This window comes from Cryptomeria japonica, chromosome 11, assembly GCF_030272615.1.
Source record: "Cryptomeria japonica chromosome 11, Sugi_1.0, whole genome shotgun sequence".
Taxonomy (NCBI): domain Eukaryota; kingdom Viridiplantae; phylum Streptophyta; class Pinopsida; order Cupressales; family Cupressaceae; genus Cryptomeria; species Cryptomeria japonica.
The window spans coordinates 718,390,336-718,462,424 of NC_081415.1; the positions used below are offsets into that span (position 1 = coordinate 718,390,336).

At 36.5% G+C, this 72,089-nt stretch overlaps 2 protein-coding genes across 2 annotated transcripts; one reads left to right on the top strand and one right to left on the bottom strand.

Annotated features, from left to right (window-relative positions):
* Nucleotides 1-14,201: 14,201 nt before the first annotated feature.
* On the top strand, nt 14,202-16,382 carry LOC131860413 (uncharacterized). Its single transcript, XM_059214826.1, has 2 exons — nt 14,202-14,601; nt 16,060-16,382. Exons 1-2 carry the CDS (start codon nt 14,202-14,204, stop codon nt 16,380-16,382), a joined length of 723 nt encoding a protein of 240 aa, XP_059070809.1.
* Nucleotides 16,383-34,965: 18,583 nt separating this feature from the next.
* On the bottom strand, nt 34,966-35,406 carry LOC131860414 (uncharacterized). The gene has a single exon (XM_059214827.1). It carries the CDS (start codon nt 35,404-35,406, stop codon nt 34,966-34,968), a length of 441 nt encoding a protein of 146 aa, XP_059070810.1.
* Nucleotides 35,407-72,089: the final 36,683 nt, after the last annotated feature.

Here is a 72,089-nt window from a genome sequence, read left to right on the forward strand (position 1 = left end):
GTACTCTATCTTGGTACTCACTGTTCATCACAAAGTGCCTTGATTTATCCTAGTCTTCCCTAGAGGACCTGCTTGAGTGTATCCTCTCAGCAGCTTATCCAATCGACAACGTATTTTCATCATAGAACTGTCGATTTGACCTAGAAGACAAAAAAATTCACTTTTTTTTTGAACACAAACACACTTACCTAACATAAACGCGCTTTCAGAATGCACAGACGCGCTTGAAAAACACAGATGCACCTGATTGACATAGATGTGCCTATGCTCTACATAGATGCGCCTGGGCGACACAGACGTGCCTTCTTGGCACAGACATGACTGACCATCATAGACGTGGTTGCATTTGACATAGACGCGGGTTCCAACATAGACGCGCCTGGCACAAACACAGACCTGCCTCGCGAGCACAGACGCGCCTGGCACCAACGCAGAGGCGCCTGGACATTTTTGGACACTTTTTGGACCCTATTCTAAGAACATTTATTGCCCTATCTAGCATTCATTAATGACAAAATTAAATGCATCAAAGTACGAGGAGGTTTGTTGGTACTTACCAGCTCTCCTACCTCTGCTGGCCTCTGAAATCGGCGAATGCGGTCGAATCTGTGAATGAAAGCCATTGCTGCTGACTATTGCTGCTCTATCTCGCTCTGCACTCTGATCTCTTGTATGTGTAGATGACAATGAGGATGTATTTTCCCCCATGATCTATCTTATAGACTACCCCTAGCCTTCGTTTCCCGAGTCAGTCTTCATTATCCCGTGACTCTGTCACTTTATTTGGTCAGCCCATTCTAGTCTTTCTTTCTTATCGAGAGATTGTCTGCGATCTTTCCAGACATTTTCATCCAATCTCTTGAGGGGGCATATCATTCCCATCTTGGGGCAACCCTGTATCAGTTCATCTTATCTTCTTTGAAACAACGCGACAAGCCGCATTGTCTCAAAGAGGGGCAAAATTTAGACACCTAAAATTGTCATGTCTAATTAAATAAATATTTTATTTATTTAATTATCTAATCCTAATTCTTCTATTAATTAAATAAATCTTTATTTATTTAATTAATTCATTTATCCTCTTCTAGCCTTATTTCTCATTTAAATAAATACATTTATTTATTTAAATTATCCTTTTTCCTAAATTAAATAAATATTTTTATTTATTTAATTGATCCCACTTCTTCTATTAATTAAATAAATCCTTATTTATTTAATTAATTCATTAACCTTTTCTACCCATGACACATGTCATTCATCTCTTAATTCATACACTAACTACCCCTTTCATTATTTTATTATTTCTTTTACCTACCCTCTAATCATAGCCGACCTCCTTTTACACCTCTCAATCTTGTCCCTCCATTTCATATAGTGTCTTCTATATAAGGAGATGCTTCCTTCATTATCAAACCCTAATGATGCATCTTAATGACCTAAGTACTTGATCACTTGACTACACTACGATCCTACTTGCAACCACATTCCGTTCTTTGTTGAGCTCTTGTGCACATAAAATCTAAGAGCAAATATATCAAGCAAGATCAATGAAGATAGGAAGAATGGAGATCCAAACCCTATTGGACATGTGATGGTATAATCTTGGTGATTTTGTTTTATTTACATTGTCTGAGGTAATCTTCATATGTTATGGTGGATCTTTGTTGTTGTTAGGCTAGGGTTTTTGTGTTTGGATTCATTTAGCCTTTCAATATTGTTATTATTGTTATCCATTTTCACCATATACACTTTGCAATACCAGTTACTGGATTCATTTGAAGGAGTTCTTTTTGTTGGTTAGTCTTTAGCCTAGGTTAGTTTCCCTTTCCACTAAGTGCAGTTGCACAAAGTCGAGACTTGTCTCAGTAGGTTTTTTTAGTTAAGTCTTGTCATCCTTTTGTCTTTTATAGTCTTTTGTTACTTGACTTTGTATCCCAATGGATGATAAAGGCGCTTAGAGTTCTAGATTCTTCTCCCTTCAATTGTTCCAGTAATTGAAGGAAGTTCCCCAATCAAAGCTAGTTGTTGTCGTCATTTTCATCTGTCACAAAAACAAGATAACCCCTACAAATTTTGTCCAATTTGTATCTCATGTGATCTAAGAATTAATTTTGAGGTAGCCTTCATCCCCCCTCATGCGTGACTTAGGACCCTTGATTCTTGATTTAGAGGTTCTAGTCCTTTTTTGGGTCTTTTAAGTTAGTTTTTGTGCACAAATGTAAATCAGGGTTACAAACCCAAATTACACTTCCCTTTAAAAATTATAAGGTCTGGTGCAAATCAGCTTTGTAACCCTGATTTACACCACTTCATAGCCAAGTCTCTCATGTCAAGTGTAGGTTGGGTTTACAAACCCGAACTACACCAAAAGCCCTAGAAATATGTCACACTTGTTTTTAGTTCAACATAGGGTTATAACCTTGACTTACACCAAGTCCTCCCATTTTGGTGCAAGGCAAGGATATAACCCCTACCTACACCAAGTCCTCCCATTGTGGTGTATATTGGGGCCATAACCACAACCTACATTGAGTCCTCTCAAAACAACGTATGTCGGGGTTCTAACCTCAACCTACACTGAGGCCTTACCCAACGGTGCATGTCGGGGCCCTGGCTCTGCCATACACCATTTCTTGTGCATTTTTCCAAGTGCTAAGAGTTGGTGTGGATTGGGGTTGTAACCCTGACTTTCACCATGATTCTTTCTTAGGTGTAAATCGAGATTATAAACTCAATTCGCACCAAAGATAGTATTTATTTCCTTTGTCTTTTGCATAAGTGCATTTTGGACTTGTAAGTATGATATGGACCTTTATGATTGTTGACCCTCCCCAAGTGCTTATTGGACTTATAAGTCTGAAATTCACTTCATGAACCATATATTTGGTCTCTTTTACCCATCTTTGGGAATTATTCAAATCCATTTCTGCAACTCCACTCCAGATGTGAGATTCAGCACATTGGGACCATATGACTGTGAAGTGTAGGCTACCTTGAGACAATGTGAATATTTCTTGAATAAAAATATCGATAATGATGAATAAGATGGGGCTCTAGACACTTATCATTTATGCATCTCTAGCCTAGTATCATTTTGTAATCTCAATTGACACCTTCAATGTCATTTTGTATTCATTCTTTTGCATCTAGAACATGCATGTACTAAGTCAAATAGGACTTTTCTTTGATTTAGTCATAGTTTTCCTAGATTATCTCATTTCACCTCACCTATATATATGAGGTTTCTCTTTTTAATAAGGAGATGCGATCTAGAATCTTTAATCTATATGTAACAAAACTCTGCCAAAGAGAAGAGCAAAAGCGAAACTTTGTGTTCCTATTATTATTTTGATAACTTGGTCAAATAAGATGAAAGATTTGGCATTCAAACTTTGTGTTGGATTAATTGTGATTTATAGTGAGAGTGTTATTATGTCATTCTTGTTGTAAATTCTTATTTTTCTCAAGTAAAGGTGTGGTTGAGGAGATTTTGTTAAAGAGTAGAAACAATTGTTGGTTTGTGGACTTTGTGTCATATTTTAGTTCTTGTTAATAGAATTAGGAATTAGTGAATGTGATATCATTTTTGAATACTTTGAGCTTCAAATTGGCATTTTCAAGATTAAAGTTAGCTGAAATATAGTAAGATAGCACCTCGAAGACTTTGTTCTTTATTGTGTCATTTTGGAAAAAGAATCTTAATTTGAAGACTTTGAACTTCATTTTATCATTTTGAAAAATATTGTTTAAACTTGTAACATGATATTAGAATAAAGAATTTATGCTTTACTTTGAATATCTCAATTTGATATTATGGGTTACAAAATAAATTACTTGAAGAAAGGTTGATAGGACAGTATTGATTTGTAAGACTTTGAGCTTAAGCACTCTTTCCCCTCTCGGAGAAGCAACGAAGGACTTTGGGGATTTATAGAAACTTTGCTTCTTTACTTATTTGTATATTGATCATTCCTTCATTTTGGGTTAATTTGTAACATTGAAATTGTAAGGATTATTATTGTTGTATATTATAAATTATTTCCTAAAGAAAGAGGAAAGAATAACATCTATTCTGAAAAAGAGGATAGGATGATGCACCAGCCAAGTCTAGATTAGAAATTGAAAAGTTGTATCTTATTTTAGAAGATAGAATATTAAGTTAAAGGGGGCACCTTCACTTATAAATTAGGAGAGATTCAATCTCACACGTTCTGGTTGAAACCACAATTTTATAAACTCACCTAGTTTGCAAAATTTTCAACTAACAACATGTCAACGATGAAAAATCATCAACATAGAACAACAATAAAATAAGAAGGGTGTCGAGAAACAATAGCCACATCAAAGAGAGAGGAAGCATCCTCAATGGGAAACAATAAGGACAAGAAGGCACCATCAAGAGCAATATCAAATTTTCCATATGACGTGTATCAGATCGCAATAACCAAAAACTCAAGCAAAAATAAATCCATAGGGTAGTAATCATATCTACGTGTTAGATATTATAGACCAAGAAATGGGAGTGTCATCTTATAACTCTCAAGGATTTCTCATGTGGAATTGTGTAGTCATCTCATGGATACAAAGAGACTTTATCATTCTAGATCAATGCCTCACAAACAGTCAAGCCTTCCTAATACATCATTAGTAGATACAATCACTAAAGGCATGCAAGGGGCATCCTCAACTACCTTATTAGTGTGTTTTTTCCTAATATATCAATTATGTTTTCACTTGCATTAGTTAACTCTCTAATGAGTTACCTTGGAAGCCACTTTGGGCCCCAAACCCAATTGAGGACCACTTCCCCAATTCAAATCTAATACCCACACCCTAGTCTCATGCAAAAACTCAATGCATCATATCATAGAGAACCAAAATGCTTTCAATTACAAAATGCTATTTTTTCACATAAACAAGACATACTCCATTGGTCACCATACCAAGAACCGAATCCAATTTGATCCTTTGTTGAAATTTGGATATATATTATCATTATCCCACATAAAAATTACATCTCGCAACAATCAAAACCCACTTTTAAACAAACCTCATTTTGGAATAAAAACCAGTCCAAGAGGCCATCCATTATTGATGGACCCCCAAAAGCTCACAAACATTCAACTAATCATTCAAGACAAATAAGAAGCAAATTTATTAAGAAACAAAAGAGAATTAAGAATTCCTACCGAGAAACTTGGTATAAATTTAAAATTTAAAATGTAGACGACACACTGGAAGAGGTACAGATATCCAAATAGCCAATAGCATCCACCAATCCAAATCCTTTGAGTGAACATCCACAAAATCCACAAATCCAATCTCTCAAACTCAACAATTCAAATTCGAGATGTAGGGATTTTTAGAGCAAAGTGTGAAAAATGACTAAGTGTTGAAAAAATGAACTTCAATTACATATATAAACTCACTTTTCGAGTGAGGAATAAAATAAAATTAAAATCCAAATATCATTTAAATTCTAAAATGACCCTCATACATAAATCATGCAATTCTCGTTAAATCAAATACAAATAATGCATATTACACAATTAAATATGCTATTAATATATTAATATATCATTAATATATACATTATAATACCGACAATTCATAGTTGACTGACTATGCACAAACAGTCATTACTGGTCTTACACAATTATGCATTAGGGTAACCAGACATTACCAAAATGGCAACCAAAGGTGTAGTCACATGTAATTAAGAAAAATCGTCCAAATTAGGAACAATGGCTAGGGCTGGGTGACATAGTGGTCAATGTGCTATCTTTTGTAACCACTGTCAGTGATATGGGCACACTCAGACCTATGGAGCTAGGTGGATTCGATACTTTGTGCCCACATCAATAACACAAAAGTATACTTGTGCATGCATAATATAAAAATATACATATATATAATTATTCCCCAATTGTGTTCACATAATAACATCATTAGTAACATAATATCTCATCAAATCAATATAACATAATCAAGTTGACTATAGTGAACTACTACATCTAACATGAACATCATTGATCACGACTATAAGCATTTTAATCTCTTAAGAAAATAAAATAATACAAAATATGATTTATTACTTTTCAATCACTTAATCAAGTTAACATCATCTTTTCAACTTAAACATCAATATTTCAAAATACGATAATTTGAAAACACATACTTAATCTTTCTCAATCCTTATATGCACAATTGATCTATATCACACCATAACAGCAGCCCAATCCAAATCAAATATGTAATAATGGTCCTCACCACCAGACACAAGAAGTACACATGCATCTCAATGCAACAACATACTCTTGATTATCATGAAACAATCCAATACATCACTAGGCCATAACAAGAACATAACACAATCAAAATAGAATAGAGAATAAGGATCCAAAAGAAATCATGCAACCACAAAGCATTAGAAAGCATGGTCACAACTGCGAATATCCACATAACCAGAATGCCAAGAAGGTACAACCATAGGCACGATACCAAGTCCACACCAATAAATGTGATACAAAGGAGAAAATGAGAGAGGCATTACAAAGAAAACCAAAGGTTCCAACAAGGGCAACTAAGGTGGGTGAAAGCAAGGATCACACAACGTAAGCTCCAACCCTACAATAAAGATGAATCAATTGACACCCTTGTATAAAAAAGTGAATAAACCATAATTATATCTAGAAGTAAAATATAACAATAAAAATTATACTTTGGTGTAGTTATGGTGGGAGGGTCCTCAAAGAGAGCAGTCTAGGCCATGCAGCAAGAGTTGCACAACAAAAACAACTCAAAGTGATGGAGGCAATGCAAAAATTGTTAGTAGCAATCAAGAAGGAAGACTGAGAGGGGAGGGGGGTGAATCAGTCTTCACTAGATCAACAAGATTAAACTCCAAAATAATACTGATAAATTGCAACAATGAACAGATAATAAAATTAACAACACAAAACACAACACCAATATTTTGACGTGGAAAACCTGGTTAAGGGAAAAACCACAGTGGGAACCTACCCACAGTAAGATGACACTGCAGTAGTATGTGAAAATATTACAATGGGGAATGCACATGCTTTCAAGCACAGTGCCTAGAGTTCACTGCTCAAAAGATATATTCTTGGAAGGCTATAACCCTCAGGGAAGTCTCACTAACATACAATATGATTTGGACTACAATCCGGAAGAAATGAACTGCAATGATAGCATCTACAAATGACTGATGACAGTTTCGGTTAAGCACAATCATCAGCTCTGCAACACCAATCTCACCTCAACACTACATTGAATGATAAGTCTCTTGTTCACACAATCACCTCTCTCTGATAATGCAGACACAATATTGACATCAAAATTACATAAGTATCTCACCTATAAATACAAATCATCAGCCTTGATAACAAGGTCGACTAAACCCTCAACCCTCAACTCATAATTAGAAAAATTATATTACACAATATAAATATCAACCACTAGACCAATATAATAATTTACATTACATAACATGGACCTAATTCAAATTCCCAAACGATCGCATCCACCGGAAATCATGCCAAGATCAACCGCAACACGCTACACCACTATAAATACCACATAACAAAAAAATCATCACCGGTTCATAGAAATCACCAAAACAAATAGGACATGACTTAGAAATACCATCAAGCATGTTAGATCCATCCGAAACAGTTGCACCAACACCACTTTTCAAATCTTCATCGATCAACATTTAGAAAGCTCAAGAACACAACCAATCGACAACTATCACAAAGAAAGATAACTTGTGGAGAACCAAATCAAGAACCACCAAAAATGAAGATACACAAGATCATCCCAAACAATATCCCAAAGTCTTATCACAAGATCTGATCACACTGGAATATACCGAAGGAAATACCAGCTTCTACAAAACAGTGATCAGCAAAACCAAACTTCAAAATCGGATCAAAAACTCTTTCCAAACTTACCAGAATAAATAATAGGAATATGTTGAAATCAATGAAAACAACATATCCTAGTAGAAGCAATGACAACAACCAAACCTAACAATCTCCCCAACAATCCAACAATCTCCCCCTTTAGCATTGATGGCAACATATGAATGTGAAAACAATGAATGCAAAGAAAAAAGATATCACCAGCAAGCTCCCCCTAAGATCAAAATAGATAAAGAAATTTTTCACATGATCTCTCTCCCCCTTAGATATAAATGCCAAAGATCTCTAAAATAGAAAATCAAACTCTCTCCCAATACAAAATCAAGAATCTCTCTCCCTGTGGGATACACAACCAAATCAATAGACTACTCTAGCAAAGGAGCAACATCAACTCATCAATCCGAATAAAAGAATAAGGCTTTGAATTCCACCAGATCGATGCAACTCAATGCATCTAATTCTCATTAGGATGGGTGGATACCCCTAACTTGTCTCTCAAATAGACAAATGTGTCTGTAGGTAAAGGTTTAGTGAAAATATCAGCAATTTGTTCCTTTGTAGATATATACTCCATCTTCATCTTCCCTTCACTAACTTTCTCTCTCAAGTAGTTATATTTGATCAATATATGCTTAGACTTGGAATGTTGCATCAGATTCTTTGACACATTTATAGCACTAGAATTATCACAGCATATAACAATAGGCTCATCATGAATAACTTTGATATCTTTCAACATTTGCTTCATCCAAACTATCTGAGTGCAATTAATAGCAGCGTCAATGTACTTAGCTTTAGTAGTGTTACCGCATCATTTATTCCTCATGGCAAGAGTGGGTCATCTTTTCCTTTTTATGTTGGAGTCCTAATTCATGCTATATTACCTTGGTTCAAGTCTTTAATGCATCTTCAAATCCTCTTTCTAGTCATTTAAGTCAAGTTCAAACAATTGATTGAACTCTATGAACACGTCAAACCATTTTGAACCAGGTTCAATAGGTTCATTTAGGTTCCATAGGTTCCAAGGTGTTTAGAAAAAAAATTTCGTACTAACATTTTCTCTAAGTGTTTTGCAGTGGCTCTTACAAAAGTTTTTCTTGTTCGGTGATATAGCATTTGTGTTGAACTTATTGAACTGAGTTCAAAGGGTTCAAATATGTTCAACGTGTTCAACACAGCAAGTGGTCAACAGTTTGACGCGGCGTACATCTTGAACTACTTGAACACTCAAGAAGTCGGTTCAAGATGTTCATATGGGTTCAATATTGGTGAGTCCCATGGTTTCTAATGTTTTGAAAGTGCATTCATTACTAAATACGGAGAGGTAGAACCATATCTTAAAGTGATGTCATTCTTTGGCTTTTTCAAAGAAAGTAAACATTTCGGGAACTGGCAGTTTCTTAAAGAACGCCGCCATGCATTCAATGCATGCGTGTGAGGTCTAATCCACCAACTTGCCATGTCCAGTCTGAAATTGTGAAATCATTGCATTTAATGTATCTGTATCATTACCTTTCTCAATAAGCTATGAAAATTATTTGTGTCCTGCATTTGTTACTTGCTGTTGGACCTTTGTATATGTTATCCCTGGATAGGAGTCTTTCTTGCTGCTAGCTGTTGTCTGATTGTACAACTGTGAAGGTAAGGATACCAAGTCACCTCAGCCTAGATGCAGGTCTAGTCCAACTCTGGATTTTAGTACCCCTTGGCATACTCGATCACGAAGTGTTGCCCAGAGGAAGATGGACTAGGTCAAGGATATGGGAGTAAAGCATGTTGTGCTTGAGGCTCAGATTTTTGAAATTGAGGATTTGGATGGTGAAGTTGCTAGTGCCCTGGACTCCCAAACAATGACTGTGGCTATAATGCCACCACCAAAGATGATTGAAGGAGCTACTCATTCCGCTATGACTCCTAAATGGTTAACAACCTCAGTGAACAAGAAAATGAGCTTTCTTCCTGTGACCATTCTGATTCAGGAAATGGTTGCTAAGTACATAGAGAAGAATCCAAAGCCGAAAAGGTTCAAGACCACCGCTCACCTAAACAATGATGAAGAAACTGGAAAATGGATGGCTGAAATTGCCTCGTACAAACTGAAAGATGAAAACAGAAAGGCTTGTCCTGATGATTTTGAGATCACAAAGGTAGAGTTGGGAAAAATGAGTAGAGATACGGACAACCATTTTTTCCAAGTGTCAGTAAAGAAAATGCTTACCAGGTCAGAGAAGGATGGATGAGATAAAAGAGAACTAAAATGACACATAAGTGTTTTGGCTCGGTTCATCGATAGTACCGGTTGCCTTGGAGCAATTCCAATATCTCATGCCATTGAGAACTTTGACCCAACTTCTCTAGAAAACAAGAAATTAATGAACCAAGTTCAATGGGCTAAGAGCATTGCTGAAGCGGTTGAGAAGTGGATTGAAAAAATAATCAAAGATGGCAAGAAGTACATTACTGACTCCCAGAAATTATGTGATGAAATACAAAGCCTTATTTTTGAAATCCAAAACCAGCTTGTGTCATGGGAGAAAGAAGAGCACAAATGGCAAAATGTCTTGCCTCTGTTTGCCAAAATAGAAGAATATGGGGCTACCAAGTTTCTGACAGAACATTCAATTAAGCTGGTGGTCAATGAGTGTCATCTTTTCATGCTGAAGAAAACTATAATGTGGCGAGTGCTTACCTTCCAGTCGGTGATTACGGATGCAAGGACCTCTGTTTATGAACTCCAGGATCTGCAAAGTAGTATAGTCAAGGATAATAAGGTGGTTAATCCCGATCATGACTGGGAGTTAGGAATCTGTGGCTTAAGCACACAAGAAGCAATCAAATCTTTTCGGTTGAACATGGAGAAGATCAGAGCCAAGGGTAGCTTCACACCAGAAGATATAACCAAGGTGGCTAGGATTGAATCTATGATTTTCATTGGGAATGATCAGCTACCGAAACACTCAGAGAAGTTGGTGCAACATAGGTGGAATAAAGAGGTGGCAAAGGCGAAACTCAATGCAATGAAAGTCCCGAGCCAATCCATTGTTCAAGAACTTACAACTGCTCATGATGCCTGTGAAGACGGAGAAGATGACAATGATGGAATATGACATAATGCATCAATTTAGGACTAGTTTCCTTTATTTTTTTAAAAATAATTTCTCATAGTTATGCAAAGACTTCAGGACATCTGTCCCAAAATACTTCTTGCTGGTTTTGTAACTATTTTACCGGGGAGTGGTCGAGTTTTCAGGGAGACCTCCCCTGTTTAGACTATAAATTAAGTAAAGTAGATGGTAGAAGTGTTAGATTTTAGTAACTAATTTTGGTGAGCTTCGACTCAAGTTTTTGCTTTGGCATTTTTCTATTTTTAATCAAAGGAAGAACCAGATGGTTGGGACCTGTGATGGACAAAGATTGGCAGATGTATTTTTGTGTCATTGTTGAATAAGGATATATATATGAAATTTGATCATATTGTTTTTTTGGGAGAAGGAAAATCTGTGTATTTTGAATCCAAATAGATAACATGTCTTTGCATATGTTCATCTGATCACGTAACAGTAATGATCATTCCATTATAGTAATTCATTATTCCTCTGATGTTCTTTCCTTTGAATGTGTTGTTTACTTTGGAAAAGATTCATGATTGAGGGTAGATTTATTTTTCCTTAAATTTGTTCGTCTTTTATTAGTTTGTGTGGAAAAAGTATATTGAACTTTGTTTCAGTTGCTGTAGTTACTTGCATTGAAAAATTAAGAAAAATAGCTTTCATTGTTTGTGAGACATGTGAAACATTTTGGCTTTTCATCCAAGAATGAAATAGGCGGCCTTACACACTTTCGGGTTAAAAGCTTTCATTCAGATATAAAAACAAAACACATTCCATGAAAAATTAGGATAGGGAGCTATAACTATGCAAAAATTTAGAGGGAAGTGATTTGAGCAACACTTACCCAACTGTTCAGTGAATCATTTGTTCTTAGAATAAGGTAACAGAGTTTAAGATTAATCATTTAAAAACAAAGAGCAAATCTGTTCACTAACAGATTTTTGGCGACTCTGCTGGGGAGGCGAAACAAAGAGAAAACCAATTTCTCAGTAGACCGGTATGTCGTAGACGTGACAAAAGTGAGCCCATAATTGGCAAAATTGCTCCGAGTTTAGGAAGACTGTTGAGATTGAGTCTTGTTTGAAGTAGTTTAGTTTTCCTACGAGCAATCACCCTGGATTCTCATCCATATACTAGAACACAAAGAAGAGAAGGAGTAGTTGATAACTGTTTTTAAGAATTGCAAAATCTGTCATTTGCCCCAAGTTTTACTCCTAGAAGGAAGGCCAAAAGTAGACCTTCGTCTCCTGTCAGAGTTACCCCTATATCTTCTTCTTCCCCTTGGCAAGCACTAACACTTACTGGAATTCAAGCCCCTCCTCTTGTAACCATTGATCTTGTGTTCATTATGGCTCAACCCTGGGGTGTAGTTGTTGGACCTCTTGCTCTTGCAGCCCATAATCCACTACCAAAAGGTGCAAGGGATGTTTTACCCAAATATAAAGGTGACAGGAAAATTTTAGTTGAAGAGCATTTGAACTCCTTTAATGTAGCTACTGGAATCCTAGCAGTCCAATATCAGGACGTGGCTATTAGGCTTTTTGTCCAAACTCTCACCAAAGGGGCAACAAAATGGTTTAGCTAGCTGCAAGCAGGATCCATAACTAACTGGCAAACGATGAAAACCACTTTTGAAAAAAGATTCCAAAGCGCTGATGATGAACATATGTTACTGGCTCAACTCACACAGATGAAGAAGGAAATTCATGAGCCGATGAGGGATTATGTAGTAAGATATAATAAGATTATTCATAGAATTCCTCAAGCCAAAAGACCAACTGTAGATAATCAGTGATGTTTCTTCGTAAATTCCATGCCACCTGAAATAGGATTTCACCTTAGAAGAAGTAGGCCGGCTGATCAGGAGAGTGCACAAAATGAGGCTATACAGCTTGAAGATGATCTGATAATAGCTGGCAAATGGAGGAAAGATGTACAAACTCCCCAGGGACAATCTTAGGCTTCTACGTCATCTACTGATCCGGTTGTTCAGTGGCTTGTCAATGATATGATTGCTTTAAAGAGGTAGATACCTAAGCCTGGAAATTCTTATCCACAACCTTATCAGGATATAAGCAGGAGAACTTCAAATCAATATAACTATGGATGACCGTTGCAACTTCCTGCAGTTCCACAAAGACTACAGATAGAGGCACCTCCTGACAAAGGTGTCATGTGTTCATTTCATCTTACCACTGATCATGATGGGGTTTCATGTCTTGATATGATAAGACATGTTCAGATGAAAAACACAGAGGATGAATTAGGAGAGTTCACTGAAGCAGAAAGAATTCAAGAGGTACCTGGCGACTCTAGAACATTCTACCTCGAGTACAAGTCAGATTCAGAAAAAGGTAGTAACATTTTGGTGACTCTTAAAGGTTCTTCATGTGCAATTCTAACAAGGAATCAATGAACCTCCTAGCCTTCTTCCTTTGTGAACCCTTCTGGAAGCAATTTCAAAGGCAAAGATCTCCTAGGTAATAGTTTTTCAAAGGTTCCTGAAGTTAAAATTTTGCAAAGGAACCATGAAGATCATAAGAGCCCTTCCTCTTCTTCCTCCATTGATATCATTGAGTTCTATAAGGCCTCTACCATTCAATTTCCTACCACCAAGTATTTAAAGCTTAACCCAAAAGAGTTGAATAAATTGGTCAAATACATTAAAGGAGATTCCTTTTCGGAGTCCCAAGTACATGGGTGTATGGAAAATAATGATTTAGCTACTGCAAAAGGGTCTTCATCTATCTCGTACTCATTAGCTCATCTAGCGGATCCTTGTGCTTTTCATGATACAAAGTTTAGGCTTGAGGTTGAGATTCTAAAACCTGAACCTTTATATATTTCCCTTCTCTTGAATGGCCAGAAGTTAAGTAATTGCATAATTGATTCAAGGGCTTCAGACAATATAATGCCTTCTCCTATGGCTAAATCTCTAGGTTTGACCCTCACTAAAATGTTTGGGAGATGTTTTTCAATGAATGGAAAATAGGTTCCTCTTATTGGTCAGGTAAAGGACGTCCAGACAGTGTTAACAGCGTGCCCAAACAAAAGAGTAAGATTAACTATACTGGTTGCTAATATTCCGGTGAGTTACGGAATGCTTTTGAGTAGGATGTTTTGCAAGGATCTTAGAGGCGAAATCAAAATGGACTGGTCTGAGGCCATCATTCCCCTTGGAAATCAAAAAATTAAGCTTGAACTTGAGCCCAAAAATAAGTACACTGTTTTTCCCTCAGATAACCCCAAAGCCCAGATTCTGTTTCAAGAGTGTGAGTTTGGAAACTATCTTATTCTTGCACTTGGTGAAAAGAAAACGGATGAGGCAATTGATGAACTTGATGAGCTATGGCAGATGGAGTTTGATGGAAGCTGTGCTAACTCCAGTTCAGGAGCAGGGGTGGTTTTGTTGTCATCAACTGGTAATATTTTCCCCTTTTCTTTCAAGTTGGATTTTAAGAACACTAATTATACTACTGAATATGAGGCACTATTATTAGGATTAAGTGAGGCCAAATGTAAAGGAATCAAGTTGCTTAAAGTTAAAGGTGATGCAAAATTAATCATTAGGCAGGTGAGAAACATCTATATGGTTAAGAACGATAGGTTGAGGCATTACAGGAATAGAGTTTGAGATGAGTTAGAATTCTTTGATGCCTTCTCGATTGAAGCAATTCCGAGGGAGCAAAATAGTAGGGCAGATTCATTGGTCGTGTCAGCTTCACTTTTATTACCACATCTAGATTTTAAAGATAACTCATATAGGATTGAAATGATCTATAGGCCCAGTGTTCCCGATAATGTAGATCATTGGCAGGTTTTTGATGCGGGTGCACAGATCAAAGATTTCCTAGAATGTGCTCAATCATTTTCTCAATCATATTTTGAAGGCTCTGAGAATGTTTGCAAAGAGTTTAGTCCAGACCCAGAGGTAGATCCTACAAATAGTTTCATTCAGCTCAAAGGTAACAAAATTCCAAAGGGGTTAGTGACACTGGAGAGATTTTTTACCAGAGATGATGCATTCATAGGTAACAAAGTTCCCAAGGATGATGGGAAAGGAAATTGTGAGAAAATAAATTTGGGAGATGAATCTGATCCAAAAGAAGTGACAATCGGCAGGTGTTGTCCGGTGGAGGAAAAGAGAGCACTTGGCACACTGCTTAAGGAATACATTGATGTTTTTGCTTGGTCTTATGATGACCTGAAGGAGTTTAGAAACAGACATTTTCAACATCAGATTCCGCTGAAGTCAAGCGTTTCTCCTTTTAGGCAAAAATTGAGGAATTTTAACCATATCATGGCGGATGCAATTTCTAAGGAAGTTGAAAAAATTCTTAAGGCCCGAATCATATATCCGATCCACCATTCCACCTGGGTAGCTAACATTGTGCCCGTAAGAAAGAAAAATGTGGAAATTTGTATTTGTGTTGATTTTCAAAATTTGAATCAAGCGAGCCTGAAGGACAACTACGTCTTACCAAATATGGATCACATTTTGCAGATGGTGTCTAGGTCAGAGATGATGTCGATGTTGGATGGTTTTTCTGGTTACAACCAAATTACTATAGCAGAGCATGAGCAACAGAAGACAACGTTCATCACTCCATGGGGAACGTTCACATACAACCGCATGCCTTTTGGTTTAATAAATGCCATAGCCACTTTTCAAAGGGTTATGGATTCCTCTTTCAAGGATTTCTGAGATAGAATAATTGTAGTTTATCTGGATGACCTCATAGTGTTTTCAAAGAAAAGGATAGATCATTTTCAGGATTTGAGCGTAGTACTGTAGCATTGTCATGAGCATGGGATTTCTTTGAATCCTAAGAAATCAGTTTTTTACGTCACGGAGGGAAAATTGTTAGGACATAGTGTCTCGAAAGAGGGAGTCAAGATTGATCCTAAGAGAGTTAATGCAATTCAACGTCTTAGTTTACCCTCTAGCCAGACTAGAGTAAGATCGTTCTTTGGTCAAGTGAATTTCTTAAGAAGATTTGTTCCAGAGTTTGACAAGACCACAAAACACATTGTTGGCTTGCTAAGTGAGCAACATCCTTTCAAGTGGACCGAAGAGGCCAAAAATTCTTTTGAAAGAATTAAGGGATTAGTTGTAAATGCGCCCACTCTTGTTAATCCAGATTTCACAAAGGACTTCATTTTGTATTGTTATGCATCCGAGCATACAATGTCTGGGATTCTGTTACATTTGGATGAAAATGGGGTTGAATTGCCCATAGTGTTCATGATTACTTCGCTCAAGAATCATGAACTTAAGTATTCACCCATGGAGAAGCATGCCTATGCTGTTGTAAAGGCCATGAAATAGTTTCAATACTGTATTCTGCATTCTCACTCTGTAGTTTTTGTTCTAGATTCAGTGGTTAAAAGCGTTTTGACTCAGCAGGAGGTTGGACTAAATAAGAGAGCAACTTAGGTGATGAAAATTTAGGAATATGACTTAGACATTCACCCTACGAGGACAATTAAAGGGCAGGGCTTATGCAAGTTGATAGCGGAAAATGAGGTGGAAACTGAAGCTAAGTTACCATTAACTCTTTTTGTTGGGTTGCAAGATACTTGGTTCTCTGATGTGGCCTATTATTTAACTTATGGTAGCTGCCCAAACCATCTGTCAGCTAAAAAATAAAGGAATTTAAAGTTAAAACTTGCAAAGTATGTAATTTGGCAGGATGTTTTATACAAAAAGGGTTTAGATGGAACCTATATAAGGTGTGTAGATAAACCTCAATAGCAAAAGCTCCTGGAGGCCTATCATGGAGAGGTTTGTGGGGGACACTTCTCATCATCTGTTACTACTTTCAAAATTCTGAGGAATTGTTTTTATTGGCTTGGCATGTTTCGGGATGCCTATATTCATGTTAAGGAGTGTGAGAAATGTCAATTGTTTTCTGGAAGGCCACATTTGGCATCCCTACCTCTAAGGCCTGTAGTGATAGATGAACCTTTCAAGCAATGGGGCATTGATTTCATAGGCCCAATAAACACTCATTCCAGTGTGGGTCACATGTATATTTTGACAGCAACTGACTACTTTACTAAGTGGGTAGAAGCCATTCCCACCAAAAAGGCAAACTCAAAGATTGTGTGCAGTTTTCTCAAGGATTACATCCTAGTTCATTTTGGGGTACCCCAGAAAATTGTGATAGATAATGCATCATATTTCTCCTCCGAAGATGTGACCATGTTTTGCTATGATCATCAAATTTCCCTCTCGCATTCTTTTGATTATTTCCCACAGGGCAATGGATTGGCGGAATCTAGCAATAAGAATTTGATAGCCATCATGAAGAAGTTAGTTGACGAGAGTGCTCGGAATTGGCATAAGAAGATATATGAGGCTTTATGGGTGGATAGAACCACACCCAAGAGGGCCATTGGAATGGCACCTTTTGAACTTGTGTATGGCATAGGAGCGAAACTTTCTTTGCCACTAGAGTTATCAGCAACCAAGCTGCAGACAGTAGTGGAAGATTCCTTCTTTCAAAATGCTTTGGAGAAAAGAATTATGTATCTGACAAAGTTAGAAGAAGAGAGAGAATTGTTGGTGGATAGAATTTTAGAACATCAGATCCGAGTGAAGAAGATTTTTGACATGCGAGCTCGACCAAGAGGTTTCCTAATAGGAGAGGAGGTGCTTCTATGGGACAAAAGGAGAGAGTCCAAAGGTGCTCATGGCAAGTTTGATTCATTGTGGAAAGGCCCTTTCAGAATCTATGAAGCAGTAGGAAAAAATGCATTCAGACTCAGCTATGTTGATGGAACGATCATGCCTTATACCTACTATGGGCAAGATCTCAAGCTCTATAAATTGTAAATCCTGTAATCGAGATTTTTGTACATAGTAGCCTAGGTGTTTTTGGTTGTGTTTCCTTATCTTCTTCCTTTTTTTTTCTGTTCTACGAAACCAGAGTCTGTGAGTTCTTTGCATTTTCCTTTGAAAAATACAATCCCCAGTCAGAGCCAATGTTACCACGTCATTTATTCCTCATGGCAAGAGTGGGTCATCTTTTCTTTTTTATGTTGGAGTCCTAATTCATGCTATATTACCTTGGTTCAAGTCTTTAATGCGTCTTCAAATCCTCTTTCTAGTCATTTAAGTCAAGTTCGGACAATTGATTGAACTCTGTGAACACGTCGAACCGTTTTGAACCAGGTTCAACAGGTTCATTTAGGTTCCATAGGCTCCAAGGTGTTCGGAAAAAGTTTTTCGTACTAACATTTTCTCTAAGTGTTTTGCAGCGGCTCTTCCAAAAAAATTTCCTGTTCGGTGATATAGCATTTGTGTTGAACTTATTGAACTGAGTTCAAAGGGTTCAAATATGTTCAACGTGTTCAACACAGCAAGTGGTCAACATTTTGATGCGACGTACATCTTGAACTACTTGAACACTCAAGAAGTCGGTTCAAGATGTTCATATGGGTTCAATATTAGTGGGTCCCACAGTTTCTAATGTTTTGAAAGTGCATTTATTACTAAATACGGAAAGGCAGAACCATATCTTAAAGTGATGTCATTCTTGGCTTTTTCGAAGAAAGTAAACATTTCGGGAACTGGCAATTTCTTAAAGAATGCCGCCATGCATTTAATGCATGCATGCGAGGTCTAATCCACCAACTTGCCGCGTCCAGTTTGAAATTGTGAAATCATTGCATTTAATGTATATGTATCATTACCTTTCTCAATAAGGTATGAAAATTATTTGTGTCCTGCATTTGTTACTTGCTGTTGGACCTTTGTATATGTTATCCCTAGATAGGAGTCTTTCTTGCTGCTAGCCATCATCCGATTGTACAACTGTGATAGCCGTCGTCTGATTGTACAACTGTGAAAGTAAGGATACCAAGTCGCCTCAGCCTAGACGCAAGTCTAGTCCAACTCTGGCTTTTAGTACCCCTTGGCATACTCAATCATGAAGTGTTGCCCAGAGGAAGATGGACTAGGTCAAGGATATGGGAGTAAAGGATGCTACGCTTGAGGCTCAGATTTTTGAAATTGAGGATTTGGATGGTGAAGTTGCTAGTGCCTTGGACTCCCAAACAGTGACTGTGGCTATGACACCGCCGCCAAAGATGATTGAAGGAGCTACTCATTCTGTTGTGACTCCTAAATGGTTAACAACCTCAGTGAACAAGAAAAGAAGCTTTCTTCCTGTGACCATTCCGATTCAGGAAATGGTTGCTAAGTACACAAAGAAGAATCCAAAGCCGAAAAGGTTCAAGACCGCTACTCACCTGAACAATGATGAAGAAACTTGAAAATGGATGGCAGAAATTGCCTCGTACAAACCAAAAGATGAAAATAGAGAGGCTGATCCTAATGATTTTGAGATCACAAAGGTAGAGTTGGGAAAAATGAGTAGAGATACGGACAACCATTTTTTCCAAGTGTCAGCAAAGAAAATGCTTACCAGGTCAAAGAAGGATGGACGAGAGAAAAGAGAACTAAAATGACACATAAGTGTTTTGGCTTAGTTCATCGATAGTATTGGTTGTCTTGGAGCAATTCCAATATCTCATGCCGCTGAGAACTTCGACCCAACTTCTCCGGAAAACAAGAAATTAATGAACCAAGTTCAATGGGCTAAGAGCATTGCTGAAGCGGTTGAGAAGTAGATTGAACAAATAATCAAAGACGGTAAGAAGTACATTACTGACTCCCAGAAATTATGTGATGAAATACAGAGCCTTATTTCTGAAATCCAAAACCAGCTTGTGTCGTGGGAGAAAGAAGAGCACAAATGGCAGAATGTCCTACCTCTGTTTGCCAAAATAGAAGAATATGGGGCTGTCAGGTTTCTAACAGAACATTCAATTAAGCTGGTGGCTGATGAGTGTCAGCTTTTCATGCTGAAGAAAACTATAATGTGGCAAGTTCTTACTTTCCATTCGGTGATTACAGATGCAAGGACCTCTATTTATGAACTCCAGGATCTGCAAAGTAGTATAGTCAAGGATAATAAGGTGGTTAATCCTAAGCATGACTGGGAGTTAGGAATCTGCGGCTTAAGCACACAAGAAGAAATCAACTCTTTTTGGTTGAACATGGAGAAGATCAGAGCCAAGGATAGCTTCACATCGGAAGATATAACCAAGGTGGCTAGGATTGAATCTATGATTTTCATTGGGAATGATCAGCTGCCGAAACACTCAGAGAAGTTGGTGCAACATAGGTGGAATAAAGAGGTGCCAAAGGCAAAACTCAATGCAATGAAAGTCCCGAGCCAGTCCATTGTTCAAGAACTTACAACTTCTCATGACGCCCGCGAAGACAGAGAAGATGACAATGATGGAATATGACATAATGCATCAATTTAGGACTAGTTTCCTTTATTTTTTTAAAAATAATTTCTCATAGTTATGCAAAGACTTCGGGACATTTGTCCCAAAATACTTCTTGTTGGTTTCATAACTTTTTTACTGGGGAGTGGTCAAGTTTTCAGGGAGACCTCCCCCGTTTAGACTATAAATTAAGTAAAGTAGATGGTAGAAGGGTTAGATTTTAGTAACTAATTTTGGTGAGCTTTGACTCAAGTTTTTGCTTTGGCATTTTTCTATTTTTAATCAAAGGAAGAACCAGATGGTTGGGACCTGTGATGGACAAAGATTGGTAGATGTATTTTTATGTCACTGTTGCATAAGGATATATATATGAAATCTGATCGTATTGTTTTTTTTGGGAGAAGGAAAATCTGTGTATTTTGAATCTGAATAGATAACATGTCTTTGCATATGTTCATCTGATCAAGTAACAGTAATGATCATTCCATTACAGTAATTCATTATTCCTTTGATGTTGTTTCCTTTGAATGTGTTGTTTACTTTGGAAAAGATTCATGATTGAGGGCAGATTTATTTTTCCTTAAATATATTCGTCTTTTATTATTTTGTGTGGAAAAAGTATATTGAACTTTGTTTCAGTTGCTGTAGTTAGTTGCATTGAAAAATTAAGGAAAATAGCTTTCATTGTTTGTGAGACATGTGAAACATTTCGGCATTTCATCCAAGAATGAAATAGGCGGCCTTACACGCTTTTGGGTTAAAAGCTTTCATTTAGATATAAAAACAAAACACATTCCATGAAAAATTAGGATAGGGAGTTGTACCTATGCAAAAATTCAAAGGGAAGTGATTTGAGCAACACTTACCCTACTGTTCAGTGAATCATTTGTTCTTAGAATAAGGTAACAGAGTTTAAGATTAATCATTTAAACAGAAAGAGCAAATTTGTTCACTAACAAGCAGTAGACAAAGATATTGAATCTTGTTTTTTGCTAGCCCATGAAACCGAATTCTTACCTAAAAAAAATTCTCCACCTCTATTAGATCTAAGACACTTCAGCTTCAATCTGGACTCAATTTCAACTTTAGCTTTGAATATCTTAAATTTCTCAAATACTTCTGATTTTTCCCTCAAAAAGACAACCCACATCATTCTGGAATAATCATCAATTAGCAACATTAAAAGTATCTATCACCCTGCACACTTCTAACATTTGTAGGTCCACATAGGTTAGTATGCACAAGATCCAGCAATCAATCAAATGTATAAGGTTTTATCTTGAAAGAAATCCTTATTTGCTTACCCAATTGACACTCCTTACATACAGGATTAATAGGTTTAACAATTTTAGGTATATCTCTAACTTCTTGTGTAGAACTGATCTTAATCAATGAATCAAAATTTACATGATGCATCCTTCTGTGCCACAACCAACTCCCATCTATCTTAGCAATCAAATACATTTTCTTAGCAGCATTAAAATGAAAAATATTACCTTCAGTCTTAATCCCAGATGCAATCTTTATACCAGAGGCATTCAAGATCTTGTATTTGCCATCCTTAAATTGTAGATCATAACCCTTATCAACCATTTGTCCAACACTCAAAAGATTATGCTTCAAACCTTCAACATACAAGACATAATCAGTGTTATGCTTACCATCAAAAGAAATAGAACCTCTCCCATGGATTACATAGGCTTTGTCATCTCCAAATCTAACTATTCCACCATCATATATTTCCATGCTTACAAATTTTCTTTTGTCACCAGTCATATGATGTGAACAAGCATTGTCAATCACTCATACACCCTTTTCTTCTACCTTAGCGGCCAAAGCTTTATCCTCAATAGGACAGCTTGTGGAATCACCAAGTACATGTCTATCTTCTTTATTGGCAATAAAAACAACTTCATCTCCTTCTGATTCATCATCTGTAACACCTTCATCTACAGCATAATAACAGTTCTTCTGGTTCCTAAACTTCTGATTAGACTTGTAAGGCTTATCATACTTTCCATGCTTCTCATATCTATCATTCCTATCATGTTTATTAAACTTACCATGTCTATCATACTTAGCCATTATCTTCAGACATCTAGAAGAAAAATGTCTTATCTTATTACAAGAAAAACATTTCAAGGGTAACTTTCCATCATACTTACCAGCACCTTTAGGCAATCTCTGAGCAATCAGTGCTTCAAGATCATCAAGCTCTTTTTCTTGCTTTGTTATCTCTCTTCATTCTCTTTCATATCTAGATATCCTGCACTCATCAGGATCATACTTCTTCTTACTGAACATGAATGCTAATTCTCTAAATGCAGTCTCATACTTTCCATGTGACTCTCCAAATTCACTTAGCTTAAATGCAACAAGTTTTCTAGCCAACACATCTCTTGTCATTGTAGTCACACTCTGGATCTCATCAATAGTAGCAACCTTATGTTTATAAGTAGGAGGCAAAGATCTCATCACCTTAGCAACAATCTCATCTTCCTCAATCTTTCCATCGGTATTCCAAATACCAAGGACAAGTTCATTTACTTTATCCATATATGAATATATGTTCTCATCATCTCCCATCTTCAATGTCTCATACTTTCCTTTCAATCTCTGCAACTTAGCAACTTTCACTTGGCTATCACCTTCATACAAGTTCTCAAGCTTCTTCTAGATCTCATTTGCGGTTTAAAGTCCCATAACATTTGTCATTTCAGAATCAGTCATGGAACTAAGCAATGCTTCCTTGGTTCTGATGTTATATTCTTCTTCCTTAACCTCATTAAGAGTGGATGGTCCATTCTAAGGAAGAACATAGACATTCTTAGCAATATTTCTAGTAATCTTCTCCAAGACATTTCAAATGCACCTCCATCTGACTCTTCCATATAGTATAGTTACTTCCATCAAACCTTTGACTATCCTTCTTCAAAAGAATACCTTGATTTGTCATCCCAGATCTCCTCAAGTGATTAAGCTTCTACCGTAGGATCTAGCTTTGATACCAATTTTTATTAGCGATCAAGAAGACTGAGAGGGAGGGGGTGAATCAATATTCACTGGATAACCAAGATTAAACTCCAAAACAATACTGATAAACTGCAATAATGAACAAATAGCAAATTAATAACACAACACACAACACCAATATTTTGACATGGAAAACCCAGTAAAGGGAAAAACCACGATGGGCACCTACCCATAGTAAGATGATACTCTATAGTAGTATGTAAAAATATTACAATGGGGAATCCACATGCATTCAGGCACACTGCCTAGAGCTCACTGCTCAAAATATATATACCCAAAAGGCTACAACCCTCAAGGAAGTCTCACTGACTTACAATATGATTCAAACTACAATCCAAAAGAAATGAACTGCAATGATAGCATCTACAAATGTCTGATGACAGTTCTGGTTAAGCCCAATTGTCTACTTTGTAACACAAATCTCACCTCAACACTATAATGAATGATAAGTCTCTTGTTTGCACAATCACCTCTCTCTAATAATACAGACACAATACCGACACCTAAATTACATGAGTATCTCACCTATAAATACAAATCATCAACCTTGATAACAAGGTCGGCTAAACCCTCAACCCTCAACTCATAATTATAAAAATTATATTATGTCACAATACAAAGATCAACCACCAAACCAATATAATAATTTACATTACATAACATGGACCAAATTCAAATTCCCAAACGATCACATCCATCGAAAATCACGCCAAGATCAACTGCAACATGCTACACCACTAGAAATACCACATAACACAAAAATCATCACCGGTTCATAGAAATCACCGAAAAACCACACAACAATCAATGCAGATCACCAAAACAAATAGGACACGACTAGGAAATACTAGCAAGCACATTACAACCATCCAAAATAGTTGCACCAACACCACTTTTCAAATCTTCATCGATCAACATCTAGTAAGCTCAAGAACACAACCAATCGACAACTGTCACAAAGAAAGATAAATTTCCAAGCACCAAATCATGAACTATCATAAATCAAGATACACAAGATCATCCCAAACAATATCCCAAAGTCTCAACACAAGATCTTATCACAGCAGAATATATTGGAGGAAATACCGAATTCTGTAAAATAGTGATCAGCAAAACCAAACTTCAAAACTGCATCAGAAATTATTTATAAACTCACCAGAATAAACCACAAGCAAGGGAAGTTATATGCCCACCTAAGTAGCTAGGTGCACCTATGATATGATATGCCTGGGTATGCATTATAAGTAAAAGGTTGTTGACATCAATGACAACAACATATCCTAGCAACAACAATGAAAAGAACTAAATCCAACAATCTCCCCAACAATCCAACAGAAATAGACTATATTATATCATGAAAATTAGTTACAAACTTTCAGCCACATTTGGCCTCACAGATTCAACTCATGGGCCTTAGTACAAAACATGCGTGTTATGCAACATTCGGGTTCAAACAAGAATGTGAGCCAACTCCAAACCTCCTAACCTTATGATTATCTTCTATATTCTAACTTCTCCTTTCTAAATTCTTAATTACATTGATTTATATGATCAAGGGTGATCCGCATAGGCCCAAGGTGAAACATTCACTGATGAACAAGATGAAGCGTGTAAAATAACAAGGTCGGCCTCTACCAAAGAGATCCATCTGTAAAATCCATAGAATGAAACACGGACCTAAGGGAAGGTCATCCACATACCAAGGAATGTTGGAAATGATGAACTGAAGCTTTGCAAGCTATGGAAATAATCTACAAGATTTGCCAATAGCAAAATAGGTCCAAGCGAGAAAACTATCTCAGATTCCAAAGGTGATAACTTGTCGAGAAAAGATCCAAATGTCCTGTAGACTTAGGATAAGGCAAATGAACATGTCCACAATAAAAATCTAGCTCTACAAGATCTGGTGAGAAAGTGTAAAGAAATTCAAAATGAAAAATTGAAACTACAAAATAGGAACAAACTGAAAGAAAATATTTTTTGTTGTTGCAAGATTGCCAAGAACCAAGGATGCTCCTGCATTAGACATCCAAGATTGTTTAAAAAGTGAATCCCTCACTTTGTCAGGGTTAGAGGAAAACCAATACGATCTACCTCTGCCTAAGCAATCCATGATGAATCTTCAACTGGTTTGTCTTTCCACTTCACAAGATACAATCTGTACTGGTTGCTCGGGGTGCTATGCCCAATTCTGCTATCAAAAATCTCTTCAATCTGGTCTGGCATCTGCTGAGGTATCTTCTTCTCCAAGTCTAATACATTATTTGTGTTGACTTCTATCTCATGATAGTGATGTAGATTTGCAATGTTTAATATAGGTGAAATTTCCAAAGTATCAGGTAACTCCACTTATGCATTTCCGGAATTGAATTTATTCAAGATATTTTAAGGTCCAAACTTCCTCATCATTAACTTTTTATAAGTTCCAACTGGAACTATCTCTTTCCTCAAATACACCATCACTTCATCACCTACTTCAAATTCTTTATGTATCCTCTTCTCATCTTCTTTATCCTTATACTTATTGTTCATTTCCTCCAAATGTTGTTTGACCTGAGTATGTATTGTTTTCATATGCTCTACAAATCCTTCTTCTTCTACACTCCTCTTATCTTCATTACTAATATCTCTCAATTCTGATATGCCTCTATGGTGTGCTCCAATGAAAATCTCAAAAGGCATTCTTTCGGCACTCCTGTTCAGTGAATTATCGTAGGCAAATTCTGCTTGTACAAGAATCAAGTCCCAACTTCTGGTTTTCTCTCCTATTAAGTATCCCAACAAATTTCCCAAGCTCCTATTCACTACCTCTTTTTGTCCATCAATCTGTGGCTAAAAAGTAGAACTGAACTTCAAATCTATCTTCATCTTCTTCCAAAGTGTCCTCCAAAAATATCCAACAAACATAGTGTCTCTGTCTAAAACTATGCTCTTAGGTAATCCATATAATCTGACCACTTCCTTTAAAAATAGGTCTGCAACATGTATTGCATCTGTTGTCTTTTTACAAGGTATCAAATGCGCCATCTTTGAGAATATTGTCTATCTTGCCAATCAGGATAATAACTAGACCTGAAGCCTTAACTCATGGATTGGACATCCATTCTAATAGCTATCATTTATATGACTGAGGTTCATTTACTTATCAACCCAGTGACATATTACTTGAAATGGGCCAGCACTATTTGTGCACTAAGTTCTGGTAAGAGTCATTCTATCCTATTGCAGCAAATGAAGTTACTGAAATAAACATGCGAAGGAACAACAACTAAATGGCTATAGGAAATCTTAACACTAAAAGATGACTTTAAATGAACAACTATTATCTGAGTTCAAAGCTAGCAAATAGGAACTACATTGTTTGCTTTGGTTGTGGGAACAGTCACAGGGTCTGGTTCCAATGGCTGCAGGCACAGTCAATTGCCATAACAACTACTACAGTAAAAAAACTAAATTTAATAGTTACATAGGATTACTCACCAAGTGGGCCCCATTGGATGAGCGTACCCAAATTTCTAATGATTCTATATGCTCATAACAACATAAATTTATTCATTATCTCCAAAAGTTGTTACAATACATAAAATAGGGAAAATACTTCTTGATTCTGAAAACTCTATCTAACCTTTGTGAAGAGGTTCAAAAATTTATATATAAGAAAATTATAACAAACTCTTAACTACTTAGACCACACCCATGAGATCAAGCGGAAACTTTTATTAAACAAGGAAGAAGTCCACAATAGAGATCATGGGACTTTCATCATTACACAGCCAGGAATATAGCATGATGGTTTCTACTAGATTGCCGCCTACTGAAGACAGTCATAAATAGATCTTGAACTACCCCGTTATTCTTCAGCCGCTCCATTCAAACACCATCTCCCTTATTGTCTTTAACCCTTTCATCCACCTCGAAATATATCTAATTGTTTGCATGGCGTGATCCTCCAACTGGCATAGCTTGACCGCTTCTGCAGCTACTTATTTATTCCTACATCAAAGTTTAGTCCATGCAAACACACACGTATCCATTTCCTATCAACCATAACATTTATACATCCATACATGAAATTATCATAGTAATTCGCATAGTTGTAGGAATACTTAGCCAAAATAATACAAGGTTCAATAGGTTCGGTTAACATTCAATATGCACACAGTCAAAACTGTAATATATCCTACAACCTTCACATTGTCCCATTATGCAACTTAAAACATAAGAAAAACTTATCAGTCATAGACATAAAAGAGCTATTATTTCTGATGCAGGAGCATCCCCGGTCTATGAGAAATCTTGCATCAACCAAAAATATTTCCTTTCAGTTTAGTTCTCATTCAATTCAGCGTGCAGTTTTCTATGTTCCTACCAATAGGTGTTTTTTGTTGCTTGATTTTCATTGTAGATCCTATTTTCAGTCTCTGGGTTGGTTCATGTGCTTGATTCCAAATTTTTAGTCCATTTGGATTCTTTTTTGGCTAGTTATTGCTCTCTATTGATTGTTTCTGGGTTCTGAGATATTTCTTGTGCTTATCAGTTGGTCTTCCTTCATTTCCAGAGGGGTTTCTTGGCATATGGATCTATTTTGGGTCTTGTTCAATGTTCTTTGATGTGTGGCTGACCTTCCTGCTGATCCAGACTTCTTGGTTGTTATTTTTTGGAAGAATTTCTTTCATTCATAGGGTTGACCTAGTTACATGTTTTATTTTCCTGCATTGGTAAATGTAATATTTTGTGGCTGACCAAGATATGTTCCGGAGGGTATATATAGGGCATTATGTAATCATTTGTAAGACAACGAAAGTAGAAAACAGAATAAGGATTGAGATTCATGATTAATGATCTAGTTGATTCTGAGAGTCCCAGATGGATTGTAGCTAGCTTGTAGCTTGCATGTAATCGGTTGACTACCGGATATTCTAGGATGCTCTTAGGTAATCCATGTAATCTAACCACTTCCTTGAAAAATAGGTCTACAACATGTACTGCATCTATTGTCTTTTTACAAGGTATCAAATGTGTCATCTTTGAGAATAATGTTTGCCTTGCCAATTAGGATAATAACTAGACCTGAAGCCTTAACTCGGGGATTGGACATCCATTCTAAATAGCTATCATTCATATGACTGAGGTTCATTTACTTATCAACCCAGGGACGTATTACTTGAAATGGGTCAGCACTGTTTGTGCACTAAGTTCCTGTAAGAGTCATTCTATCCTACTGCAGTAAATGAAGTTACTGAAATAAACATGCGAAGGAACAACAACTAAATGGCTATAGGAAATCTTAACACTAAAAGATGATTTTAAATGAATAACTATTATCTGATTTCAAAGCAAGCAAATAGGAACTACACTATCTGCTTTGGTTGCAGGAACAGTCAATTGCCATAACAACTACTACAGGAAAATAAAACTAAATTTAATAGTTACATAGGATTACTCACCAAGTGGGCCCCATTGGATGAGCGTACCCAAATTTCAAATGATTCTATATGCTCATAACAACATAAATTTATTCATTATCTCCAAAAGTTGTTACAATACATAAAATAGGGAAAATACTTCTTGATTCTGAAAACTCTGTCTAACCTCTGTGAAGAGGTTCAAAACTTTATTTATAGGAAAATTATAACAAACTCTTAACTACTTAGACCACATCGATGAGATCAAGCGAAAACTTTTATTAAAACAAGGAATAAGTCCACAATAGAGATCGTGGGACTTTCATCATTACATAGCCAGGAATATAGCATGATGGTTTCTACTAGATTGTCACCTGCTGAAGACAGTCAAAAATAGATCTTGAACTGCCTTGTTATTCTTTAGCTGCTCCATTCAAACACCATCTCCCTTATTTCCTTTAACGCTTTCAACCACCTTGAAATATATCTAACTGTTTGCATGGCGCGATCCTCCAACTAGCATAGCTTGATCGTTTCTGCATTTACTTATTTATTCCTGCATCAAAGGTTAGTACATGCAAAAACATACATATCCATTTCCTATCAACCATAACATTTATACATCCATACATGAAATTATCATAATAATTCTCATAGTTGCAGGAATACTTAGCCAAAATAATACAAGGTTTGACAAGTTCAGTTAACATTCAATATGCACACAGTCAAAACTGTAATATATCCTACGACCTCCATATTGTCCCATTATGCAACCTAAAACATTAGAAAAACTTATCAGTCATAGACATAAAAGAGCTATTATTTCTGATGCAGGAGCATCCCCAGTCTATGAGAAATCTTGCATCGACCAAAAATATTTCCTTTTAGTTTAGTTCTCGTTCAGTTCAATGTGTAGTTTTCTGTGTTCCTACCAATAGGTGTTGTTTGTTGCTTGATTTTCATTGCAGATCCTATTTTCGATCTCCGAGCTGGTTCATGTGCTTAATTCCAGATTTTTAGTCCATTTGGATTCTTTTCTGACTAGTTATCGCTCTTTGTTGATTGTTTCTGGGTTTTGAGACATTTCTTGTGCTTACAGGTTGGTCTTTCTTCATTTCCGCAATGGTTTCTTGGTATATGGATCTATTTTGGGTCTTGTTTGATGTTCTTTGACATGTGGCCAACCTTCCTATTGATCCATACTTCTTGGTTGTTATTTTCTGGAAGAATTTCTTTCATTTTGAGGATCGACCTAGATACACGTTTCATTTTCCTGCATTAGTAAATGTAATATTTTGTGGTTGACCCAAATATGTTATGGAGGGTATATAGGGTATTATGTAATCATTTGTAAGACAGTGGAAGTGAAAAATAGAATAAGGATCGAGATTCATGATTAGTGATCTAGTTGATTCCGAGAGTCCTAGATGGATTGTATCTAGTTTGTAGCTTGCATGTAACTGGTTGACTATCAGATGTTCTATGATGATTGTATGATGATAACTGGTTGGTTGCCAAAGGTTCTAAGACAATGATATGATCTGTTAATATAATATTTCTATGTTTTCTTGATGCTTTGATTGTGTTACTCTTGCTACATAAGTCAGACAGTTCTCTTTTGAGGGTTTATCAGTTATGGTTGCATCAATTGGTATCAAAGCTAGTTATGAACTGGTTGGTGGAAGAGTTATTTGTGAACCTTGAGGCATTCTTTTGGGTGGATAGATCACCTATTGGAGGTAGGATGCGCATGTATTCAATAGATCATCGAGGAGAGGCAATTGAAAATGGTAGTCAGATCACTGAGTTGAGGCAGTTCACCGGAGTGGAAGAGGAGATGCCGCCTAGAAGGACAAACCCCTGAAGGGTAGAGCAGATGATGGAGGACTTCAAGAATGAGGTGAGGAACAAAATTTGAAACGCATTAGCTGGTTTGCAAAGGAACCTTGAATCTAAGGATGAGTATGAAGAAGTCGGTGAAGAGATTGAAGTGGAAGAGGCTGAAGGACTGGAAGACAGAAGAGAGGAAAGATTCTTGAGAGCAGTGGCACAAGCGAGTAAGTTCATAAAGTGGCAATTTCAAACTTTTCTAAAATGTTGAACCTAGAGGACCTAATTGATTTGATCATAGAGTTGGAGGATTAATTTGAGTTTGAGGATGTCAAGGACCCGCAGAGAGTCTGGTTGGAACAGACTAAGTTGAAACAACATGTTGCCTTATGGTGGAAAGAATTACAAAAAGACAAAGTGGAGAATGGTGAAATAAAGATCACCCAGTGGAGATAGATGGTTGAAAGCTTGAAGGCCAAGTTCATATTGGGAGATTATGAGTTGTAATTGTTCAAGAAGTTGCAGAACCTGAAATAGAGAAACATGACTGTGAAGGAGTACACTAAGGAATTCTACAAGGTGATGATTAGATCTAGACATAAAGAGATGGACAGAGAGAAGGTGGTGAGGTACATAAATGGACTTTCATTTAACATTCAGGATGAGATGAGTATGTTAAGGGTTTCCATAGTTGAAGAAGCTTACCAATATGCTTTGAAGGCTAGGGAGAAGATGAGAAGAAGACAACCAAATAACCCTAGAGGGAAGGAGGGATTCAAGGGGTAGATGAGTAAAGAGAAGTAGAATGTTGAAGAGGAATCAAAACTTAAGTGGATTAAAGAACTAAACCAGAAAACACGAAGGAAAGGCAGTGGTAGTACCAGTAGAGAATTTTTTGGCAAATGTTTCAAGTGTGGGGAAACCAGACATAGATTTTATGAATGTAAGCAGAGAATGGAAAGAAGTTGTGTGGCAAATGAGGAACTGGAAGGTGAAGTTACTAGAACTGACTATACATCAGAGCAAGGATAAACCCTTATGTTTAGAAGAGTCATGATGGAGCAGAGAAGTGAAGATACCAGATCTACTTAGAGAAAGAGTCTTTTTTAGACTGTGTGCAAATCAGGTGGTAAGTGTTGCAAGGTTATTGTGGATAGTGGAAGTACTAATAATTTGGTATCTGAAGAGATGGTAGTGAAGCTTGGGTTGAAGAGGCTTGGGCATCCTTTTCCTTACAAGGTAAGTTGCTTACAAGATGATCAAAATATAGAAGTAAAGGAATAGTGTTTGGTGAATTTTAATATTGGGTCTTTTAGGGATGAGGTCTTGTGTGATGTTATATCTATGAGTGCCTGTCATGTCTTGTTGGGAAGACCTTGGCAATTTGATAGAGGAGTTATTTATGACTATAGAAGAAACCTGATCACTATTGAGAAAGATATGCAAAAGTTCACGTTGACTTATTTGAAGGAGAAAGAGAAGGAGGTGAATAATATGAGTCTTGAGAAAATTTGCAATAATGGGAAACCAGTTGTAGAGGTTATACCGAAAGGTGGCATGAGTTTGCAGAAGGATCTGATAGATAAGCCAGATAGATAGATAAAATTGGATGAAAAAAATATTATGGTGACAAACCCAATGAAGTCTTGTGGTAGAAACAAATTATAGTTGCAGAAGAAAGAGAGCAGTAAGAAGAGACAATGTGCAGTTCTGAAGCAAAGGAAGAGAAACAAAGAGAGTCAGGGGTTAGAGAATCTGGTTGAGGTCCTGGAGGAGCTAAAGAAGAGGTTTGCAGATAAGGAAGATGTTTGGATCAGAAATGAACATGAGGTCTTTATCCTGAATCCTTTTCGATGTTCATGAGTTTCCTCTCATGGAACATCTCTTTCTACTTGGGGTGTCTGATGTAGGAGCATCCTCGGTCTATGAGAAATCTTGCATCCACAAAAAATATTTCCTTTCAGTTTAGTTCTTGTTCAATTCAGTGTGTAGTTTTTTGTGTTCCTACCGATAGGTATCATTTGTTGCTTGATTTTATTTGCAGATCCTATTTTCGGTCTCCAGGTTGGTTCATGTGCTTAATTCCAAATTTTTAGTCCATTTGGATTCTTTTTCGGCTAGTTATCTCTCTCGGTTGACTGTTTCCTAGGTTCCGGGACAATTCTTGTGCTTACTGGTTGGTCTTCCTTCATTTTCAAAGTAGTTTCTTGGCATATGGATCTATTTTGGGTCTTGTCTGATGTTCTTTGGCATGTGGCTAACCTTCCTAGTGATCCACACTTCTTGGTTGTTATTTTCGGAAGAATTTTTTTCATTCTTAGGTTCGACCTTGTTACACGTTTCATTTTCCATTATTGGTGAATGCAATATTTTGTAGCCAACCCAGATATGTTCTGGAGGGTATATATAGGGTATTATGTATTCATTTGTAAGACAAAGGAAGTAGAAAATAAAATAAGGATTGAGATTTGTGATTAGTGATCTGGTTGACTCTGAGAGTCCTAGATGGATTGTATTTGGTTTGTAGCATGCATGTAATCGGTTGACTACCATATGTTCTATGATGATTGTATGTTGATAAATGGTTGGTTGTCGGAGGTTATAAGATAATGATATGATATTCTAATGTAATATTGCTATATTTTCTTATTGCTTTCATTGTGTTACTCTTGTTGCATAAGATGGTATGTTCTCTTTTGAGGGTTTACCGATTATGGTTGCATCAATTTCAGCTCATCATTTTTTCCCCCAACGTAATGTCTTGTTGGTCCTCTAGCAAGAGGAATATTCCTCACATGGGAACTAACTCTTAAATCACCAATGGTACCCTATCTTGTGCCTCATGTGGCTAAGTTCTAGTAAAATCCCTTCATTTTCTCTAACCTGGTCCATCTGGCTTCTTTTGTGGTCTCATGATAGGGCTTATCAGTGACTTTGCATCCCATGAGTAGCCACATGATAATGGGTGGCTGAAATATCAAGGGTAACCAATTATTTCCTTTTGTCCTGCCCAGGAGGATATACTTGGGGTCTCTTTGTATTGTTGCATGATAGTTAGGCAATGAATGGGGCTCACCCTATTTTATTTCATTAGGAAGATTGTTCCATCGTTGAATGTTTGCATGAATTCCTATGATATATCTTCATTAAAACTTGTTAATTTCGGGATATAATCAATCCATCCATAATTCCAAAAATAGGGTTCATTGGTTATCCTACAACAAGGTATCATGAGTTACAAGCTCATGGCAGATAGGCGCACCTCCCATGGTTACTTGAACAAAAGAAAGTTCCTGTTAAACCACTATAGAAAAATGCAGAGTGTCGAGATACTTTCTGAAACTTAAAAAGCATGCATTGTATCCTTTCTTTTATCTCAATTTATCTCTCAATACCTTACAACAAAAATGGCAACAGGAGAAGTATACTCACACTTGCTACAGGCTTGTCACATTAATGTTGAACTCATTCTAAAATGATTTTAAAAAGTTAAAAAAAACACATAACACAAGCCTTAAGTGACAAAGACTCACTGTAAGATATCATGGACAAGACACATCACTTACGAAAAACCGCAAACTGCTAATTTAATCATAACACCCCCCCCCCCAAACAAAGATGACACATGTGTCCACACATGTGGAAAAGGACTGAACTGATAATGAAAGATGATTATTAAAATCACATTTAATAATCATCATAATGAATGAATAAATGCATGATTAAAGAAAAATAGACAACATACATACCTGCAATCGTGCGAATTAATGCTGCAACAAACGGTTCTTAAAACATAACATGAGGTGGGGTGAAGTGAAGTGGGTGATGTGGCAAAAAAAGAGATAGGGTGGGATGATGTGGGGCAAGAAAATTTATTAACAGAGAACTGTATTCCCACAAAATGTGGAAATATTTATTATGGTTGCATGCAAAGAGTTATTTAGGACTTTGGGACAAGAAGTCCCCATGCAGAAGTTACAGGAACTGTGGCTTTTGGTTGGATGTCAAATTGTTGTAGGAAGTCTTCTTTTGTGGAAGGTTTGTGATAAAGATGCATTTGTGACCATTCACCATAATTTTAAATTGAACAGAGTCCATAGTCACTAACTTTACTACTCCATTTTGAAAAACTTCAACAATTTCATATGGGCCCATCCAATGAGTCTGCAACTTCCCCATTGTATCTTTATACCTTGAATCATATAAAAGTGCCCAATCTCTGGATTTGAATTTCCTTTCTTTAATGTATTTGTCATGCCATTTAGTACATTGATTTTGAACAACTTCTATGTGCTAGAGAGTCATTTTTCTTACTTCATCTAGAGTATTCACCTGGATGATTCAATCTCTTTGTGCTTCAGATAGGTTCATATTTAGTTGCAGAGTTGTCCTCAGATTTTTGTGTTCAAACTTAATGGGCATCATGGCTAGCTTCTCATACATCATTTCAAAATTTGTAAAACCAGTAGTTGTTTTCCATGTAGTTATGTATGCCCAAATGGCTTCTGGCAGTCTGTTTGACCAGTCTTTCTTATGAAGAGCTACTGCATTTGTGAGAATAGCCTCTAGTTCCCTGTTAGTCACTTCTACTAGACCATTTACTTGAGGATGGTAAGGAGTGGACTTCCTATGTCTGATATTATATTCATTAACCAGTGTTGTGATTAGTGTGGAAGTAAATTGTGCTCCTTGATCTGTAATAATTTCTATGGGCACTCCATATCTTGTAAATATTTCCTCACAAAAAAATTCAGCCACAATTTTATCTCTACCATACTTCATTTCTTTTGATTCCACCCATTTTGTGACGTAATCAGTGCATACTAGAATGTAGGTTTTCCCATTGGAAGGAGGGTCAATTGGCCCTACAAAATCCAATCCCCCCTTGTCAAATAGTGTAGCCAAAATTTGGGGTTACAATGGAATTTCATCAGACTTGGTAGGCCTACCCATCCGATGACATCTACCACATTTCCTAGTATATTTAGCTACATCTTTATGTAAACTTGGCCAATAGTACCCTGCATTAAGAATTTTGATTGTTATTCTCTTACCAGCAAAATGTCCTCCACACGGCTCATCATGACATGCATGAAGAATACCATAAGTTCCATCCTCTCGGACACACCTTCATAGGATTTGATCAAGTCTTGTGTAGAATAAACAATCAACAATCCAAGAGAAATTTAAAATTTTCTCAGCTAACAGTCTTCTTTACTTGGGAGAAAAGTGAGAAGGAAACTTATTAGCAGCTAAATAATTTGCAATATCAGCATACCAGGGGCTGTGAACTTTTATCAAGAACAAGTGTTCATCAAGAAAGGAGTCATTTATTACTGTAGGAGTGTCCTATAGTTGGAGCCTAGAAAGGTAATCTGGAACAACATTGTCTATCCCTTGTTTGTCAACAACTATAATATTAAACTCCTGCATCAATAGTAACCATCTAGCCAATCTTCCTAATATGGAAGGCTTGTTCATAAGATATCGTTTGGTTTTATGATCAGTGTGAATAAATATTTGATATCCTGTTATATAGTGCTTTCAATTATTAAGTGCATATATGACTACGAACATATCCTTTTCCATGATAGTATAATTATGCTCGGGTCCCTACAAATTTTTGCTGATGAAATAAATTGCATTCTCTAAATTATCCAGCTTATGTCCCAAAACTGCTCCTATAGCGTAGTCTAATGCATGTGTGAATATGGAATGGTAATGACCAATTTGGACCCTTGAGGACTGGTTCTTGTGTCAATGCTTGTTTTAGCTTCTAGAAAGCTTCATGACATGTTGGAGTCCAATCAAATTCCATGTCCTTAGACAAAAGATAATATAAGGGTCCCGCCAGTTTACTAAAATCCTTGATAAACCTTCTATAATATCCAGCATGGCCAAGGAAACTTCTAACATCTTTTTTCTTTGTAGGAACATGAAGTTCAAGAATGGCCTCTATTTTGGTTGGGTCAACCTGAATTCCAGCCTTAGAAATGTGATGTCTAAGGACTATTCCTTCCTCAATCATCATGAAGCATCTTTCATTGTTCAAGGTCAAATTGTAATCTTCACACCTCTATAGGACTTTCTTCAAATTACCCAATGCCTCTTCAAACTTTGAACCATAAGTAGTAAAATCATCCATATGTATCTCCATGTAGTCATTTGAAATATCTGAGAATATACTAATGACAGCTCTCTGAAAGGTAGCTAGGGCATTACATAGTCCAAAGGGAAGAACAAAATAAGCATATGTCCCCCAAGGACAAGTAAATGTTGTCTTTTCCTGATCTTTTGGAGTTATTTGAATCTCGTTATAGCCACTTAATCCATCCAAGAAGGAAAAATATTGTTTTCCTGCCAAATAATCTAACACTTGATCCAAAAATGGTAATGGAAAATGATTCTTCTTAGTTGCTAAGTTGAGTGCTCTGTAGTCTGCACATACACACCATTTACCTCCTTTTTTAGGAATTATGACTAAAAGTGACACCCATTGTCTATCTGATATAGGATAGATAAATCTAACATTTAACAATTTTTGTAGTTCTTCTTTAACTATCTCCCTTAATGCAAGATTTATTCTTTTTTGTGGTTGTCTAATTGGTTTTCATTCCTCTTTGATATAAATATGATGTGTATAAATATTAGGATCTATTCCCTTCATATCTCTATAGTCCAATGCAAAATCTTGATAGTGACATTTAAGTAGATCAACCAGGGTTATCTTTTGGGCCTCTGAAAGCTTATTATTAATGTTCAAACACTTATTCAGAGCAACTTCCACCTTGACGGTAAGATCTATTTGAGCTGCTTCAAAGAGATAAGAAGTATGGACTTCCTGCGGTAACAAGGTATGCAATATGTCTGTGACTGTAGGAAGTTCCAATGACATGACACATGTTGTGAGATCCTATGATTGTTGCTCCAAACCATATTGATTTTCTATAATATTAAAGACCACACAATCTTCATCTTCAAGTTGAATAAATGATTCTCTATTAATCATCATAAGATGAAAAATAGAGTTGACCTCTTCTTCTAATTCTTCTCGCACATCAGGCCAAACAACTTGCTCTTGATCAAGCTAAGGTTGCGCATGATTGGCATAACTGATACAGATGATGAATGGTGACCAAACCGGTAAAGGACTGTTTGTGATGACATTGTGATGAAGATATTGAGATTGCATGATCAAGTGACTTTGATCAGTTATTTGTGTTGTCATTCATGGCAAAAAATGTTTTATATGTTGTATTGTGTCATCTAAGTTTTTTTTGGTCTATTGAAAATGCCTTACCGATATTATAGATAGTAAACTGGGAATTAGGACCTTAATCGGTAAATGAGAAATGTTTTGATTTGATCTGGTGATTGGTGATGATTAAAATGTTGAGGTTTGGAATGTGAGCTTGTATCATTGTAATATGTATCTGACCGGAACCGCATCATATTTTGGTTATCCGAAATCATGTTTATGATTTTTGTTGTATTTTTGCTAGGGTTTAAGAAGGGTTTAAGGACCAATAAAGAATTCTCTTAACCAGTAATGATTTTTGGTTTGGCGGTGATCTACATCAAGTTTAAATGTTGGTGATGATGTGGCACAAACAATGTGAAGTGTTTGAAATATGTTTTGGTGTATTTGGAGAGCAAATTTCTTGGGAATATGCAAAGTGCTTAGTGAAGTGTTCTAAGGGTTTGACTTTGTCTCAAATCGAGATGCAATGATCATTCAATGGTTGTAATTGATTGTAATGAGTTGTAAAATATTTTTGATGATCTATGTTGTAATTCTTAGGGTTTTGTAATAGACTAAGTTGAAAAGGTTATTTATGTCGGTACGGTTGATGTTTGTTGTGTCGGTGGTTTTGAGAAAAGTGTGAAGCCAAACTAGAGCATGAGATCTACCAGAGAGTAGCAAATTTGGAGCTTAATTGGATTTGATCAAGCAAGCAATTAAGTGTTGTACCCAAATCATTCATTGTTGTTCTCTAACAATTACAGAAGTCAAAATCCCTTAACCGAGTAGGTCCTAACAGGCCTTACATTGTAAATTGCTTAACCGGGTAGCTCAACATCTTAGTGTTAAATCCTCTTGCGAGGTTGATCCTAACAAGTCAAAGCTCCTAACAGGTCTCATCATCTAAATTCCTTAACTGGGTGACTTCTAATAGGTTCTTATCCTAACAAAACATCACCGTAAGCTTCTAACCAGGCTAGGCTCCTAACAAGGTGCATTCTGAAAGAGCACACAATTTTTGTGGGTACCAATTCCCACCGTAGTTTTTCCCTATTTGGGTTTCCACGTAAAAGAAATGGTATTCATATGGTGAATGTTTTTATGTGTTATATTTTACTTTCAATTTATACATATTGATAAGCACTTAATGAGTTGTTTTGATAAACCAGTTTAACAGTTGGTTATCAGTGATTACTGGTAATGGTAAAGAGTTTATTACTAGTTTATGTTTTATTTGAAGATGTTTTATAAGTTCAAGTTTTGAGTTTGAAATTATTGTTAATACTAATTCACCCCCCCCCCCTCTCAGTATTAACTGGATCCTCTAAGGTTAACAATTGGTATTAGAGCATTGGTCCTCTATGTGTAGAAAGCTTAACAACTTGAGGGAAAGATCATGAAGAAAGATGATGAAGAAGGAGGGTCCCAAGTTTACCAAGGGCAGCTACCGAATATGGAAAGACCAGATGAAGACATATATTAAAGGATTGTGTGCTCAGTATTGGAATCATGTGTTAACCAAGTATGTTTCTCCTACTACTAGCCCCTTGACCTTGGATGAGCTTAAAGAACAACAAGAAAACATTCAAGCCTATGAAGCAATTGTAAGTACTTTATCTGATTTTGAGTATATAAATGTTCATGGATTAGAAACTACATTTGAGGCATGGGAGAAATTAGAATTGATTTATGGAGGAGATGAACATGTTCAAAGAGCAAAAGAAGAAAGTTTAAGAGGCAAATTTGATGACATGAAAATGGTTGATGGTGAGAACATTGCACAATATGGTCAAAGGATTAAAGAAGTTGTAGGTGGTATTAAGAGTGTTGGAGGTAAGATTTATGATGATATTGTTGTTAGTAAAATGCTTAGAACTCTCCTACCACAATATGCTAGTAGAGTTTCTGCAATTCAGGAACTGAGATCTCTCTCTAAAGATAAAGTCACTGTTGATTCTCTTATTGGAAAGTTGACTGTGTTTGAGTTAAACAACTTTGATAATAGTGTTTCAAAACTGTCTGAATCTACTTTTAAATCTTTTGTAACTGGTACATCTGTTAGGAAAGGCATGGATATTTGTCATAATCATGACTGCAGGTCTAGTCATGGTGGTAGCAGAGGTGAGGATGATAATGAAGATCATTTGATGGAACTTGAGGCACTATTGGCTAAAATATTTTCTAGAGGCACCGGTAAGTATAAAGATAAATTACCCTTGAAGTGTTTTTCCTGCAATAAGATTGGACACATTGCTGCAAATTGTCCTAACGATAATAGAAAAGAAAAGTTCAAGAAATTCAAAGGAAAAGGATAGAAACATTGCTATGTTGCAGTTGATGAACGAGTAATTGATGAAGAATCAGAAGATGATGACAATGAGGAGATAGTGTTTGTTGTTGTGAAGGAATATCTGACTAATGAAAAGACATTGGTGTCTCACATGGATAGCAGCAATGAGTGGATAATAGATAGTGGTTGCTCACACCACATGACCGGCGATAGAAACAAGTTCTTATCCCTTGAATAATTTGATGGCGGTGTGGTAAGATTTGGTAACAACACACCCTGCATGGTTAAAGGTAAAGGAACAATTTCATTAAATGAAAAAATCAATGCAAATGATGTCTTTTGGGTTGATGGATTAAAACATAACCTTTTGAGTGTTGGTAAATTTAATGATAAAGGATATCTTCTAGAATTTAAAAGAGGAGTGTGTAGGATTCTTGGAAGTAATGGAGAATTGATTGTTACTGTAAAGTAGACAAGAGGTAATCTATTTCATCTAAATACTAATGTGAATAGTTTTTTGGTGTCAAAGATTGAAGACAACTAGTTATGGCACAAGAGGTTTTGTCATGTTAATTTTGACAATTTGATAAAGGTTTGTAAATCAAGTATTGTGAGAGGTTTTCCCTAGCTTGTTAAATTGGATAATGTGTTATGTAAGGATTTTCAGATGGGTAAGATGACTTATGTATCTTTCAAGAGAGTGTCTTACTCTTCAGAAAATATTCTAAATTTAGTTCTTGCTAATCTTTGTGGTTCTATGAGGACTAAGAGCTATTTTGGTGATAGATATTTCATGATTTTCACTGATGATTTTTCCAAGATGATGTGGGTAACTTTTCTTAAAGAAAATTATGAGGCATTCAGTAAATTCAAAGCATTCAAAGCTTTAGCTGAGAAAGAAACCGGGAAGAATTTGAAATGTTTGAGATCTGGCCGGGGAGGAGAATTTACTTCTGATGAGTTTATGAAGTTTTGTGATGAACAAGGAGTCAAGAGGCAGATGTCAGCTCCGAGAGATCCACGACAAAATGGGATAGCAGAGAGAATGAATAGAACAATTGTTGAAGCAAAGTGTGATGAAGGTATTTTTCTTGGTTACTCTAGAAAGAGTAAGGATTTAAAATGTTATAACAAGAGAACAAAAAGGATCATTGAGAGTGCAAATGTGAAGGTAGATGAACTCTCCAAGAAATCTAATAAGACCAGCAAATCTAAACCCAAGAAAGATGGGAAAAACTTGTGTTCATTGAACCGGAAGTACAAAAGAATGATGAGTAGGAAAATGTAGAAATAGGTGCTCAACTGGTAAATGAGAGCAATGAAGAACATGAAGCAGAAGGCACAACACCAGAACCAGTAATACCAAGATATGTCAGACTGAATCATTTAGAAGAACAAATTATAGGAGATAAAAATGTTGGTGTAGAAACGAGAAGGAAAATCAGAGAAAACTCTTGTCTGATTTCAACTATAGAGCCTAAAATAGTAAGAGAGGCATTGAAGGATGATGATTGGATTAATGCCATGAATGAGGAATTGAATCAGATAGAGAAGAACATGACATGGACACTTTTTCCCAGATCGGAAGACAAGAATGTGATCGACACTAAATAGGTTCTTAGAAACAAGTTGAATGAAGAAGGCAAGGTTGTGAGCAATAAAGCAAGGTTGGTATGCAAAGGCTATGCACAAGAAGAAGGAGAAGACTATGGAGAAACCTTTGCACCAGTGGTGAGATTGGAAGGAGTAAGAATGTTACTTTCTTATGATGCATTTAAAGGATTTAAGGTCTACCAAATGGATGTTAAATGGGTTTTTCTTAATGGAATCCTTGAGGAAGAAGTGTACATAGAACTACTGAATGGATTTTCTTTAACCTGAAAAAGATATGGTTTGCAAGTTACATAAGGCATTGTATGGATTAAAGAAAGCACTGAGGGCATGGTTTGAAAGATTGCATGCACACCTAGTCAAGATAGGATTCCAACATACCAGTGAAGCCAATAACATATATCTTAAGACTGATGGAGATAGAGTGTTGATAGCTGAAGTATTTGTAGAGGATATAATTATTAGAGGTAATGATGATTTATGTATGGTGTTTGCTGAGGAGATGAAGAAAGAATTTGAGATGTCTCTTATTGGTGAGATTAAGTTTTTCATTAGGTTGCAGGTCCAGCAATTGGATAGTGGAATATTTACCTGTCAGAGTAAGTATGTAAAGGAAGTGTTGAAAAAATTTGGCATGGAGGATTGTAAACCAGTTGGTACTCTAATGGTGATAGGTTGTAAACTGTCTAAACAAGATGATTCGCCCTTTGTTGATGAAAAATAATACAAGTCCATGATTGGTAAGTTGCATTATGTTGTTCACAATAAGCCTGATATTGCACATGTTGTTGGTTTGGTTGCTACATTTCAGAAGGATCCCAAGGAGACTCACTTCATAGTGGTGAAAAGGATATTCTAGTACTTAAAAGGCACAATAGATTATGGTTTATGGTATCCTTATAAAAAATATTTTTCTTTGGAAGTGTTTACTGATGCAGATTGGGTAGGAAATGTTGATGACCAGAAAAGAACTACCGATGGAGATTTTCTTCTTGGAGGTAGATTGGTTGCTTGGACAAGTAAGAAGAAAGCATGTGTATCATAGTCAAGAATAGAGGATGAGTAAGTTGCATCATCAATGAATTGCATGCAGGCAATCTAGATGAGACATGTACTAGAAGGTTTTAAACTTCATATGTCTAAATCGGTAATTATTTATTGTGACAATACGTGTTATTAATATTTCAAAAAATCATGTGTTACATGCAAGGACAAAGCAAATAGAATTAAAATATCACTTTCTAAGGGAGAGAGCACAGAAAAAACAAGTCAAAATGGAGTATTTGACAAGCAAAGAGCAGCTTGCAAACATTTTCACAAAATCATTGCCGAAGACTACCTTTGAGTACCTCAGAGGTAAATTAGGAGTCAAACCCCTACATAAGAAGAACTAAGATGCAATAGATGCATCATTCCAGTGGGATTACTGAATATTTTTCACTGAGGATTGATGAAATGGTGGCTACTCTACAAGGGGAGCACCTTAGATCAGATTTGATGACCGGTGATGCATCTGCATCTTTAGCATTGTTGTCAAAGGGGGAGAATAAATATATTAGCCTAAGGAGGAGAAGATGTGTAACAGAATGGGGGAGAAGAAATGAAGATTTAGTTTCAGGTGAAGAAGAAAAGAGAAGAACTGATAGAAGAGTGAAGTATAGCAGAGAAGTTTCACAACTAAGCAACATGATTTTAGTTGAATATGTTGGATTTTATGTTCATGTTGCCATCAATGCCAAAGGGGGATAATGTTGGCATGATTGGCATAGTTGATACATATGATGAATGGTGATCGAACTGGTAAAGGATTGTTTGTGATGACATTGTGAGGAAGAGATTGAGATTGCATGATCGAATGACTTTGATCAGTTATTTGTGTTGTCATTGATGGCAAATGATGTTTACTATGTTGTATTTTGTCAACTAAGTTTTTTTTGGTCTACCAAAAATGCCTTACCGGTATTATAGACAATGAACTGGGAATTCGGACCTTAATCAGTAAATGAGGAATTTTTTGATTTGATATGGCGTTTGGTGATGATTGAAGTGTTGTGGTTTGGAATGTGAGCTTGCATCATTGTAATATGTATTTGACCAGAACTGCATCATGTTTTGGTTATCGGAAATCATGTTTATGATTTATGTTGTATTTTTACTAGGGTTTAAGAAACAAAAAAAAATCTCTTAACTAGTAATGATTTTCGGTTTGGCGGTGATCTACATCAAGTTTAAATGTTGGTGATGACATGGCACAAATTGCGTGTAGTGTTTGAAAGATTTTTTTGCGCATTTGGAGAGCGAATTTCTCGCGAATATGCGAAGTTCTTAGTAGAGTGTTCCAAGAGTTTTACTTTGTATCAGATCGAGATGCGATGAACATTCAATGGTTGTAATTGAATTGTAATTGATTGTAATGATCCATATGATGATCAATGATGATCTATAATGAGTTGTAAAAGATCTATGATGATTTACGTTGTAAGTCTTAGGGTTTTTTAATCAACTAAGTTGAAAAGGTTATTTATGTTGGTATAGTTGATGTTTTTTGTGTCGGTGGTTTTGAGAAAAGTGTGAAGCCGAACCAAGGTATGTGATCTGTCAGAGAGTAGAAAATTTATGGCTTCATTAGATTTGATCAAGCAAGAAGTTAAAATTTGTACCCAGATCATTCATTGTTGTTCTCTAACAATTGCAGCAGTCAAAAATGCTAAACTGGGTAGGTCCTAACAGGCCTTACATTGTAAATCCCTTAACCGGGTAGCTCAACATCTGAGTGTTAAATCCTCTTGCGAGGTTGATCCTAACAAGTCAAAGCTCCTAACAGGTCTCGTCATCTAAATCCCTTAACCGGGTGACTCCTAACAAGGCATCATTGTAAGCTTCTAACCGGGCTAGGCTCCTAACAGAGCGCATTTCGAAAGAGTGCACTATTTTGTGGGTACCAATTCCCACCGTGGTTTTTCCCTATTTGGGTTTCCACATGAAAAACATGGCATTCATATGGTGAATGTTTTTATGTGTTGTTATTTTTTACTTTCAGTTTATGCATATTGATGAACACTTAATGAGTTGTTCTTATAAACCGGTTTAACAGTTGGTTATCAGTGATTACCGGTAATTGTAAAGAGTTTGTTATTCATTTATGTTTGATTTGAAGAAGTTTTATAAGTTCAATTTTTGAGTTTGAAATTATTGTTTATATTGATTCAGACCCCCCCCTCTCAGTATTAATCGGATCCTCTAAGATTAACAACACAGGTGAATATAGAGCAAGAGTTTTAGTAGAATTCCCATCACAAATACTCATATCCCCTAACCGACACCCAATGTATGCATCAATCATAGTAAGCCAAGGTCTCCCTAAGATAATAGGATATCCTCCCAACGTAGCTTTGGGAGATAATATCATGAATTCTGCTGGATATTCCCAGGAATCCATAGTAACCACAATATCTTCAATCATACCATCAGGTCAAACTGTGGAATTGTCAGCAAGCTGCAGGACTGTAGGAGTGGGTCTAAGATTGGTTATATTAAGTTACTGCATAATATCTTTAGTCATAACATTGATGGCCGCTCCTAAGTATATTAGAGCATTCTTTATCTCAGTGTCATTAATGACTATTTTCACAATAGGGCTACCAAGATTAGAGTATTTAGGTATTGTCACTTTGCCCAACATAATATTAGCCAGTTGACCCATTACATGAACTGTTTGTGGATCCTTTTTCTTCCTACCAGGTTTCTTCGAACATGCTTCTTTGTTTGCTTTACTATAAATGGGGACATCCTTAATATCTTGGAATAATGGAATCTTAACACATATGTGTTTCAGATGATCAATAAGATCAAAGGTTGCATCATCATGTTGTTTAGTCTCCTCGGCTTGTAGCCTTTGAGGGAATGGGGGCATTTTAGTAGCTGAAGGTAAATTGATAGGTTGTTGAACCTGGGGAACTTGATTTGTTGCACTCAATACTTCCTTTTCCTGTGATACTTTAGTTATAACCAGAGGAGATGGATTAGTCAAAATTGTCTCAGATATAAGATAAATATCGCTTATATTGAGAGAATATGTAGGACACTGAGTAGGATTAGTAGAATATACTTATTGTTGATATGTTAGTGAACAGATTTTTGCCTTTCTTCAAATTAATTAATTTCACACTTTGCCACCTTCTTTGAAAGACAAAGTTCGACTAAACAGTTGGGTAAGTGTAACATATAATACTTCCCTCTGAATTTTTGATAGGTACAGATCCCTCCATTAGTTATTCAGGGAATAATATAATTAATTTTAATTGGTATACTTTTAACCTGAAAGCACATAAGGCTACCTACTTCATTGTTAAATGAGAGGCTAATGATTTATACATATTTCAGAGACAACTTGTTCTTCAAAATTACTTCAACATGAGAAATGGAAATAATCGAAACAAAGTTCGAATCACCAGTTCAACAGTCCATAAATAAAAACAGATGAGAAAATTAAATCTCTTTTCAAGCACATATCTTTTGAAATCTTACAGGAAGGAGTCCCAGTATGATAATAATGTTCTGCATTGGAAAGGTGATCACTGTTGTTTGATTAGATTAATATATGCAAAGATATATCACTACACAGATACAAAACTCAAAGGTTTTCCTTCTCCCAAAAACAATGCGATCATTTGTAGAAAAATATATCTCATGTAACAAAGACACAACAATACATTTATAAATACTTTTCAATTTCACATTTCCAAAGTCTGATGACTTCCTTCAACAAAATAGAACTTCTAAAAACTAGAAAGAAAACTAAGTAAACTCACAAAATTCTAACCAAAATCTAACCCCTATTCTGTCTATCTTAATTTAATTTATAGTCTTTAGAACAGAGGAGGTCTCCCTAAAAACTTGACCTCCTCCGAATCAATTATGAAAACTAACAAAGTATATTTGGTACAAATGTCCCAAAGTCATTTGCATAAACATGAAAAATACATAAAAATAGAGTCTTAATCAACGTGTCATGCTTCTTCTCCATCACCATCTTCTCCTTCGCTTCTCTGGGAGTTGTGGGTAGTTGCAAGTTCCTATCTTATGGATTGGTTCGGATTCTTCATAGCATTGAATTTTGCCTTGGCAGCTTCCTTGTTCCATATGTGCTTCACCATCTTTTTGGTATACTTCAGTAACTGATCGTTACCGACAAATGTCATGGACTCGATCCGGGTGACCTGTGTTATATCCTTTGGGGTGAAATTGCCTTTTGCTTTGATTTTCTCCATGCATATCCTGAAAGTCTTTATCGCATCTTGCATGTTCAGCCCACAAATCCCCAACTACTAATTGTGGTCTAGGTTAACCACTTTTTTGTCGTTAACTAGACTACATTGGAGGTCCTGAAGTTCATACACAGAAGTCATGGCATTGGAGATCACAGATTTGAAGGTGAGTACCCACCATATTATGGTCTTCTTCAATATGAAGAGTTGGCATTCATCGCTTACCAACTTGATGGAATGCTCTATCAAGAATCTAGTGACTCCATACTCTTCTATCTTAGTGAGAATGGGCAAAACATTCTCCCATTTATGTTCCTCTTTCTCCCATGGCAAATTATGGTTCTTAATTTCTCCAATGAGGATTTGTATCTCACCACATAACTTACAGGAGCTTGTGATATATTTTTCCCTGTCTTTGATTACTCCTTCGATCCATCCCTCAATAGCCTCTGCAATGCTTTTAGCTCATTGAACCTGACTCAATAGCCTTTTATTTTTTGGTGAAGTAGGATCAAAGTTTTCTGTAGCATGAGATATGGGAAGTGCTCTGAAGCAACCGATACTGTAAATGAATTGAGCGAGAATGTTTATGTGCCGCTTTAGCTCTCTCTTCTCCCATCCTTCTTTTTCCAACCTAGTCAACATTTTCTTAGCCGATACCTGGAAGAAATGGTTATCTAAATCCCTACTCATGTTTCCAATCTCCACCTTGGTGATCTCAAAATCCTCTGTACTGACCTCTTTATCTTCATCCTTGGCCTTGTATGACGCAATCTTGGCAACCCACTTTCCAGTTCCTTCATTGTTATCTAGTCGAGCAGTTGTTTTGAACCTTTTTGGCTTGGGGCCCTTCTTTGTGTATTTAACTACCATGTCCTGAATTGGAATAGTCATGGGAATGAAACTCCGTTTTTTGTTTACCAAAGTGGTTAGCCACCTACGAGTTGCACTCGAACTGGTTGTTCCCCCGATCACTTTAGAGGGTGGCATCATGGCTAGGGTAATCTCATGGGAATCCATGGCATTAACAATATCGTTGTCAAGATCTTCAACTTCAAATATCTGATCATCAAGAATTTAGTGTGCCCACATTTGATGTTGCGAGCCCACTTTCTCTTGACATTGTTCGAGCTATTCCCCCTAAACATGTTGAAATTCCACATTTGGAGCTTTATAATGGTAAGGGTGATCCTCTAACACATGTTAAGACCTTTCAAACAATATGTACTGATTTTGCTTATGACCAAAGGTTGCTTGCAAAATTGTTTACTAGAACATTAAGAGACAAAGCCCTACAATGGTATTGCTCGTTGCCTTCCTATTCTATTACTTCTTTCGAACAACTTGCAAATGCTTTCATTCAACAATTTCAAAACAATATAAGTCCTAAAGTTACTTTGATTTATTTAATGCATTGTAAACAAGGTGTTAAAGAAAAAGTGACTGATTTCATTGGTAGATATAAGCATTTGTATGCTCAAATTTCTTTTCCAGTGCCTGACAATGATATTCAAAGAATCTTTATTTCTAATTTACAAAAAGACATTAGAGAAAAACTCCTATTTTCTGAGTTTACTTCTTTCCAACAGTTGTGCGCAACTCTTCACAATTATCAACTGACTGTGAGTCAAATGGAACAATCACATCCTATGGCTCCGAGTGACAAGGGTGATAGTAGTCAAAAACCATTTGGGAAGTTTAAACCGAACAGAGAGTCCATTAAATTCAATGAAAACATCATCAACAACAATGTGAATGCAGCATCAGGTGTGCCTCCTATTTCTAAGTTTTTCAAGAAAGAAAGAAAGTTTACTCCTTTGAATGAATCATTGCATAGGATTATGAATAAGTTATTGGAACAAAATGTGCTTACTCTTCCTCCTATAAGGCAAATAGATCCTGCAAAGATTAATTCACCCTATTTTGATAACAAATCTTTTTGTCAATTTCATCGTCAACCTGGGCATGATACTGAAAAATGTTTTGCTTTAAAGGGTAAAATTCAAGATTTGATTGATAATAATACTATCTCTGTTTCTGGAGTGAATGATAAAGGCAATACATCTGTAGCTCCTCCTAACCAAAATCTTTAGATTTTTACTGATCCATTACCTTCTCATACCTCTAATGCGATTGATACTACTGATTCCTCTGTCTCACCTGATGATCTTGTGTCTATGACTCCGAATGTGATTAACTTTGTGGAGCAGCAGAAAATCCCTAAAGAACTTTCCATTACCTTTGATTCTAGCGAAACTATCAAGGCACCTGATGGTCCTTTATACATAGTTGCAAAAGTCAAAAATACACCTTGCCATGGAGTGCTTATTGATCCTTCTTGCATGGTTAATGTCATTACTGAAGAATTTCTTTTTACTTTGCAATTGAATCAAGTGATCTATGATGAAACAAATGTGGTTGTGAAACTATTTGATGCATTTTCTTCTCCTGCAATTGGTTCTATTACATTACCTATTGAGGTCCATAACAAATCTCTTGATGTGGACTTTTCTATTATTCCATCATCCGAACAATTTCGTGTGAAGCTAGGCTATCCTTGGCTATCTTCCATGAAAGCTATTGCTTCTCCTATTCACAAGTGTTTGAAATTTCCCCATAATGGTGAAGTTGTTACTGTCAATCATAGTCTCTTTAAACCAGCTGAAAGAACTTCTAGCTTTCCTATTGATTATTTTTGGCCTAAACAATTCCAATCTCTTCCTCCACGAAGTGATCATCTTTTCAAATCTTATCAAAAGTGGAAAAAAGATATGATCCTATCTCTAAGTGAACCTAGAACACCCAAACTTGACATTCCTATCATTCTTGAGAAGGAAGTTCTTCCTTTGAAAGATAAAACTAATGTCTTTCCTCAAGAAGATTCCCAACCCATCCCTATGGATGTGACTATGCCTATATCTAATAAACTTCCTAAAAGTAGACCTATCCCTCTTCGTCATGATGGACTTGGTCTCCTTCCTAAACCAAATATTCCTCCCTTATATGGAGCAGTTCCTCTTCCTTCCTCTTATGGAGAGAAGAGACCTTCCTCTTCTCCTATTTTTCAGCCTAAGAGACCACAACCTAAACACCCAAGTGATAAGGATGAGAACATTCCTCCTCCTCAATCTTCTCAACTTCCTACTAAGACTAGACGAAATCATTCTGCACGAGAACGCCGATGAAAGCGTCGTCTTAGAGCTCAAACTTTGCAATCCCCAAAAACACTTTCAACAAGCATTATTCCATTTTCTCCTCAGCCGAAAATTGAGCCGAAATCTCCTAAAAATAAGATGCATGATGGTCTTGATCCTGTGCGAGTTAAAGACCCTATTTTTATAAATCTTGATGATGATATAGATGAAAATGTTACTTATCTTGCTTCTGATAGTGAATATGAACTTGTTGATATTGATAACCATTTATCTAATGAATTTTCTAAAGCACTTATCCTAGCTCCTAGACAAGAACAATGTGGCTTGGAACATGAACATAGCCCTTGTTTGGATCTTGTGATAGCTCCATCTGCTATGTTGGATGTTCCTCCTCTAGCGTGTTCCTTGCCTTCCCGAAACATTGATCAGCAAGATCGGGGGGTAGATGACGTGCTAGACTAGTTCATTAGCATAGCAGATTCTCTCCTCCTCTCTTTTGTTACTTCTTCTATGTGTTATTCTCATTCGTCTATTTGTTGTCCTTAGTGTTGTCTACTTGAGGACGATGCAAAACATTGAGATCTCTTTTGGTCTCTCTCATGTTGACTCAAAAGACACATGTGTTCCCTTCTTCTAGGTGACCTTCCTTGATTGGGGAATGAAGAACAATTATGCATACATACATATGATATAAATGAATTATCATACAACATACTGACCCCGAGGAAAGCGAAGTCACCTTGTGCTTTGTGTTTTGTGTCTATTATCCTTGGGCTTATCTCACACTTGGGGGCTAAATCCTTGTGATAACGTGCTCCTTTCTCATTTATTATATGTATCACTACCTTAAAGCAATCACCCCCGATGAGGCGTGTGCGATCTCTTTAACGTAGGGGGGCATACATCTCGTTCATATCTTTTCAAGATACTTAAAAATTTCTTGACAAATTTAGCTTTGCCTTGAAAATTTTTGATATCTTTCTTGCATGACTCATAGTGAGGGAACCTTACTACTGATAGTCATGGTTCTCCCTCGTGATCTTCCCTTTTACTTTGTCAATCGAAGTCGTAAGATCCTTAGTCCACTAGGGGCTTGGTGTGTCTTGCCTCCTTGATGTAGTGAAAGTTTTTCAATGTTGTTTCCTTGTACTTTACTGGAAGTATGAGCGTATGCTTATACTCCCACTAAAGTGGGGGCTAAATGTAGCATCCTAAAATTGTGACACTTGCAATTTCGACCGCATTTGGGTCTTCACGATGGTGATGGAACACGGAACCTGAATGGAGACCCCGAAACTTGTTCATGACATCAAAAACTGCATTTTTCAGCACCCTGGCCTGATCCTCCTTGCACCCTGTTGTCCCTGGAGGTGGGACCATGGCGCCCAGCACCCTGGTCCCTAGCCCTATTTTGGGCCCGGTCTCCTATGGGGCTTTTGGTCTTTATGTTTGCAATTTGGAAAATAACATTTCCTGGTTGGCCTAAGGTCGGGAAAATCAGTCTATCAACCCTAATTGGCAAGTATATAAACTACATTTTCCTCTCTCATTTGGATAGAGGGAAAAAGGTGGAAACGATACTCAAACATTCAAGCATTCAAGCATTCAAAACATTCCTTCAAGCAATTGATCATTCTAAGTCTCCATTCAAGGCTAAGTGTTGCATTCAAGACAAGGATTCAACCATTGAAGAGGAGATCACATACAACAAACAACAACATCTATACCTTCGCATATAAGGATACAAACATCCTTACAATGAGGTACTAGTACTTGTTTTACATTACAGTCATTTACATTTACAGCATTTCTCATTTCTTGGTTAATTCCAAAACCGGGGTTTGACCTAAGGGCAAACCCCTAATCCCTAACCCCCCAATCGTCTTCACTTTTCTATGTGTAGGTTGCAGGTACACAACTGAAATTGAAGATCTGGAATCCTTGTGCAGAGACGAATAGATCCCCCTTCGTTTCGCGGATTTTTCGGAGGAGCGTGTGCACGCCGGGCGCCATCGTCCCGTCAACTTTTGCTCAAATTTGCAGGACAGCGTCATCTCAACATTTTACTACTAATTCCAGGTCCGCAGCTTCATATCATATCCCTATCTCAGCTTATAAGCGAATCTTTCTCACTTTCTATGCATTCCTAGCTTAATCATTCTATCCACATTCTTTACAAAAGAGGGTATCCTTTCTATCTTACCCCCTGAAACTCATATAGAATCCAATCTTGCATTGCGTGGGATTGGATCTTGTGGGTTTCAACCCCTCTTTTGAATGTAAAGTCTCCCCTAAGTGAAAACCATCAACCCTAGTGAATCTCCCTTCTCTCTCCTTGGAGTTGGGGAGGGGAGAAGAACTAGGGTTCGATTTTTCCGCTTTACAATGGCAAGGAGGGTTTCACCATTATCTCTCCTGATGGTCTCAGCAATTGGATCATACCTAGCAATACATTCTCTAACCAATTTTGGGCAAGGGATAGCTAGGGGAAAGGTTGCCGCCTCTATGAGACCACTACTCAAAATTTCCAGACCGAAAAAACCATCAATCCCCTTGAATAGCCATTCTTTTAAAGCTTCAATATTTTCCCCCTTTAAGTCTTTGTCACTGACTATAGGCTCTATACATGCAAGACTAAAAATGTTCCCAAAAAGGTGCAACGTGGACTTCATAATTCGTAAATGACCAACCTTATTTTTTCAGCAAATTCTACCATGAGAGAGGGAAAATAGGTAAAAATCACTGGAGAGGACAGAAAACAAACTCACCTTCACAGTTGAGAGCAATCTGGCGACTACCAACAAACAAACCTTCTATCCAAGGAAAACGACTCCGTAGCAATGAAGAACAAATTTTCAGAGGATTAATCCCTTCATACCTTATAGCAAAAGCAATGATACGTACTTATTAAGTGCATTAATTCCAATCATCAGTTTGAATGTGTTGAGCTTGTGGATTGGACATCGCACGCACGCATTGAATGGATGGCGGCATTTTTGAAGTAACCGCCAGTTCTCGAAATGATTACTTGCCTCGAAAACTTAAATAGTTGACGTCACCCAAGATATGGTTTGACCTTCCTCATATTTGGCAATAAGTACACCATCATATCTTTTATCTCATGGGACCCACCTAATTGAACACACATGAATAATCTAAACGGACTTCACTGGGGTTCAAGTAGTTCAAGATGCACACTACGCCTAGGAAACTTCTCTTCTGAAAGGATTGACTATGTTAAGTGTTGTTGACCTTTTGAACCACATTGAACATGTTGAACAACCCCAAACCCTTTGAACTAGGTTCAAAGAGTTCACCGCCTGGAGAGAGATGATATAACATATCGCCAAATACGACCTGTAATAGAACCACTGCAAAAACACTTTTGAGTGAATGTTAGTATGAAAACCTCCTAGATACCTAAGGACCTGCGGAACCTAAACGAACCTTATGAACCTGCTTCAAAATAGTTCAATGAGTTCACGGGATACAAACCAATCATTAAAACTTGGCATTTCAGATTTAAAGACAATCTACAAGCGGATTAAGGATTTGGACCAAGGAATTCCAAGAAAAATGAGGACTTCAAATAAAATTTAATAGCATGATTTACTCCTATTATGAAGGATAAATGACATGGAAACATTGGCTCTGACTGGGGATTGTATTTTGCGAAGGAAAATGCAAAGAACTCTAAATCTCTAGTTTCGCATAGCCAAAAATAGATTGGGGAACAAAAGAAAACTCATACCTAAACAGACACAAAGTAAAACACCTAAACTACTATATACAGATACTCTTAATCACAAGTTTCAGAACTTGTAGAGTTTGAGATCTTGCCCATTGTAGGTATAGGGCATAACTGCTCCATCGAAATAGTTGAGTCTAAAAGCATTTTGCCCTACCACTTCACAGATCTTGAATGGGCCTTTCCACAATGAGTCAAATCTACCATGAGCACCCTTTGGTTCTTTCCTTTTATCCCATAACAATACTTCATCTCCTTGAAGGAAACCTCTTGGCCGAGCTCTCATGTCAAAGATCTTCTTCACTCTATTCCGATGCTCTGTGATTCTATCCACTAACATTTCTCTTTCTTCTTCCAACTTCGTTAGATACATAACCCTCTTCTCTAGAGCACTCTGGAAAAAGGAATCTTTGATTACTGTTTGAAGTTTGGCTGCTGACAATTCCAGGGGTAAAGAAATTTTCGCACTAATCCCATACACAAGCTCAAAAGGTGCCATTTCGATGGCTCTTTTAGGCATAATTTTGTCCGCCCATAAGGTTTCATATACCTTCTTATGCCAATTTCAAGCATTTTCATCAACCAGCTTCCTCATAATTGCTACCAGGTTCTTATTGCTTGATTCTACCAATCCATTACCTTGTGGAAAGTAATCAGAGGAATGCGAGAGATAAATTTGATGTTCATAGCAAAACATAGTTAGTTCTTTAGAGGAGAAGTATGATGTGTTGTCTACAACAATCTTCAGAGGGACCCCAAAACGGACCAGAATGCAATCCTTGAGAAAGTTGCACACGAACTCTGAATTTGCCTTTTTAGTGGGAATAGCCTCCACCCACTTGGTAAAATAATCCATTGTTGTCAAAATGTACATATGACCGGCACTGGAATGAGGATTTATTGGCCCAATGAAATCAATACCCCATTGTTTGAAGGGTTCATCTATTACCATAGGCCTTAAAGGCAGAGCGGCTAAATGTGGTTTCCCGAAAAAGAGTTGGCACTTTTCACACCCATTAACATGAACATATGCATCTTGAAACATACCAGGCCAGTAAAAGCAATTTCTTAGAATCTTAAAGGCAGTCACAGAGGATGAGAAATGCCCGCCGTAGGCTTCATTATGATAAACTTCCAGAAGCTTTTGTTGTTGAGGCTTATCCACACATCTTAGATAAGTACCATCTAAACCCTTTTTGTACAGAACATCTTGCCAAATAACATACTTAGCTACCTTTAAATTGAGATTCCTTTGCTCCTTGGTTGACAAATGACTTGGGTGGTTGTTGTAAGTCAAATAGTAGGCTACACCAGAAAACCTTTATCCTGCAACCCAATAAATAGGGTTAATGGTAGCTCTTTTTCTATTTCCATCCTATTTTCTGCTATTAACTTGCATAAGCCTTGCCCTTTAACCGTCTTTATAGGGTGAATGTCTAGATCATATTCCTGAATTTTTGTTACTCATGTCGCTCTTTTATTGAGTCCAACTTCTTGCTGAGTTAAAATACTTTTTACTACTGAATCTGGAACAAAAGCCACAGAATGAGAGTGCAAAATGTAGTACCGAAATTGTTTTACAACTCTAACCACAGCAAAAGCTTGTTTCTCTGAGAGCGAATACTTAATCTCATGCTTCTTGAGAGGAACACTCATGAATGCAATAGGTGCCTCAATCCCAGATTCATCTACTTGTAACAGTATCCTTGACATTGTATGTTCTGAGGCGTAGCAGTATATAATTAAATCCTTTTTGAAATCGGGGTTGATAAGAGTGGGCGCATTAGCAACTGAACTCTTGATTCTTTCAAAAGCTTCCTTGGCTTCTTTGGTCCATTTGAAAGGATGCCGCTCACTCAACAAGTTGATGATGTGCTTGGTAGTTTCTACAAATTCAGGTACAAACCATCTTAGGAAATTCACCTAGCCGAAGAAAGACCTTACTCCAGTCTGGTTTGAAGGTAAGTTGAGATGCTGAATTACATTGACTCTCTCAGGATCAATCTTGACACCTTCTTTTGAAATGATATGCCCCAAAAATTTGCCCTTAGTTACACAGAAAACTGACTTCTTTGGGTTCAAGGAGATTTCATGCTCTCGACAACATTGCAAAACTGCTCTCAAATCTTTGAGATGATTCTTCCTCTTGTTAGAAAATACTATCAAGTTGTCTAGGTAAACAACAATAATTCTGTCATGAAAATCCTTAAAAGAAGAATCCATGGCCCTTTGAAAAGTTGCTTCGACATTTATCAAACCAAATGGCACACGATTATATGCGAATGTTGCCCATGGAGTGGTGAATGTTGTCTTGTGTTGTTCATTCTCTGCGACACTAATTCGATTGTAACTAGAAAAACCATCTAACATTGACATCATTTCTGACCCAGATACTATCTGCAAAATATGATCCATATTGGGTAAAGCATAGTTATCCTTAAGACTTGCCTGATTTAGATTGCAAAAATCTATGCAAACCCGAATTTCCCCATTCTTCTTTCTCACAGGAATGATATTGGCTACCCAGGTAGAGTGATGAATTGGATATATAATTCTAGCTTTAAGCATTTTATCTACCTCTTTAAAAATTGTATTTGGCATCATGGGATTGAAATTTCTCAATTTTTGTCTGAAAGGAGAAACACCAGGCTTCAACAGAATTTGATATTGAAAATGCCCATTCCTAAACTCCTTCAAGTCCTCATAGGACCAATCGAATACATAAATATATTCCTTCAATAGCCTACTAAGTATTCATTTTTCCTCAGAAGAACAACATTCGCCAATTGTGACCATCTTAGGATTAGATTCATCACCAAGATTAATCTTTTCACAACTTTATTTCCCACCATCCTCAGGAGCTTTCTTGCCTATGTACATATCATTTCGGGTGAAAAACCTCTCTAGAGTCACTAGCCCTTTCGGAATTTTGTTTCCTTTAAGTTGAATGAAATCCTTTTCAGGATCAATACTTGGATCCATACTAAATTCCTTGCAACTATCTTCAGAACCTTCGAAATATGATTGAGAAAAAGAACGAACGCACTCCAGAAAGTCTTTGATATGCACATATGTATCAAACACTTGCCAATGGTTTACATTATCAGGAACACTAGGCCTATAGATTATTTCAATCCTATAAGAGTCATCCTTAAAGTCTGGGTGTGGTAACAAAAGAGAAGCTGAAACTGCCAACGAATCCACCCTAGTGTTTTGATCCCTTGGTATAGCTTCAATTGAGAAAGCATAAAAAAACTCTATCTCGTCCCAAACCCTGTTTTTGTAATGTTTCAATCTATCGTTCTTAATTGAATAGACATTTCTTGTTTGACAATCAGCTCTACATCCCCTTTAACCTTGAGCAGTTTAATACCTTTACGCTTGGATTCATTTAATCCTAACAGTAATGCCTCATACTCTGCAGTGTTATTAGTATTCTTGAAATCCAACTTGAAAGAAAAAAGAAAAATGTTACCATTAGGGGACAACAAAACTACTCCTGCTCCAGAGCCAGAGTTGGCGCAACTTCCATCAAATTCCATCTGCCACAATTCATCATGCTCATCAACTGCCTCTTCAAATTCTTTTTCATCGGGTGCAAGGATGAGATAGTTTCCAAATTCACATTCTACGAAAAGAATTTGGGCTTTGGGATTATCATAGGGAAAGACTGTGTATTTATTTTTTGATTCGGGTTCAAGCTTGATTTTTTGTTTCCCAAGTGGAATGATGGCTTCTAACCAATCCATCTTAATTTCACCTCCAAGTTCTTTACAAAAAGTTCTACTTAAGAGCATCCCATAACTTGCAGGAATGTCAGCCACCAAAATAGTCAATTTTACTCTTTTATCAAGACATGCAGCTAGCACTGCCTGAGCATCTTTTACCTGTCCAATAAGAGGGACCTGCTTCCCATCCATTGAATAACATCTACCAAATGTCTTAGTGAGTGTTAAACCTAAAGATCTAGCAACAGATGAAGGCATTATGTTATCTGATGCTCCTAAATCTATTATGCAATTGCTGACCTTCTGACCATTCAGGACAACAGATATGTAAAAAGGTTCGGGCTTCAAAACTTCTATGTCAGGTCTATCTTCGGCATTGTGAAAGGCACAGGGATTAACCAAATCAGTAGAAGGGCATGGAACAGACGCAGGTTTCTCAGCAGTAAACAAATCACTATCACCTAGACATTTATGCACTGAGGACTCTGAAGAAGAATCTCCTTTCACATATTTGACCAGTTTGTCTAGCTCTTTTGGGTTCGGTTTCAAATATTCAGCAGTAGAAAGTTGAATAGTTGAAGCTTTACAAAATTCAATTCTATCAAAGGATGAGAAAGAAGAAGAATTATTTTTACTTTCAAGACTTCTTTGTAAAATCTTAACTTCAAGTGTCTTAGTATGAAAGGAAAAACCATTACTTGTGGGTGTAGACACCTAAAATTGTCCAGTCTAATTAAATAAATATTATATTTATTTAATTACTTTAGCCTAATTCTTCTATTAATTAAATGAATCCTTATTTATTTAATTAATTCATTTATCCTCTTCTAGCCTTATTTCTCATTTAAATGAATACTTTTATTTATTTAATTGATCCCACTTCCTCCATTAATTAAATAAATCTTTATTTATTTAATTAATTCATTAGCCTTTTCTACCCATGACACATGTCATTCATCTCTTAATTTATACACTACCTACCCTCTTATTATTTTCTTATTTTCTATACCTACACTCTAATCATAGCCGACCATTTATCTTTTACATCTCTCAATCTTATCCCTCCATTTCTTATAGTGTCTTCTATATAAGGAGATACTTCCTTCATTATCAACCCTAAGTAGTTGAATCAAAATTTCTAACATTCAAACTTTTATATGCGATCAAGCCTACTTGCAACCACATTTCTATTCTTTGTTGAGCTCTTGTGCACACATAAAATCTGAGAGCAAATATATCAAGCAAGATCAATGGAGATAGGAAGAATGGAGATTCAAACCCTATTGGACATATGATGGTATAGTCTTTGTGATTTCATTTGATTTGCATTGTCTTAGGTAATCTTCATATGTTATGGTGGATCTTTGTTGTTGTTTGGATAGGGTTTTTGTGGTTGAATTCATTAAGTCTTTCAACATTGTTGTTGTTATCCATTTTCTTCATAAACAATTTGGCATGCCCAATGGGAAATGGATTTTTGTTAGATCTGTGTTTTTTGCAGGTTTTTCTAACCCTATATTGCTATTTTGTAAAACAATTTGGAGAATAACTTTGTGCGGCTAGGGTTTTGGACACAAAATCAAGATCTTGGAAAGATTTGATCCGATCTCACAAACGGCTTATAATTTTTGCACCAAATTTTGTTTGCAAGTTGAACACAATATTAAGAGATTTCAATCCAAAATTCAGAATTTTTGGAGCACATTTGCATTTTCCATCATTTTTTTATAATTTTTCATAAAAAATTAATTTTGAGAGAAAATTAGCGAATTTTTCAGATTTTCTTATATTTTTGGAAATATCTCTGATTTATAGACATGATTTGTTCTTTGTGATTTTAATTTTCATGCAAAATATTTCCATAAAAAATTGGATCTTTAAAAATTAGGGTTTTTCATTATTTTGATCAGATCTCACAAACGGCTACAAATTTTGGAATCAAATTTTTTTCGCAGGTCTGAAAAATTATCTGAGGTGCTCAGTAAAAATTTCAGATTTTTTGAATCAATTTTTCATTTTATATGAATTGTTTATGATTTTTCATAAAAAATTAATTTTGAGAGAAAATTAGCAAATTTTTTGAATTTTCTTACATTTTTGGACATATCTTAGAATTATATAAAGGATCTATTTTTTGTAATTTTAAATTTAATGCAAAATCATTCCTAAAAAATTGGATCTTTGAAAATTAGGGTTTTGCATTAGTTTGCTCATATCTCACAAACTGCTTAGAAATTTTGTAGGAAGTTTTTTATACAAGTTTGTAAGGTCATCACGAGTTTCAAATAAAAATTTCAGATTTTTTAGATCCATTTTGCATTTTATATGAATTTTTTATGATTTTTCATAAAAAATTATTTTTGGAGCAAATTAGCAATTTTTTTCGATTTTCTTACATTTCTGGAAATTACTTGAAATTTACAAGTGGCCTTTTTTGTGATGAATTAGATCTTTGAATTGGTCAACAAAATGCATTGTTGAAGGCCCCTATTTCATAAAGTCTTTTGGATCTAAAATTTACCTAACTTGTGTGCTTGCAGGAAGGGGTGATCATTTGAAACAATCTAAACTACTAACAAATCTTTATTGCAGGACCTTGACAAGGATTTTTTTTTTATCTTTATTGTGTGCCTTGTTTTCATAGATTATCAAACACTTCAATTGGTGCACTAAAATTGAACCTGTGTCTTTTGTGTCTTGGGCAATAGGCTCTTTTTGTTTCATCTTTAGAGGGCCTGTCTCCCTGTGTGGTCATTAGGACTACTAGTGAGGAGAGAATGACCCAAGTGGTAGTGAGGAAAACCCACCTCTTTCAAACCACTATAAACAACTATATTCATGGTGAAAACTATGGATAACGTGTGCTGATTAGTTCATACCGACACTATGTCTCCCCATAAACCCGTTTGATTAAATTTATTTGATCAGTTGTAGGGCGTAACCCCTACCAGCTAGGAGCCTTCTGCATTTATAGAGCTGAAAGTGTCACATGTATGGCCACATGAGCGGATGCCCTTACTAGCACCTTTTTGTTTTAGAAGACAAAATCCTTCTAGTTGTTGGGGCAGGAGGTCGGACCTCTGGAGCGGCCCACACACATCAGTTCTTAGTAGAGATACAAAGTTTGCCACTAGGAGTTTTCATTGGGATTGATGCTTGGTTGCCCCAAGAAGTGAGTGCCGAGGGTGGAGCTAGTGGGATCAAGCATCTAAGTATCTGCTCTGAATAGTGTAGCCTCATGTGGGATCAACAACTATTGTCCTAGCCAACCGTAAGAATTGTGCTTGTCTTCTTTTGAACATTCAAACATTTAAGACCAAACATCAAAACATTGTGTCTTTTGTGTCTTCAAGAGTATGTCAGACAATTTTACATCAAACAACACACTTTTCTTTGAGTCATTTTTGAGTCTAAACACTTGCAAACATTGAGTCCTCATCAACATTGTGTCCTCTTGTCACGAAAAACAGTCAAAAATTCAGATTTGGTCACAACAACAACTTCACAAATTGGAAAAATTTACAGTCCAACAAACAAGAGTAATCAGTTTCATAATTCTTGAGCTTCCTAAGTTATTTCTCTAGATTTTCATATAGCATTCAGCCTATTTTTGGGTCTCACAAAGTCTATCATTGCTTTACATCTTGCATTACATTTACATTTGTCTAAACTTGAGTCAAAAGGTCACTTGTTTATCCTCATCATACTTTGTCAACACATTACATACAACAACATTTTGCTAAGTGGTCCCTCATCAAGGTCTATCACCTTTGGGTCTAATTTGGTCTTACTTAGAGTCAAGATCAACTTACCTCATCAAGAGAAACTATCATCTCTTTGGAAGACACACCTACTCTACTACATACATACTTGGCCTTACACTTTGGACATTGCAAGTACACTTCAGATTCATTTACATTCCATCCAACTCTTGGTCTTCCATACTCTTTTCCATTTTCATCTAGTCTCAAACATCTTGGTCAATACCTAGTTCATGGTTGAAAACCATTCCCAAAAATCTAGGAGAGAAGCTAAAGAGGTTCAAGAGTCCGCAAACATGAGTTCCTATGAGTATGACAATGATATCTTTTTCAATTCTGATCATACTATATTGCCTGACATGGATGTTTATAGAAACATTCCAAATGTTGAGCACATGGACACTACAAACAACAATGATACACATAATGACAATATGGACAACATTTTAGTACATTCAGTAGAAGTGGAAGACTCCATTATGGATCCCCATTTCAATAGATTGGTTGAGGAAATAATGAGGAGAGATAGACAATACTTCTTACAAGTGATGGCACAAAGTGGATCCAAGATCCCTCATGATTTTGACATGTGTCAAATAATGGAAAATCGACCTTTGCAACAACCTCACCTCAACATGGATCAAAGGAGGCCTAATAGTGGAGGCAATAGAAGACCACATATGGTGCCTAAATCACCATCATCTTTGTTTCAAAAACCAAAGGTCCCATATACACATGGTCAAGCATATGATACTCACCTTCGCAGACCACTATGGAAGTCTTATGCAGAAAAATATACTCAATCACATGCTAATGCTAAAGACCTACCACCAAAGCAATTGAATATCCAAAGGCATGATCAAAATTTGGACACAAGGAAACCCCGTGTCAAATTTGGGGGCAACACACTAGAACAAACTCATGACATTCCTATAGAGTATGGTATACATGGACAAAACAGATATTTCATTCCTCATCATGACTCTATACCAAGTGGTCCATATACACAGCATCATTATAGACCTCCTCCATATGAACATGTGTATGATCAATACCATCCATATATGCAACATGCTCCTCCTCCACCCAGCGCCTCAGGCATGGGGTATGGTCCAAGAATTCGATCTCCACCTAAGAACAATTTGGAGCAACAAATTAAGGACTTACAAAAGAAAATGGATGACATAAATACACCGAAGCCAACTTACACAATGAGAGACATATGTCCCTATCCATTTGACAAAAGAATTCCAATGCCTCCTTTTCCTACACACTTCATGACACCTAAGTTTGATAAGTACAGAGGAAAAGGGGATCCTAAGGCACATATAAAACAATTTTTCATAGCTTGCATTGAGGTAGCAGCAGAAGAGACATATTTGATGAGATTATTCCCACAGAGCTTAGGTGATCAAGCTATGGAATGGTTCTCCCAACTTCCACCTGGAATTAAGTCATGGGGTGACTTAGCAGATGAACTTATCCAACATTTCTCATACAACATAGAGACAGATATATCAATCACTACTTTGTGCAACACCAAACAAAAGGATGGAGAATCTTTTTCATCATTTTTACAAAGATGGAGAAATCTAGCTAGCAGATGCTCTTGTGAAATTCCATAGAAATAAATTGTATAAATGTTCACTCAGAATGTTAACAAAGACATTGGTAATGACCTAAGAAAAGCTTGTTTGTCCACCTTCAAGGACGTCATTGAAAAAGGCTTAGCAACAGAGAAGGTCCTAATTGAACAAGGAGTCATCAAAATATTCAAAGAAAACAAAGAGGACTTTAAAGGAAAAGATAAGCCAAGATTTTGGAATAAAAACAAGAACACAGTCAATGATGGTGTTGTTGATGCCAATACGGTATGACCCAAAATCATTTTTTCAGGATCAAGCTCTACAAACAATCAAGTGAATACTCAAACAACTTCAAGGTCACGAAGGAAGTACACCCCATTGGGAGAACCACTAGAGTCAGTTTTCAAGAAGCTAGTGGCAAACAAAATAATAACAATTCCGAATTTGCCTCCATATGAGCCAAAGGTTAAACCAAATTGGTGGAATGATGATGAGTATTGTGAATTTCATAAAATCAAGGGACATAAAATAGGAAATTGTCATCGACTGAAGAACATCATACAAGATCTTATTGAGAGAGGTGATGTTGAGATTGAAGGACACCCATCCAATCAAGAACATGAAATGTTTAAGGAACCATTCCCAAAGCACGACAAGGGAAAAGCTAAAGCCACAGATGACCAGACCAACTATACCAGAGCATCCTATAACTATGATTCAACTATCAATCACATTTCAATGGACAATTATGTCTCTACCATTATCATCAAGGATAAAACACCTGAAAATTCTACCCAAAGACCCAAGATTATCCTAAAAAGCATTGGATCTTCTTCCGAACCTACCTCTGAATGTAATGTTACAACTCATCGAGGTAAATTCACTTCGCAAGGTGCTCCAGCTAAAAAAACTGCTTCCTTATCAACTAAGCCTGAGTATGACCTTGTAGAATAATTAGGGAAGACACCTGCACTTATCTCCATCCTTGAGCTCTTGCGCATATCCCCCACACATAAAGCCATTGTTGACAAATTCTTGAGAGACATTTATGTCCCTACTGATCTAAACATGGACCACTTTCAAGCCATGGTTGGATACCTTTCCAAGCCATGAGTCAACCACATAACGCACCTTTACACATTGAAGTCTTTCTACACAAACACCAAATAAAGCGAGTCTTGATAGATGGAGGAGCAGGTCTGAACATTTGTACATTGAGCACTATTAAACAATTGGGATATTCAGATAAAGCTATGAATTCTACAAAAAAAATTACCATCAAATTATATGATGATGAAGAGAGTTCATCCAAAGGCATAGTCATCTTGCCTCTCAGAGTTGGGCCAGTTACAAAGGATGTGGTTTGTCAAGTCCTAGACTTGGATCTCACATACAATATACTACTAGGACGTCCTTGGATTCATGAGATTAGGGTAGTCCCATCTACGTATCACCAATGCATTAAGTTTCCTCACAATGGAATTGAGATAAAAATTAATGGTGATCCTAATCCATTCATATACTGCAACAACTTGAGACCAAAAACTGAGACAATCATTCCAAGTAATAGAGAAGTTGTCCCTTCTTCTGCATACATTGATCCTGAATCATTAAAACCTTCAACATCAAATCAAGGTGAGCTTAAAGGGAAATATCAAGAAAAAGGCATGGGTGAATACAATTTAAATCAAACCATGTGCTTACAACAAGTCATGAGTTCACCTAAAGAATATGGATGACCACGTCCTTCTAAATGGATATCCATCATTACATTGAAATGGGATCCTACTATCTTCCAAAAGTGGGGTGAAGTAGAAGAAGAAGACTTATACAAAATGCTTTACAAAGACCCTAAAAATGATACACAAGATCACATCAGCATACCATGTGAAAAATATGGCAAAGGGTTCAAGATCCTACAAAAATTTGGGTATGATGGCAAAAGTCCTCTTGGCTTAAGAAGGGAGGGCATCATTGAACCTTTGCAACCAGAATTGACATTTAAAAGGAAACACACAAAAGGACTTGGTTTCATGTCTTCCCAAGTAAATACTCAAAAGGTAGAAGAGACATTACAAATCAAGGTTGCCCAAGATCAACAAGAGAATCACTATTCCACAGACTCCAATGAATGGGAATGGGATTCAGACAAGTCCTCCAGTGACTATGAACTCACTGAGACATTCAGAGAACCAGGTGAACCCTTAGAAGCAGAGTTTACTTTAGTGGTGAATATTCACCAATGGCGAATTTTTCACGTCTGCCATGTCAAAAATGGTGAATATTTTGTACCATCTGGGGGTGGCCATGTCACCAAAACATTATCAATTTTAGTCAAAGTCACAGCCCGATCGCCATAATTTTTATGCAAATAAATGTTTCTATGCGATGATTTCACCAATACAATATATGGTGGACACACGGTAAATTTAATTTTTTCGCCTACACTCTCTGAGGTTGCCTTAATAGATGACCTTAATTTGCCTATAGGCATGTGAAGATTTGTTAGCCAGGGGGACCCAATTCACCTGACATCTTGCCGACGTGTGTCTCCATTCACCCCAACTTTTGCCAACTATATTATATTCAACTATTATTTGGACAACCTATAATCACCTCGAAAATTACATAAGTTGTATTTGGATGACCTATAATCGCCTCAAAAATTACATAAGTCATGTTATAGTTATGTGGGATTCGCCAAATATTTGTATACCATATAAAATTCCCACGGAATTCGCCATATAAGGATTTGTATAAATACATGCAAAGATCATATCTATCTCAACACAATTTGGTGGGTTCTAGGCTCTGAATTCTGATCAATAGTGAAGTTTCAGACCAAGGAAAATCATTGTTGTTGAGTCATTGACTGTATTGGCAACTGCTAGTGACATAAAGCCTAAAGGTGAGCGATCATATTTTTCAAGTGGTATATTATACATTATAGCCTATTATTGCTTCTTTAGCAAATTGATATTTTTTTAGCAGCCTTTATTTCATTGGAGATGTTGAATAGGAAGAGGGGTAGGAAACTTGAATGTGGGGAAGGCCAGGAGAGACCAAAAAAAAGCAAAACATTGTCTTCGTACTTTGGCATTGGATGTGAAAATCAGGAAGGTACATCATCACAAGTACAAGTACAAAATTTGCCGCCTGCACCGCATGTTGAAGACGATGGTGAACCTGATATCTCAGATTGGGATGATCTTGAAGAAGATTATCTGGTAGATACCCAAGTTAACCGAAATGATATAATCGACTTGGGTGATAATGCCATTGATGATAATGCACGGAAGGGGAATAGAAAAGCCATATCAAAAAAGGGTGAACCACAATCAAAAAAGGATCGGGAGTGGGATATGTCAGTGAGGAATTTTTAAATTAATTGGGCATCAAAGTATCCATTCATTGAACTAGTTGAGAATCCAATTGAAGGCGAGCCTCCAATAGTATGCAGGTGTAAGATTTGCACTTGGAAACATAACAAGGAAATTAGGTTGCAGCTAAAATTTGACACCATAGAAAAGCATATGGGTAAAGTTTATGAAAAACAAATGATAGACGGGGTTGAAAAATCAGTGATAAGATGGAAAACAAAGGAAGAATGTAAGCATGTGAGGAATGCGGAAGAGTATTATTTTCATGAGAAATCACAGACGAAGCCTGCTAAAGTTAAAGGTTCTATTGAAGTTGTTTTTGGAAAAGCAATGCAAATAGAACAACTAGGAAAAGTTGTTTAGTTAAGCGTTCTTTTTTCATTTTTTGAGTAGAGGGCGCGTTATGACAGATTTCCCATCAATTGGTGGTTTATTAAACTTTTTGAAAGTTCCTAACTATCCTAATAGACACTGGTCAGTAAACAGTGGATGGGAATGGGCAAGTTGTCTTGCTGAGGTTGAAAAAGAAGATGTACAGGAAAAAATAAGAGAGTCAAACTTCATTGCATTTTCTTTAGACAAAGTCACCACAGTAGACAATATTTCATGGGTATGCATGCATGTTTATACTATAGAGAATCATACCCGCCAACCTCATCTACTATCTGTTGCTAAAATGAAGGAGAGTGCAACAGTGGAAAATTTATTTCAACTAGTAAAGAGAAATTTAATTGAATATGGAGGTATGGATGACATGCGATAGCCAAAAAATTGGTTTGTGTTGGAGCAGATGGAGCTTCAGTAATGCAAGGTCACAAGAACGGACTTTGTACAAAGATTGAAACTTCATTTGCATCATACATTATTGCAATTCAATGCATGGCTCATAGAATGAATCTAGCTTTTGGAATTGTGAGCAAGTTTGCTTCGGTTAAAAAAATTGAAATTTTAATCAGAGAGCTCTACTCACACTTCTGTCGAAGTCCCAAGTGATTTATGCAATTTCAAAACTTTGTTGATGGATTAACTGATGGGAACAAGCTTCTCAAGGATAATGATACCAAATGGATCTCTTTGGATGGTCCAGTGCATCGAGTGTTTTCAAAATGTCCATCCTTGATTGGACTATTTCACACAACTTGCAACGAATCAGATCAACCGAAATTTCCTGAACTTCTTGGCAGGTTAAGTAATTTAGAGACACTCTTAACTTTAGCAGCTCTTCTACCCATGCTAGAGGAAATGAGGAATATTATGAAGGCTGCCCAAAAAAGAGCTCTATCTATTGCAGAATATGCTACGTTGCGTAAGATGACATGCTTGACCCTCGACAATCTCTATCAAAATCAACCAACACTATCTAATGAAAAATTTGTTAAGTGGTGGACACTCATAGATTTGAACAATCCTGATAATTTTTTACAAATCGGTGCAAATGGGGAGGTATGTGCCAATGTACAGGGAGTTGAGATACCAATGCACTTCTATGCCACGGTTGACCCCAAGGAACCAGGAAAGCGCCCCAAGAAGAAACTAGCAAGAGTTACAAAGGAAGATTCCGACAAGATTGTTGAGACTGTAACTACTTTTGTGAAGAAAATTGCATATGATCTTTCCTCACAAATTAGAAGCAAATTCCCTCCTAACAACCTACTCGAAGCCATGTCTATTGTGTTTCCTCATTATTGGAGCCTCAACAGTGCATCCAATTTTCAAAGTAAGCTACTGACTTTGGTAAAACAATTTTGCATATCCAGAGAATTTAATGGAATAACTATAAATGGAATATTAGATGAAACTCATCTTTGAGAGCAATCAGCTCGTTTTGCATACTCTATGAAAGAACAATATGCCAAAATGGATAACCCTCGCGAAGAGGGATCAGTAACAAGGGTTTGGAAATATATAGCTGAGAACAAATCCTTGCATGATTCAATGCCGGAATATGTGAAGCTTGTTGATTTATGTCTTACCATGATATTGGGTTCAGTGGAAGATGAGAGAGTTTTCAGTGCTTTGCGGTTCCTAAAATCAAAGCTAAGAAACAAACTAGATAAAAATTTGGAAAATTGCTTGAGGCTCTATACATCTAGTTATGATGCCCACATTTTTCCTTACGATAGGGCACTGCAAATTTGGAGGTCCAAATGTGAAAGAAGAGGTTTGAGAAACACTTCAAACCAAAGTGCCAGTGGGACTATTGGAGCTACTGGTAGCATTGAGATGCAGTTCGGTGAAGATATGCAGACTCAAACTCAGAGTGAAGAAACCACAAACGGGAATCAAGAAAGCACTGAATTTGATGAGGATGAATGGCAACTGTAAGAGATTGGTATTTATTAATCTTATTACTATATCTCATCATTCATATTACAAAAGCATATTACTTTTTGCAATTAGAATTTAATATTGATTTGTAATTATATTTTTCAACTTTCTATTTCCAGATTTAAAATAGCATAATTAAAAAAAAAATCATAATGTATTTATTGATACAGAGATGTTTATTGTTTATTTATACATGTTTGAGTCTCGAATCTGTGTGATACATTTCAGAACCATATGATACAATTCATTCAATAGTAATACACATGTCGAGAACTTAGATTTTCATTAATTCTTTCAAAATATAGCCATATGATACAATTCATTCAATAGTAATACACCAAATTCCAATTTGTGTGATTCTCCATACCAATTGCAAAAGTGAATACAAAGTTTCAGAACCCTTTGCAAATGACCCTGAATTCCCTTTTATAAAAACAAGACAGCAACAACAACTCCTGTGTGATTCTCCAATATCCATGCAAAAGTGAATACAAAGTTTCAGAAGTAGAACCCTTTGCAAAATTGCAAATGACCCTGAATTCCCTTTTATAGAAACAAGGGAGCAACAACAACTTCAGGTTGAATTGCAAGTTTGCAACATGTGAAGACTGAATATCAAAATCACAAACTCGGCACATATTTATATGGCCATCACAAGCCGTATTAGCAATTTAACATCTGCTACATGTTTGATGTCTCCTATTCAAAAAATAGAGTTCGAAATTAAATATTAATTCATGCCATGACAAATTAAACATAGATAATAGCAGTGCCTAAAACCTACTAATCAAAAATAGAGAAATGCATAAATTTTAAAGCAAGGGAGAATTTGAGAATACAAATTTACTGGCTGAAGTTTTACACTGTGCATCATAGATTCATAGGCTGGATTAGCAAAATAGCAATAGCGAGTGTTGTTTTTTTCCTATTCATAAAATAGATTCATAGGTTGGATTAGAAAAATAGCATTAGCCAATGCATCATAGATTCATAGGCTGGATTAGCAAAATAGCAAACAGAAAAAACATAAAACCTTGAAATTAAGAATAAAAGAAGAAAATTGTGCAATACATACTATGATTCTTAAGAATTTTGTGTCAGTTTTTGTAGGGTGCTCCACTCTTCATCTGATGGAAGGTCAATATTCTGTAAAGTATGGAAAGTCAACTCCAACTTTTCAACATTCCATATTTATAAGATTTACTTGACATTACTATTTCATCCAATACCATATTTAGAGTTGTACATGGTTGGATGAATTCCAGAAAGCTTTTGGGAGTTGTGTCCTTTGGAAGCAAGTCTAAATCAGACTTCATTTTTATCTCCATGATTTTTTCGTAAGCTTCTTCTCCAATGAATTTATTTGATGTGTCAACAGACTTAGGCAAACTAAGTTTAATCAAATTATTTTTCATTTCTTGCAGCTTCATTATCTTTTTTCCACAACTGTCCATAACTTCTGATGTTTCCCTTAGCTTATGGCATTTTTGAATGATAGATGATGTCTTAACTATGGCATCAATGCGGCTCTTAATTCCCTTGCATGCCAAGTAGCTGTCACTGGAACTGTAAACTACTTTCAAAATCTTTTTTGTCATTTCCTCTTTTGAATAAACATGTGTGCTCTTCTCATAGTGCCCTTTGATTTTTATAAAAATTTGTCTCATACTTTCAGTCAATTGAAACCATTCACACAACTTCTCACTACTCTGCATTATTCACCGCCAATGTTTTCTTGTATATACTTTGTTGTATTTTTCATATTATCTTTCAATCTATCCTCCAAAGTTTTTATTTTATCATTTGCATTGTGCAGGTCTTCTTTCATTTGTACACATTTTTTTCTTTCTTCCTCTACTTCCTCTTGCAAATGTTTTTCTTTTTCCTTCCCATGATCCAATAGGTCCTGTAACTTTCTCATTTTTGCAGCAACAGACTCATAACTTTTGTATAATTTTTGAAAACTGGCTTTTTCCTCAACAATTTTTTTACTTCTTTTAGCCAGTTTTTCAGTCAGGTCCTTCAATTCTACATCCTTCTTCTCCTGCTCTGCAATTTCTACTGCAAAGCCCGAATTTTTAATCCTTTTCTATAAATCATTGTACTTGCTATCTGTTGCTTTCCTCCTTGATTTTTTCGTTTTCCAGGTCTGCCTATAACTTTTCTATTTGTTTCTCCAGTTTATTTTTTTCTCTCTCCACCTTTAGCAATGAAGTGTAGACCACTTCGTTAGTCCTTTTTGACACACTAATTTTGTCCACATTATATACTTTGGAAAAATCCATTTGGAGGGTGCTAACTTGAAATTGAGAGGGATCTATCTGACTGTGTGGTGGATTTTTATCTTTAGATGTGTTTGGGGGCATAACAACCATGAACTCCATCATATCTTTCTGTGGGTCATATGTTGGAAATACCTTGTTCCTTGCAGGTTGCTCATTTACAACTTCAGACATGAAATTCCTATGAAATGCATTCTTTTTTTCTTTATTTGCTTTTGTTGTGTGTTCATATTTTTCATAGTAATCATGAAATTGAAAATTTGGGCTTGCTGAAGCAATTGAATGTTTGAAAGGTGACATAGGAATACCATAGGCTCCAGTTCCACTTATTTCTGTGGTTTTAACTAATGCTTGAGCAGGATTACTAACAACAGTTCCTGATGTTGTCCCACTCCCACTAACACTTTCATGTGTAGTTTTCATAGTCTTTTGAGGTGTGTGATCTGAAGCTACAAATGATTGATTTGTAGTATCAATGGCACTTGATATAGGATTCTCAATAGTATGAGATTGAGTATCTACCTCTAGTGGCCTCTTGCGAGAGATATTTTGTTGTTGCCCTTGTCCAACACCAAGACAACTAGTATCAGTAGTATACCCCATGCCAACCCCACTAATCATAGCACTTGACTAAACAATAATAGGAATACTATCCCCAGATTCCCCACCGGTGGTAGTGGCACTTGATTCACCACCAATGGGAATACCATGATGTGGTGGTGGTTGTGGATTTGAACCTGAAACAAATGAAGGTGGACCCTGAGGGTAATGAGTAGTACCTATCCGTGATGAATCTAAAGAATCAAGTCCAATGACTAGTTTATAAGGACCTTTTGATTTTGACTGTGATGGAAGTTGTACCTGAAGTGGATACCAAATGCCATCTCCTCTGGCACCTAGACCACCACCTTCAAAACCCATTTTTTACACAAGGTTTGCCCCTTTTCTATATTTTTCTTTCATGGACTCACTGACTCCACCTGATATTTTCGGGACTATAGTAGTTGTTGGAGGGGGCTCAACAAAAACCTCATGCTCATCATCATCACCTTCAGTCCCACCATGCTCCATATCCCACAATTTTCT

Coding starts and splice junctions, on each gene's coding strand:
- LOC131860413 (XM_059214826.1), top strand. CDS start 14,202: ATGGACTGGTCTGAGGCCATCATTCCCCTTGGAAATCAAAAAATTAAG. Junction 14,602..16,059: donor CAAGTTGCTTAAAGTTAAAG/GTGATGCAAAAT, acceptor GATTTGTTCCAG/AGTTTGACAAGACCACAAAA.
- LOC131860414 (XM_059214827.1), bottom strand. CDS start 35,406: ATGAAGTATGGTAGAGATAAAATTGTGGCTGAATTTTTTTGTGAGGAA.